We start from the raw sequence: 72,089 nt of genomic DNA, 5'->3' as shown, positions 1-72,089 counted from the left end.
ACTGCTAAATAGATAAGTCACTGATGAAACATATGGTTGTGATTTTAATCTCTCATGTACATGAGCATGTATTTCAAGTAAAGATTGTGCTTTTTATTTTATTTGTTTTACATTTCTAGAGAATACTCCAGAAGCATGTAGTGGATCACTTGGACAAATCTTTGGATTCCTAAGTACTACTTGCGCAAGACTCAGTGCAAGGGCAGATTGGGAAGGAAAACCAGCCCGGGAAATGTATGAAAACATCCCTAATGGGGGTGGGGTCTATTGTGGGGGTGGTGTTTGTTGAGGGGGTGGGATTCATCCTCATAGGGTCTGATTATGAGTTGGGAGGCCTTCCTTGCATCTTTTGCGGCAGTTGCATCTGTGACTTTATGTTAATGACACTCTAATGCAGTGTCCTAGTGTACATCCGTGCATCCAAATGTGCAAGTACTGATATGTCCACCTTCAGTGTCTATAGATTCTGCAATCATGCTTTGTGCATCTTTAATCACCACCACCGGTCACACCATTGTATCTTTCACCAGCCCTATGCTAGAGCAATTCAATATCTCTATATGCAACCACTATCAGCAACAGTCCCTCTGGGGGTAATTCTGGGTTGATCGCAGCAGGAACTTTGTTAGCAGTTGGGCAAAACCATGTGCACTGCAGTGGGGGCAGATATAACATTTGCAGAGAGAGTTAGATTTGGGTGGGTTATTTTGTTTCTGTGCAGGGTAAATACTGGCAGCTTTATTTTTACACTGCAATTTAGATTGCAGATTGAACACACCACACCCAAATCTAACTATCTCTGCACATGTTATATCTGCCCCTCCTGCAGTGCACATGGTTTTGCCCATCTGCTAACACATTTGATGCTGCGATCAACTCAGAAATAGGCCCTATGTTACATCTGTGTCTGATTAGCCAACCTCCTGTAACCACACAGGAATGCCCAACCCATTTCTAATACACTTCTTGGTTCATGTGTCTGACTCTGAACTGCAACTCTGTATGAACACAAATGTGGTGCAAACGCAGATGAAAAACATTGCACAAGAAAAAAAGAAAACACATTGGCCCCCACAGGAAAAAAACACACACATTGGCACCCACAGAAAACAATAAAACAAATTGGCTCCCACAGAGGAAAAATGAATAAATGTATAAGATTCCTTTTGGTATTACAATTTGTTTCAATTTTCTACTGCTGTTTGAAAGGCCCAGTGACACCAAGAAGTTTTGTCATTCTTGTCACACTAATTGTGGCTCCATCTGTGACTGAGTGCTCCTGGCAATGCGGAACCCTGGGCATGAATGGAACGTGCATGCATCATAGATGCACATGTGCCACATTCAAAGTGAATGAGACTGTCTCTTTGTGCTTGGCGGCGTGGCTAGCATCTCTTTGCACTCGGCGGCAACTAGTAGTGAAATCCCACAGCCAGAATTCGGTGCCATAGGCTATTCTCCCTCTGTGGGTGTAGCCCCGCTGCCGGTATACTGGTGGCCGTGATGCCACTGTCGGTATACAGATGGCCGGGATCCCGGCCACTGGTAATTCATACTGAACCCCTTATAATAATCCATGTAATGCATTTCTCTATACCTGTACCATTAGGGTTTTAATTACAGATGAGCATGCATGGTTCTCGGACCGAACCCATCTGAACATTGAGATCCGAGCCGGGATCTTAGTCTGGCTAGGGACTTCCTACCTTACTCAGGTCCCAAAGTGAGGCCGGACATCATCTTCCCGCTGTCGGATTCTCACGGGTTTGGGATTCTATATAAGTCCCGTGCATTGGTGCCATCTTCACTTCGGTTGTGGAAAGTGTACTGGACGGACTGGTGCTCTCTCTGTCTGCTATATCTGAAAGTGCTGCTCTCTCTGTCTGCTGTATCTGAAAGGGGTGCTCTGTCCGCTGTATCTGAAAGGGATGCTTTCTCTGTCAGCTGTATCTGAAAGAGGCACTCTTTCTGTCTGCTGTATCTAAAAAAGGGGTACCCTCTCTGTCTACTGTATTTGAAAGGGGTGCTCTCCCTGTCTGATGTATCTGAAAAAAGGGTGCTGTCTCTGTCTGCTGTATCTGAGAGGGGTGCTCTCTCTGTATGCTGTATCTGAAAAATGGGTGCTCTCTCTGCTGTGTCTGAAAGGGGTGCTCTGTTTGCTGTATCTAAAATAGAGGTGCTCTCTCTGCCTGCTGTGTCTGAAAAAGGGGTGCTCTGCTGTATCTGAAAGGGGTGATCTGTCCATCCATCCAGGGGCTCCACCCCAGTGTAAAATTAAAATAACAAAAGTTATAAACAAAAAGCCTAAAATTATAATTATAAAAATTATATAATTTTTTTGTTTGTGCTGTACCCCAGTGTACTATACATTTTTTTTTCATACGTACTGTGACACTGCCGATCAGACTGCAGTATATTAATGAAGGTCAACTGCAGTGTTCAACTACCATTTCTGACTCATACACGTATTGTGCGATGCTGTTGGTGCAGCTAAACCACAGTGTGTAATAATATATACAGTATATATATTTCTGGCTCATTTGTGCGACACTGTCGGTGAAGCTAAACCGCACTGTGTAAAAACATATATTTCTGACACATTTGTGTGACACTGTAACCGCTGATGTGTAATATAGAAAATACTTCTACGTATTTCTGACTCATTTGTGCAATGCTGTTAGGGAAGTCAACCTCAGTGTGTAATTATTATATATATTTATGACTCCTTTCTGCGACACTAACCACCGGTGTGTGATATAAAAATACTTCTACATATTTCTGACTCATTTGTGAGACACTGTTGCTGTACCCCACTTCGTGTTAATAGAAATAGAGGACAAACAACTGAAATATCAGGAACCACTTCCTACTACTAGTGCTGAAGCTGCTGCCACCAGTCATAACATTGACAATGCAAGTCTGTCAACATCATCAGCTAAGGCCGACGCCCAATGGCGTAGAGGACATGCAAAATAAAAAAAGCAATATTTTACGGTGATAAAAAAGTAAAGTTAGATGATGAGAAACGTAAAATTGGCAATATACCATTAAATACACGAAGTGGCAAGGAAAGGCTAAAGCCTTGGCTTGTGTTTATGATGGGTGGTTCTGCATCTCATAATGATGATTTAAGCCCTCCTCTCTGTAGAAGAGTTAAAAAAATGAAACTTGTTAAGGCACAGGAACCAACTGTGCATTTAGAAATATCACCAACCCCCAACACGAGTCCAACTGTGTCCACGTTTGCGATGTATAGCCTGTCCTTTCCAATACTGTACAGGAAGAGCAGGCTCTTTCCACCATTTACACGCCCTCTGCAAGTGTTGGGAGGAGCAGTGCCAGTCAATGTGCTTACATTGAGATTTAGGATGTCACTGTAGAAGTTCACCAGGATGAAGAGGATATTGGTGTAGCTGGCACCAATGACAATGTTGACGATGAGGATTTTGATGATGGGGATGTGATTTGTTTAAATAAGGCATTAGCTGAGACAGTTGTTGCCCATGGTATGAAAAAGCCCATTGTCGTGATTGGGCAAAAGACAAATAAATACACATTATCTGTGTGGAATTATTTCTTCCCAAACCCGGACAATAACTATCTAGCCAGCTGTAGCCTTTGTAAAGCCGTTGTAAGTAGATGTAGGGACTGTAACCACCTAGAAACTGCCTCCCTGTTATGACACTTGAACAGCATACATCAGAAGCTGTTGACACATTCAGAAACTTTGGCTAAGAATGTAACCAGTCTAATGCCACCTAGCGCCCTTTTCTCTGTTGGATCCAAGCACCTGCAATCCCCACCACCAGCACCCTCATCCTCAGTTTCCTCCTCAATCAGGAACAGAAGTATTCCTGTATCCAATTTCAGAAGCATGACTCCTCTCCTATCCAGGATTCCTCCAGCAGTTCCTTGAGTGCTGCACCTACTACTACTGCTGCTGCTGTTGCTGCTGGGAGCAGATATTCATCCCAGAAGGGGACTAGGAAGACTATTTGTAGTTTAACAAAACAATTGACTGTTCAATAATCCTTTGCAAGGAAGATGAAGTATGACAGCAGTAACCCTGTTGCAAAGTGGATTACTGAGGTCAAAACAGCTATGTTAGTGTTAGACGTGCATCCAGTATCCGCCCTTAGTGCAGTGGGATTTAGACAATTAATTGATGTACTGTGTCTCCGGTACCAAAACCCATCTAGATTCCAATTCACTAGACAAGCAATTCCCAGCCTCTACAAGGACATTCAAAAAAGTATTATTAGTGTCCTCAGAAATGCCAATATACCCACTGCCCACTTAACTACGGATATGTGGACAAGTGGAACAGGGCAAACTAAAGACTACATGACTGTGACAGCCCACTGGGTAGATGTATTGCCTTCTGTAGCACCAACAGCAGAAGCATCAGCAGCATCTCACAAAAGCCAACTCATTCAGATGCAGGCTTCGCTGTGTATCACCGGTTTACATAAGAGTCACACTGCTGAAGGCCTCTTAGAAAAACTCAGGGAAATCATTTCACTATGGCTTACCCCACTAGGACTCTCCTCGGGATTTGTGATATGTGACAATGCCACCAATATTGTGGTGATTTCCAACACGTCCCATGTTTTGCTCATACAATTAATTTGGTGGTGCAGAATTTTTTTTTAAAAATGGGCACGCAGGAGATGCTGTTGGTGGCCCAAAACATTTGTGGACATTCCTGACATTCAGCCACTGCGTGTTGAAGACTGGTGCACTAGCAAACACTCTTGAGTTTGCCTTGCCATCATCTGAAAAAAGAGGTAGTAACGAGGTGAAATTTTACCCTTTTTATGCTTCAATGGATGAACAGCAAATGGCCATTCAAGCCTACACATCCACCTATGACATAGGGAATGGAGAGTGAATGCACCTAAGTCAAGAGCAGTGGAGAATAATTTCCATTTTGTGCAAGGTTCTCAAACCCTTCGAAGTTGCCACATGTGAAGTTAGTTCGGAAACTGCTAAGCTTGAGTCAGGTCATTCCCCTCATCAGGCTTTTGCAAAAGCAGCTGGAGAACGTGAAGGAGGAGCTGAAATGAAGCGATTCTGCTAAGTATGTCGGACTTGTAGATTAAGCTCTTCATTCGCTTTACCAGGATTCAAGGGTCGTCAATCTATTGAAATCAGATCGCTATATTTTGGCAACCATACTTGATCCTAGGTTTAAGTCATACATTGTGTTTTTCTTTCCAACAGACACAAATCTGCAGAGATGCAAATTGTTGTTGGTGAGAAATGTGTCAGCTCAAGCGGAAAGTGACACAGCAACATCTCCTCCTTTATTTTCTCCAGCAACTGCGGCTGCGAGGAAAAATCTACATTTTACAAAGAGACCTGCTGGCGGTGATGCAGATCAGTCAGGAACAAGTGTAGACATCTAGCCCGGGCTGAAGGAGCTGCCTTGTCTACTGTCACTGCATATGATGCTATCTCCATTGAAAGAATGGATGATAATTATTTCAGTGATAGCATCCAAATAGGCATGTCAGACAGTCCGTTTCAATACTGACAGGAAAAAGGCAATTTGGAGGCCCTTGCACAACCTGGCTTTGTTTTACTTAAGTTGCCCAGCCTCCAGTGTGTACTCAGAAAGAATTTTTAGTGCAGCTGGGAACCTTGTCAGCGATCGATGTAGGAGGTTACTTTCCCAAAATATGGAAAAGATGATGTTCAACAAAATGAATTACAAGTTCCACGAGGAAGACTTTTACTAGTGATTACCTCTAAAAAGTACAGAGGGACCTGTGATGGTGGATTTCAGCGGGGACAAATTGATAGTCTGTTAAGAGGATGTACACACTGATGTAGTACTAAAGCCAGTTTGTGCACTGCCCCTTGCCAACTTGTTATGTGGGGATCCAAACAAACCAATCATTTCAAAGTGACAGTCCATGTTGCTGAAATGATTGGTTTGTTAAACTATGCATGTGCTGTTTAATATACAACATTAGCGTCCAAGGACAATTCCATCTTGCACCTCTTTTCTTTGCATTATGTGCTATTTGTAGCATTTTTGGGCATAGTTTATAAAACTGACATCCTGTCTGCCACTGCCACTGTGTCTCAATACCACTCAATAATAAGGATACAGTACAGTCTATATAGGGGAATTAAATTGAGGGCAAACAAGTTTGCTCAAAAGTATTCACTACGACATAGGGTTGCAAGCACTTTTTTAGTGAATCAGGGTGCGAATCAGCCAGGTGAAGGGTGTGAGTTGGCTGCCATTGCTGGCGTTTAAATGCTGCTGCAAAATGACAAGTCACACCTCTTTGCCCTGAAGAGAATTCCCCCATTTGTCTCCAGATAATACCTCCTCCCCACTAACCAGTAGAAAGGGAACAACCAGCAATTTCCAGCAGTTTATTAGTCAAGTTTTTTCACTACGCCATCAGTGATTTAATACTCATTTGGTGATTACTACTCATTCTGACCCACTTTTCTTGCTAGCTCAACATACATCCCTTAATGCAGCTCTGCTTGCTATGTTTACATTTTCTGTTCCCCACCTTATGCAGTTTGCTGTTGACACCATGTATTTGGGATTGTTAATTTCACATACTTTCCTGAGGCATAAAATATTTGTACTATGTTAAGAGTTTACATATGTTATTCTTCCTGTATTTTAACGTTTGGGACTGTTGATTTTCCTAGTACAGTACCTCTTTATTTTCATTTTGCACACATTTTTTCTCATGGTATAGCTAGTTTACACCATGTATAACATTAAGGTTTATTACCCGTATTCACCATGTGGACACTGTATGTATGTATTCATTTATATAATAATAATAATAATAATAATAATAAAAATAATACAATGCAAATGAAATCTTTTTATCACAGTCCAGTAAACATTGATATCCTTAAAACAACTGTCTGGTTCTAGCAAGACATCTATATCTATTGAATCTTTGATTATACAGATAAAAGCTTACACTTATCCATCTGCCAACTGTCCTCTGTTATTTTGTACCAATACTCTCTAAGCCCTAAACAGTATTGAAAAGAAACTAGTTACCAGGAACCATCTACAGTCAATATGACAGAAGTGCTGCAGTAGCTGCGCACAACACCCATAAACAAGCAGCTTGATGGAATCTGGTTGTGTCAGTTAATATACTGCTACAACTAGGGGCACCATCACAGTACAGAGGTGACATTGTCTGTGCCATTACTGCAGGAAAGCATGAGACATAGAGGAATAGTCCCAAATGATGACTGAATGCCCAAATGGAATCAAGCTCCACCCTCATAAGATATGCCACAAGGGACCACATCATGATAGAAGAGAACTGTAAATTAATCATGCTCGGGAATAGTAAACGTTCTTGCCTGGGTTGCAAGTCTTAGCTACCGATGTATGTATTTATTCCAGTGGCCCTATTGGGGTTATAAATATAGCTTTGTCATAGTGTTTTACTTATATTTGTATACCTACAGTAGATCTCTAAATCATGGTAAGTATTCATTTCAAAAAACATTTGTGTTATGCTATAGGGTGTTAATGGGAATATAAAGGTATAAAATAAAAACTGTATACACAGCTAAGTAGATTAAGTTCCATTTTCAGAAAAGTCATGGAAACAGGAGGCATTTAATATGCTGGCTGTTGGGATCCCGGCGCTCAGCATACCGGCGCGGGATCCCGACAGCCTGGAGGATGAAAACATAAACTGTTCTGAACTGTATGTATAATTGAAAGTTAAATAAACAATCATAAGAAAAAAATTGTAAAAAGGTAACACAACATTTGTAAATATACTGTTATTGTAAACATAATAGAAAAACTAACTTATGATTTTTTTGTTTGTGTTGCATAAATATTGAAGATAGTGGTTACTGTCACTTGCAAATGGTGTTTTAATAAATGTGTTACTACTACATTCTGCAAACATTTAATACTTTGTTGGAAACCACATTTATAACACATTTGTACATTTCTGGTGTGAATGTAATACATACTTGCGTGTTGAAGTTAGATGCTGTTTAAAATGCCTCTTTGATACTTTTAAATGTGACCTTTATACTTTTACAAACTAGAGAGGACTTTAGTGCATGTCTCTGCCAATATCAATAGGAGTCACAGACAGAGCTGCGATGAGCCAGGTTTTAAATCTCTGATCTTTAATTTGTTGCTAATATTTAATATGCATATTCTTAGTATTATTATTATTATTATTATTATTATTATTATTAGTAGTAGTAGTAGTAGTAACAATATATTTCATGTATATCCCCAACAGTGTAATAAAACTCCTTCTGGATATCTGACATTTTTTAAAATAGATTGTTTGCATACTCTAAGAAAACAACCCTTTTTCCATGGTATTTTGGGAAAAACATTTTATTTTTTTATTTCAACACATTAAGTTCAACATGAACATGTTACAGGCAATAATTTTTAAACAGGTAGTTGACATATCTAGGCAGGCAAACAGAGAACATTGTGGCTTGTGTTATTGTTAAGAAAAAAGTGCTTGCCTGATGTGAGAGTGTTTTCTTTCCTTGCTGTTATCAAGGGCCCTCATTCCGAGTCGTTCGCTCGGTAATTTTCTTCGCATCGCAGCGTTTTTCTGCTTAGTACGCATGCGCAATGTTCGCACTGCGACTGCGCCAAGTAATTTTGCTATGAAGATAGTTTTTTTACTCACGGCTTTTTCTTCGCTCCGGCGATCGTAATGTGATTGACAGGAAATGGGTGTTACTGGGCGGAAACACGGCGTTTTATGGGCGTGTGGATAAAAACGCTACCGTTTCCGGAAAAAACGCGGGAATGGCTGGAGAAACGGGGGAGTGTCTGGGCGAATGCTGGGTGTGTTTGTGACGTCAAACCAGGAACGACAAGCACTGAACTGATCGCAGATGCCGAGTAAGTCTGAAGCTACTCTGAAACTGCTAAGTAGTTTGTAATCGCAATATTGCGAATACATCGTTCGCAATTTTAAGAAGCTAAGATTCACTCCCAGTAGGCGGCGGCTTAGCGTGTGTAACTCTGCTAAAATCGCCTTGCGAGCGAACAACTCGGAATGAGGGCCAATGAACATATGTGCTAGAAGGAAATGCCTCTCCTCCACATTATTCTAGTGTCACTTTATACACTTGCCCATGCATTTACTGACTTTCTTAGTGAATGGAAGTAGTGTTTGTTCTCACTTTTTAGTACAGTATGTGCAGCTCTATGTATCATATTTAAATATAAAAAAAAAAATGTGTTCTCCTACAGTATTTTTTGTACTTTTGGAATAAAATGTGTTTAAACATGACAAAAAAATTTAGACAATTTCTAACTCTGTTTTTCTTACGCTCCTTTTCTACATAACTGGTAAAAAAAAATTGTGGTTTCAGGTCCACCAATATTTCATTCTGTTCATTCTTGGTATCCATGGATATCAACTACAGTATATTGATGCATTTACTGTGATTTACTACCTAACAAGGTATTATACTCATCCCATCCAACTAGCATTAACTAGTCAGTTTAGATAGAAAAATTATTTAGAGTACATTTGGTGAAATTCTTTCTGAAAATTATAAGGGCATCAGGAGTGAGCATAAAGCCGCATACACATGGTGCAATATAACTAGCAACATGGATCCATATCGGTAGAAAACATAGTACATATTGCACTGTGTTGTTACAGCTTGTGATGCCGACGCGTGGTCCCTCAGGGTTGGCATCACAAGGAAAAATAGACTATGCAGGCAGGTCAATTTTGACTAGAAAGTGTACAATCTAGTTTCTAGTATAGTCAAAATTGTATATAGTTAAAACTGTACATAGCTAAAATTGCACCATCTGTATAGTCAATATCTGTGGTTCTGGGCTCTGGGGGGGGTTCGAGGGAAATCGCAAAGTCAAAATTGGCCTTTAAGCAGAATCGCACCGTTTGTAGGCCATTTAAGGTAAAAGCATAACAAAGAAATACTCATGGTTCGTCTAGATTTGTTTAAGTTGAAATGTGTTATTCAAAACCATAATCATATAAACTAAATAATGAAAGATTTATGTTAAAAATATTCAGGCCTCATTTACTTTAAAGGCTTTAGATATTTGGTAACCAAATAACTTGTGGTTTTCAAGCAATAAATACTTTGCACACTTGTACACAAATATTATAGAGTTCTTGGCAACCATTAGATTACAGCTGTCAGTTTTCTAACGTAGTTAAGAAATTAAAAATTAGCATCTAACTGGTATTTTTGCACATTGCCACATATTACTATATAAGACTTATGATATAAGTTTTATTTTCCAAAATATTGTTAAATACATGTTTCTATGATTTTTTTTATATATAGGGCAATATATATATATTTTTTATGTACCAAAAGAATAAATTAATTAAACACATTACAAAATAATAAACTTTCTACATTCCATTTTTGTAAAAGTTGTTAAAATGTGTTAAACATTTTCTTCTGATGATTATCTAAACTTTCCGCATGAATAATGTAGACTATAATTATATAAAATGCTTTTACATTTTTGCATAAAGAAGTCCTTGAAAATAATAAATAAGTATTGGTAGAAAAAAAGAAAACAAAAGGAAAGAAAGAACAAGTGAAAGCTAATTCAGCAAGTTATTTTTTCTAGAATATTGCATATATAGACAACACAGAAAATGTGTCACATTGCAATTTAAATGAGTGCTAATAATAAAAAGCTTCTCAGCATTTATTTTCAATAGAAAAGAAAATTTCTTACTCATTGCAAATGTTTCTTTAGTACTCAAATGGCAACCCCTGCTGTCTGATTAGGTGAACAGCATTAAGAATGTTTAAACATGTTCTGCTATTATTATTATTATTATTATTATTATTATTATTATTATTACAATTTATGTCATTAACAACATTGTTATTGTGACAAAAATACATGGGTTTAAATATTAAACTCAATGATAAAGCATCAGTTTCATCACAATTTGGTAATATGTATGAATTACATTTTAGTAAGATATGGCAGCATATTTTCTGAATTCTAGAAATATTTCTTAATTTGAAAAGATACATAAAGAGTATCTAGAAATATTTGCATACTGCAAGTTGTGTGAGCACTTGATTAGCACTATTGGGCCCTATTTTGCACTACAACACACAAAGGGGGTGATTCAGACCATCCACGATCAGTTTCTCTGACATGCGTGGGACGGCCAGCACAGGGCTAGTCCGCCCCGAATGTCAGGCCCTGCCCCCCCAACCGCCAAGTAGCTCCCTACCTGAGCAGGCTAGCTACGCTGGTAGGTGGCTACCTGCCACATTCTGGTTCGCAGCGGGTGCGTGTGAAGTCACTTGGCCCGCTCCCGATTTCGCATCTCACTGGGTGCGCACACACAGTGCGGCTGCTGCATGTGCGCACTCCAGAAAGGGCTTCAGGCTGTTCATGCCCTAGTATTGTAGACATGAAAATGACTTTGCACACATGAAACTTTGTTCTTTATAGTCCCATTGCACGTTAGGGCACAGAGGTCAGTTTTCAAATGTCCCCTGAGCTCATTACCACCTGTCGGCAGCTATTCATTTATTTCTGCCGACGGGCGTGATATCATCATTTCAGCTCGCTAACCCCGGGGGTGGTGAGCTGAAATGCACAAAATGCACAAAAAGTGACCTGTTTGGGTGCCAAAGCTAGGAATAATTCTCCACTATATTTCCAATTTGGACTACTCCTTCATTATTAACATAAACTTTTCCACATCTTATAATAAGATATACCTTTGTTCTGACTTACAGACATTTGGGAGAAATATGCTTCTTAGTTATGTGCCTCCAATAACTGCTTACCAGCATGTTCCTATGGGATGAGAAGAAGGATATGGTGACCAAGTGCTTTCCAGTGTGATGTAGCATACTCCCCATCTATTCTGGACAGGGTTGGACTGGCCACAGTGGAATAGGGGAGATCCCCGGCAGGCCCCACTGCCTGTTGACCCACCTCCTCCTCTAGGGATCAGGTTCCAGACTCTATCCTAGTGCACTTTAATTATACATTATACATAGTGTATGTTCCATTATACTGAGCAGGAATATAGACAATTTTCTACAGTTCATTGCCTTTAGTAATGTGGTTCATTTTCATGCATTTACTAGCAGTGTTTGAGAAACACAAACCTCTGTGGTGGCATCCCCCACCAGAGCCTGGCCACACTTTTAAGCATGTGCTCCTGCAGATGTGTCCTCTTTCAACTAGCCTCCTGGCACATTAAACAGCCTGTCTAGTCACACCATGCAGTGTCTTTTTTTTTCGACTTCTTCCCTTTAAATGCGTATTAATCGCAGAACGATGCCAAGAATTATGCTTATTAAAGTGATATGCGGCATGCCTATATTCTGTGTGCATCTGCGCTTTACCTGCATAAAAAATTCTACGTTACAGCGTTTTCCTAGAAAACACTGTAACATACTATTTCATACACAGATACAGACACAGAGGCACACAGAATATGGGTATGCCACATATAATTTTAATAACAGAGTCTGCTTGTACATCTTATTCACATAGTGATGCGAATAAGATGCATTTTTAGCAAAAAAAAAAACGCCCAACACTAACTGAGTTGTACAGGACCTGTCAGCTGACTCACGCCAGGCATCTCCTGCTGCATGGTGTATTGAGGCAAGATGTATGAGGACAAATCTGTACCACTGCATTCCCCCAGGGGGCCCTTCATGCCCCAGCCTGACACTGATTGTGGCCATGCCTTCCTCTTGTGCATGTGTTCTGCATCAAATTTGAATCTGTAATGTTGGGAGGTATACTAAGGGGCATGTTTATCAAGAATCATAAATATACCCCATTAAATATCATCTAATCACCACTATTCATGTGCAGTTTATCATAGTAAAAGATGTAATGCCAGTGAAGACACAGCAGTTCGGACTAGCTGAATCACTGTGAATAGTGAAATTGCTGCAAAGAGGCAAGGGAATACCCCTGCTCATCGGGGAGAGATCAGAAGATCTCTCTGCAGACAGGATTTTCACATAGGGAATGGACTTAACAGAGACAAGCTTTGGAAAAGCTATGATTTCCAGAGCTGGTTAATTTACAATATATCACTGTCCCCCTAGGTGATGTTCTATTTTTTACTGAATGCACAATATATTGGAGATATCTCCTTTGTTAAAGGTTTGATGAATGCCCCCAATCCTAAAACTTTTTAAAAAGTCAGTTTCTGGCAAACTTTCAGAATAAAATAGCTTAATAAATAAGCACCCAAAACCTATTCTTGAATATGTGCATTAAGACTGGCATACAGTCATATTCAGGTCATTATGTGTATGCTATACCGCCACCAGAAATTACTCAGAGCAATACTGTGCAGCACCATACAAGTAGTAATCTTTTTTCCACAACTACACAGAGAGTTATAAATGATAAAGTATTTTTGCTTTATTTACATTATCTCTCACTAATTTGATCTACAAAAGTATCTGGAGATATGTGTATTATAGTCACTGAAAAACGTTCATTGGATAAAAAAATGGAACACTGTTAAATTGTGCTACAGTGGTGTGGTCAATATTTTAAATTTTATTTTAATATTTTAAATGTGTGAAATACTGTTTAGCAAGTTCAAACTTTTTCATTCACGAAAGAAGGAATAATAAATTAAAGGTAAAATACTTCACTTGAGTATACCTTAAAATATGTTCCCTTTTTATTATGATTGCAAGGAGAATATACACCTGAGTGTATCTTGCATGCTTTAGCATGGTGCTATTTGGATGAACTGTAGTGTAGGATCACCAGAGCAGAGATACCTTGCTGTTGCTGGTGGCTTACAATATGTTTTCAAATGTATGTAACTGCGGTACCTGCATTTCTATCATCATGAAGGGTATAAGTCTCTTTTGCTGGTCCATTGCAGTCAGGGCCGGCCCTAGCTTAATTTTTTTGGTATGCGAATATATATTTTGGTGCCCCTTAGTAAAATATATAGGGGTGTGGCTTCATCAAGAAGGGGCATGTCCCCAGAATAGTATCAATTCACATTACACTGCACAGTAGAGCCCAATACACATGCTACACCACAGAAGAGCCCCTTATACATGCTACGCCGCACCACAGTAGAGACGATTATACATGTTACGCCACAGAGGAGCCACTTAAACACGTTACACTATAGCAGTATACACGTTACACCACAGTAGAGCCGCTTATACACGTTACACCACAGTAGTATACATGTTACACCACAGTAGAGCTGCTTTTACATGTTACACCACATTAGTATACACGTTACACCACATTAGTATACACGTTACACCACAGTAGAGCTGATTTTACATGTTACACCACAGTAGTATACACATTGCACCACAGTAGAGCTGCTTATACACGTTACAGCACAGAGGTGCAGCTTATACACAATACACCACAAATTACATAGATTGTATAGGGGGCACACTGACACACACATATGGTGCAGGTCCCAGGGGAACACTGACACCCACACACGGTGTGTGACTGGGTAATTTTGTGATTTATTACAACACACACACTTATGTCACTGCGCTTCTGCGTATATGCCGTGTTGATGCTGCCCCGGTCACCCTGCTCCGGGGTATCACCCAAGCACTCACCAGAAGTAGTTATTCTTGCTGCCTACATCAATGATCTCATCCAGGTCAGAGTCCGAGCTGCTGTCAGGGCACGGACTCTTCATGGTCAGGTAGAGCTGGTGACACTGTGTGATCAGGCGGGGAGAGCCCCAGAGGTGGCGCAGTGTGACGGTGCTTCAGGCACAGGGCCAGAAAAATGTCTGTGGGGTCCCTTATCAATAAAAGTGGCAATTAACAACTCAAGTATTAAATATAGCATAAATTTTCATATATATGGTAAAAAAATCTATACTGTTCATCTTAATAATTGTGGTTAGTGCAAATGCACTGATTAATTCAACAGTAGTTTAAGCTGTAAAATCACAATTATTATTGAATCAGTCATTCTTCCTAAGGGGTTATTAGTATTAGTATTCACCTCTTAGAAAGATTGAATATTATAAGATTCAATAATAAGGCCTAAACTTGCTCTCCTGCTCCAAATCCCTACTACCTACACCCTCCCAATCCCCCTGCTGCTAAACATCAGTGGCCGCGGAATCGGGGAGCGCATTACAAGCTCCCGCGGATTGCGGCCCGCTGCTGAATATCACGCCGGGGCCTCGATTTCACGGGCGACCCGCCGGACTTCCGGAAACGCGGCGGTGACAGCGCCCGGACCCTGCTCACCTCCCCCGGGGCTCTCTAGCCTGTCTGTGACCTCCGGCCGGCACCGCGAGTCCCGCGACTGCCTGTACCCGTAGGTGGCTCCGGTGAAGGGGCCAGCTTCTCACTCCCTGCACCGGGACCCGGCGGCCATCTTCCTCCCTGCTCCTGCTGCAGCACACATGCACACAGACTGCCGTGGACCCGGAAAAGGGATGCCTGCGGCTACCCCGCGCACCCCACACCTCGGCTGGCTCTCCCTGCTGCCGCTTGAGCCATGTCCGGATCTGCTTGTGATCGCTGCCGCGGTCGGGGCCCTCTGAGGGGAGACAATACTAGTTGTTGGTAGGCTCTGCTGGGATTCGGCTGCTCTGCCGACACCGACATAACGGAGCTGTCTGCCACTTATAAGGAGGCACAGCCCACCCACCCTTCTCACAGCTGCTTGGCACTTAAGAGACTGCATCTTTCTCTGCACCTCCCCCTACAGTATACGAAGGTCGGTGGCCATATTGGCACTGCCCCAGCTACCGGGGACGATCGAGACAGAGGGAGATGGGAGCTGCACTGGCCTGACAGCTGCTACACAGTGCGGTGAGGAACTCTCCCCTGCCTTCCGCCACCCGGATCACCACTCCTCCCTCCGTGCAGACCCCTGCAGATATCCGTGACATGGTGGTGGCTGAGGATCCATAAATGTCCCTGACGCCCTGACCCTGACCTCATCGCTGCTGAGCACCTAAAGGTCCACCGACCACTGGACAACAGGTCCTGTGCTGACCTCCACCTCCTTGGTTGCCGCCCTCTCCCTGCTTACCCACGGGGGCCTGGCCCCTCTCATCACTTGCTCTTGCTGGCTCCTGAAAGTCTTCTCAACCACAGACACCGCACGCCCCTCCCTCCCCCCCCATCTTACCTCACCTCTCATACGTCTTGCTCAGGATGAGCTACTACTGAAAGTCACTGTTTAATATGAGAGACCCGTTACACCTTTTCACCTCTGGACTCTCTGTGCCTGGCTACCTCATCTCTGCTTAAACCTCTATGCATGGAAAAGTTCCTGATTCCTCTGCCCGTGATGTCCACAGGCACTACTCAGCATTCCCGAGAGGACACCCCATGTGGTGACTCCTCCGACTCTGACCACTCGACCACACGCTCACTCTCCCAGCGCTCCCGTAAATCACGACCGCTTCTTAAGCAGCTGAAGATGAAACATAAGGACCTGCTGGCGGTTCTAGGGCCACTCCTAGATGAGAAATTGGCGGGCATTAAAGAGGCCATCGAGTCTTCTTCGACCCTACTAAGTCAACACTCTACTCGCCTTGATGAGGCGGAACAAAGGATATTGACCCTACAGGATAATTTGGAGGAAGCCCAACGTTTTCTGCAGGCCAAACAGCTGGAGGTCACTGACCTTTCTAAAAAGCTCGATGACATTGAAAATCGCGGCAGACGTCACAATCTGCGGGTCATAGGCATCCCACAGTCGGTGAGGGGTCGCGAACTCCTGGCCCTTCTCTCGGTGGATATCCCGGAGCAACTTTCCATGGATCTAAAAGGAGTCCCTCTAGTCATTGAGAGAGCCCATCGCGTGGGGCCTGAAAGGAAGAATTCTTTGGGTCGCCCTCGCCCGGTCATCATGCGTATCCTGAATTACGTGGACAAGGCGAGACTCCTTGATCACTACCGCAAAGCTGCCAGCCTCTCCATCAATGGAGACCGCCTCCTCATCTTTCAGGACTTTTCTGCATTGGTAGCCATGAAGTGCAGAGAGTTTGCTCCTATATGCAAACACCTCTTTGAGGCGAAGATCAGGTTCTCCTTGCTTTATCCTGCCCGCCTCAGGGTTTTTGAAGATGGACGACCACGTTTCTTTGAGGATCCTGAGGAGGACAAGTTGCATTTTGTTGTACCTGACACTTGATTACTGCGTATATATATATCTGTCAGCTACCCTACGCTGCCCAAATCTGCATTCGGGTCTCACATAATGTTTCAATGTTACAGTAGAGTGTGATTGGCTCGCTCGCACCTCTGCTCTCGCAACTGATTTATTTGTTGTTTATTGATGTTTTGTTTATTATATGTTTGTTTTGTTAGTCTTACCTGCATGGGCTGGGACCCCTTCCCCCCATTGGGATATTCCCCCCCTGCTCGCTGGGACAGGGTGGGACCCTGTTTTATCTTCCATGCTCTTTACTTTATCTTTTTCCCGGTAGGGGTGGGTTGACATGTCTACTGACACCCACCCACACTCTCATGTAGACGGAGATTCGAAGGCCACGTTACTCCATATTGCTTCATGGAATGTGGAGGGTCTTAACCACCCGGTTAAGAGGAAGAAAGCGATCTCTCATCTAAAATGCATGTGCCCCCCACATTGTACTATTGCAAGAGACCCACTGGCTAGATGATCCTAGAAATACCCTGCGAGCCCCTTGGATAGGAGAATGCATTTCATCTCCGTACCACTCTAAATCTCGGGGGGTAGCGATTTCGTTTCATTCCAATCTCCAATATACAATACTTAGAAAGCTCTGTGACCCTGAGGGTAGATTTTTATTGTTAGACGTACGCATTAATAATACGGTCTATACCCTTCTCAACATCTATGCACCTAACATCTTACCCGACTCCTTTTTTTCAGGACTTTTAACAAACCTCCTTACCTGGGGCAGCCAGAACTTAATTGTTGGCGGGGACTTCAACTTAGTAGTCGACCCATCCATGGACAGATCCAGGGTAAGTACTACCACCACTACGATTCTTGCATAACTCTTATCCTCTTTCTGCTCCCAATTGGATCTCTTGGACCCCTGGCGGATCTTTCACCCCACTCAAAAAGACTATTCTTTTTACTCTCACCCCCACTCTTCTCACTACCGTATTGACTACATCTTTACTGCCGCTCACCTTCTCCCCAGAGTCACTCACACCTCCATCGACAATATTATCATATCCGATCATGCCCCTATCTCCCTCCATATCCAACTAAATGTTCCCTCCAGTAGTCTACCCCGATGGCGTTTTCCAGCCTACCTGCGTCACTCCGCTGATTTCCTTCTCCATATGAAGCAGTCTTGGCACAACTATACTTTGGACAATGATGACCAGAGTCCAGACTCGCTGATTTTCTGGGGTGCAGCTAAAGCCGTTCTCCGAGGTCACATCATGTCATATACTCATTTTAAATGGAAGAAGTTTTCATCTCAACTACAGTCCTTGAGCACAACCCTCACCTCAGCATACAGGAGTTATACTCAACATGATACCCCCGCCCACAAAGAGGCTTATCTTTCGGCCAAACTCGTATACGATACATTTCTCACGGAAAGAGCCCAACTATCTTATGATTATAAACGCAACAAATTCCATAGATGGGGCAATAAATCGGGCAAGTTATTGGCCAACCTAATCAAAGGCTCTAACTACCGCACATGGGTAAACGCAATTAAAAGCTCAGACTCGCTGAGCACAGACCCTGCCCTTATCTGCAATGAATTTAGAGACTTTTATCGGTCTCTGTACTCCAAGGGCCCTGATGACACGGCGGCTAACCTCTCTTTTCTAGAGGAGGCTGCTCTCCCTGTTTTGACTCAGGATGAGGGAGACTCTCTGGAAAGCCCGATTACGGCTGAGGAGGTTGTTGAGGGCATTAAGACCTTACCGAATAAAAAAAGCCCCGGTACTGGTGGCTTTGGTGCAGAGTTCTATAAAATGCTCAGAGATGAACTGGCGCCCACCCTTACGTCTCTCTATAATCACATTCTTACCTCCAAACAAACACCGATTAGATTCAATGAGGCCACTATTATAGTCATTGCGAAGCCTGGAAAGGATCCCTCCCTACCCGGCTCTTACAGGCCGATCTCTCTCCTCAATCAGGATTTTAAAATTCTTACGAAATTAATGGCCAATAGATTGCAGCTTTGTCTCTCTCGCCTTATATCAACTGCGCAGCTGGGATTCATCAAACATAGACAATCTGTGCAGGGTATCAGGACCGCCCTAGTGGATATCACCTACTCGCATACCCATAATCTCACCAATAATATCCTCATTAACCTTGATGCGGAAAAGGCCTTTGATAAGATTGCCTAGCCCCATCTTGCTAGGGTTTTGTCTTATCAACAGTTCGGAGATAAATTTCGTGGCCTGGTTGAATCCATTTATACTGACCCCACTGCGCAGGTGATAGTCAACAACACCTCCTCATCTTCCTTTATCCTTGAAAGAGGGACCAGACAAGGTTGTCCCCTCTCCCCCCTCCTTTTTAACCTGGCCTTAGAACCCTTCATACGTTACATCCTCAACTCTCTGATTTTAGCGGCATTAGGATTGGCAATAGAGAGATTAAATTAATAGCGTTTGCGGATGACATTCTTCTTTTTACCTCCAATCCGAAACAGTCCATTACAGCACTGCAGCACGCTATTTCTCGCTTTTCCTCTTTTGCGGGATTCTCGATCAACTTCGACAAATCGGAGGCTCTGGCCATCTTTCCCCATATTACTACAGGGTGGGATACCCCCTTCCAGTTTCGATGGGCCACTACCCATATCACGTATCTTGGGGTCCTTCTTCCCTCTGACCCCGCTCGTTTATACCCTGATAACGTTCACCCTATTCTAACTAAAATCCAGACAGAATTAGCACTATTGCAGAATCTACCTCTCAATCTTATGGGTCGCTGTAATCTCGTAAAGATGGCTAGCTTCCCCAAATTGCTCTATGTCCTTCAAATGGTGCCTATCATGCTATCTAAATCTGACCTCTCCCTCCTTAACTCATCTATATCTAAGTTTATTTGGTCCAATAATAGACCCAGAATTAGTTTTTTTAAACTGTCTCAGACGGTACAGAATGGAGGGCTGAATCTGCCGGACATAGAGCAATATAATAGGGCCTGCCTCCTGCGCTTTGCCATGGACTGGCTCAATGATACTTCGATTTTCACTGACTCACTGATTGACTCCCAACTCTGTACCCCCCTCTCTCTCAGTTCTGTTCTACACACGTCCAAATCTGATTTGTCATCTCTCTCTCTGGACAATGTACTCCTTACCTCCACTGCGCTGGCATGGAGACTATCTAGGAAATCCCTGAAGCTACAGTACACCCACTTCATATTTCTTCCCCTAGTTGGGAACCCACGTTTTCAGCGGGGTTAGGCCTCCTATCCCTTTGCTGCATGGCACGCTGCAGGAATTACACGAGTCGGTGACCTTCTTAACTCTAGCAAAAAGCCACTCACTTTCGCGGAAGCACTGATTAAATATGACATAGATCCGAGCCATGGATTCTATTTTTTTCAAGCTTCTCATTATATACACTCAGTCCTTTCTCATCTCCATGTATCCCACTTTGTTAGTAGCCTTGATACGCTCCTGCGCTCTGGGATATGCTCCATCTCATCTCTCTATGCCCGCATTCGCACAGAGCACATTCCCGCTACGGACCAAACCCAAGTGCTGACATGGTCCTCTCAAATTCCCTCTATGTCCCCAGACACCGTGATGGACTGCTTTACAACTTCCCTTAAACTCATCCCAGCCAGCCTATATCAAGAAATGTCCTATAAGATTCTACACAGAGCCTATATCTCTCCAAAGAGGAGTCACTTGATGGGTTTATCTGACTCGGCGAAATGCTTAAAATGCTCTGCGCCAGTAGCTGACCTTATGCATTGCTTCTGGCATTGTCCCCTTATCCAAAGGTTTTGGGCAGAGCTACAATCATATAGCACCTCCGAGTTAGGTCTGCCCTTTCAATGTACTGCCTCTTGGGCTCTCTTTGGCCACACTCGAGACCAGCCCGACCTCCCCTCTCAAGATGCAAAATTGATAGCGATTTTTTCAGCGGTAGGCAGGAAGGCCATACTTCAACAGTGGATTTCTGACACCCCTCCTACGCTGTCACTAGCTACCTCTAGATTACTCTTCCTGTTCACAATGGTTTGGCTGGAAATGACCTTAAATAAGGAGAATTTGACCCCCAACCTTATTTCGATGTTGGGGTCGTTTTATCGACCAACTGCCCACTCTGACGAAATTGGCTATTAAGCAGAGCTTTCAACATACCACGTGGTACGGCCGTCAACTCCTGGCCGATGACCCTACCATCTCTCTCCCGTGACTACAGGATCCTCCCCCTTTCTCTCCCTCATCCATTTCCCCTCCCTGACTGATACATCACTGGCTGCAGCTCCCCCTTCTCTCCTTCGCCTCTCCCCTTCCATATTTCCTCTTCACATCACCGCTGTCTACATGCCTCTTCTCGCTCTGATGATGTCTCCATGGATGGGTCGGCGATCCCTATGCCCCAGCAGGTACGATTATTTTTATGTTTTTTCTACGTTTTTTTTTTGTTTAGTCGGTCTTAGTTTTTTCGTTCTCCACTGGGGAGAACGTATTAGTATGTTGTATTGTTTCTACTGTTTATATTTCAGCTTTTGCATGCGATTGACGAACAGTATTTTTGTAGAATGACTTTTTCACAATCCTGGTAACTGTGTCGTCTACAGTTTTATTCTTATATACTAGAAAATGTAAAAAGTAGAGATGAGCGGGTTCGGTTCCTCGAATCCGAACCCGCCCGAACTTCATGTTTTTTTACACGGGTCCGAGCGACTCGGATCTTCCCGCCTTGCTCGGTTAACCCGAGCACGCCCGAACGTCATCATCCCGCTGTCGGATACTCGCGAGGCTCGGATTCTATCGTGAGACTCGGATTCTATATAAGGAGCCGCGCGTCGCCGCCATTTTCACACGTGCATTGAGATTGATAGGGAGAGTACGTGGCTGGCGTCCTCTCCGTTTATAGAGAAGAGAGTGAGACTAGAGTAGAGAGAGACACAGTATTTACTTTAGTAATTTTGGGGAGCATTAGGAGGAGTACTACTACTTGCTGAAGTGATAGTGTGACTGTATATCTGACTTGTGGGGGAGACAGTGGGGAGCAGTTAGAGTCTGAGAGCAGGAGTACATATTTTAACGTACAGTGCACACTTTTGCTGCCAGAGTGCCACACTGCCATTGTGACCACACTGACCACCAGTATATATATTGTGATTGTCTGCTTAGGAGTACTACTTGCAAGTTGCTGATAGTGTGACCAGTGACCTGACCACCAGTTTAATTAATCACCACCAGTTATAATATATATATATATATATATATAATTGTATATAATATATATATATAATTGTATACCACCTACCCGTGTTTTTTTTTTCTTTCTTCTTGATACATACTACTATAGTAGCTTACTGTAGCAGTCTGCGGTGCTGCTGAGCTGACAGTGTCCAGCAGGTCCGTCATCAGTCATTACATAATAAATATATATACCTGTCCGGCTGCAGTACTAGTGATATTATATATATATATATATTAATTTCATCTCATTATCATCCAGTCTATATTAGCAGCAGACACAGTACGGTAGTCCACGGCTGTAGCTACCTCTGTGTCGGCAGTCGCTGGTCCATCCATAATTGTATACCACCTACCCGTGTTTTTTTTCTTTTTCTTTCTTCTTGATACATACTACTATAGTAGCTTACTGTAGCAGTCTGCGGTGCTGCTGAGCTGACAGTGTCCAGCAGGTCCGTCATCAGTCATTACATAATAAATATATATACCTGTCCGGCTGCAGTACTAGTGATATTATATATATATATATATATATTAATTTCATCTCATTATCATCCAGTCTATATTAGCAGCAGACACAGTACGGTAGTCCACGGCTGTAGCTACCTCTGTGTCGGCAGTCGCTGGTCCATCCATAAGTATACTAGTATCCATCCATCTCCATTGTTTACCTGAGGTGCTTTTTAGTTGTGCCTATTAAAATATGGAGGACAAAAATGTTGAGGTTCCAAATTTAGGGAAAGATCAAGATCCACTTCCACCTCGTGCTGAAGCTGCTGCCACTAGTCATGGCCGAGACGATGAAATGCCAGCAACGTCGTCTGCCAAGGCCGATGCCCAATGTCATAGTACAGAGCATGTAAAATTCAAAACACCAAATATCAGTAAAAAAAGGACTCCAAAATCTAAAATAAAATTGTCGGAGGAGAAGCGTAAACTTGCCAATATGCCATTTACCACACGGAGTGGCAAGGAACGGCTGAGGCCCTGGCCTATGTTCATGGCTAGTGGTTCAGCTTCACATGAGGATGGAAGCACTCAGCCTCTCGCTAGAAAAATGAAAAGACTCAAGCTGGCAAAAGCACCGCAAAGAACTGTGCGTTCTTCGAAATCCCAAATCCACAAGGAGAGTCCAATTGTGTCGGTTGCGATGCCTGACCTTCCCAACACTGGACGTGAAGAGCATGCGCCTTCCACCATTTGCACGCCCCCTGCAAGTGCTGGAAGGAGCACCCGCAGTCCAGTTCCTGATAGTCAGATTGAAGATGTCAGTGTTGAAGTACACCAGGATGAGGAGGATATGGGTGTTGCTGGCGCTGGGGAGGAAATTGACAAGGAGGATTCTGATGGTGAGGTGGTTTGTTTAAGTCAGGCACCCGGGGAGACACCTGTTGTCCGTGGGAGGAATAGGGCCGTTGACATGCCTGGTGAAAATACCAAAAAAATCAGCTCTTCGGTGTGGAAGTATTTCACCAGAAATGCGGACAACATTTGTCAAGCCGTGTGTTGCCTTTGTCAAGCTGTAATAAGTAGGGGTAAGGACGTTAACCACCTCGGAACATCCTCCCTTATACGTCACCTGCAGCGCATTCATAATAAGTCAGTGACAAGTTCAAAAACTTTGGGCGACAGCGGAAGCAGTCCACTGACCAGTAAATCCCTTCCTCTTGTAACCAAGCTCACGCAAACCACCCCACCAACTCCCTCAGTGTCAATTTCCTCCTTCCCCAGGAATGCCAATAGTCCTGCAGGCCATGTCACTGGCAATTCTGACGAGTCCTCTCCTGCCTGGGATTCCTCCGATGCATCCTTGCGTGTAACGCCTACTGCTGCTGGCGCTGCTGTTGTTGCTGCTGGGAGTCGATGGTCATCCCAGAGGGGAAGTCGTAAGCCCACTTTTACTACTTCCACCAAGCAATTGACTGTCCAACAGTCCTTTGCGAGGAAGATGAAATATCACAGCAGTCATCCTGTTGCAAAGCGGATAACTGAGGCCTTGACAACTATGTTGGTGTTAGACGTGCGTCTGGTATCCGCCGTTAGTTCACAGGGAACTAGACAATTTCTTGAGGTAGTGTGCCCCCGTTACCAAATACCATCTAGGTTCCACTTCTCTAGGCAGGCGATACCGAGAATGTACACGGACGACAGAAAAAGACTCACCAGTGTCCTAAAAAATGCAGTTGTACCCAATGTCCACTTAACCACGGACATGTGGACAAGTGGAGCAGGGCAGGGTCAGGACTATATGACTGTGACAGCCCACTGGGTAGATGTATGGACTCCCGCCGCAAGAACAGCAGCGGCGGCACCAGTAGCAGCATCTCGCAAATGCCAACTCTTTCCTAGGCAGGCTACGCTTTGTATCACCGGTTTCCAGAATACGCACACAGCTGAAAACCTCTTACGGCAACTGAGGAAGATCATCGCGGAATGGCTTACCCCAATTGGACTCTCCTGTGGATTTGTGGCATCGGACAACGCCAGCAATATTGTGTGTGCATTAAATATGGGCAAATTCCAGCACGTCCCATGTTTTGCACATACCTTGAATTTGGTGGTGCAGAATTTTTTAAAAAACGTCAGGGGCGTGCAAGAGATGCTGTTGGTGGCCAGAAGAATTGCGGGACACTTTCGGCGTACAGGCACCACGTACAGAAGACTGGAGCACCACCAAAAACGCCTGAACCTGCCCTGCCATCATCTGAAGCAAGAAGTGGTAACGAGGTGGAATTCAACCCTATATATGCTTCAGAGGTTGGAGGAGCAGCAAAAGGCCATTCAAGCCTATACAATTGAGCACGATATAGGAGGTGGAATGTACCTGTCTCAAGCGCAGTGGAGAATGATTTCAACGTTGTGCAAGGTTCTGCAACCTTTTGAACTTGCCACACGTGAAGTCAGTTCAGACACTGCCAGCCTGAGTCAGGTCATTCCCCTCATCAGGCTTTTGCAGAAGAAGCTGGAGGCATTGAAGGAGGAGCTAAAAGGGAGCGATTCCGCTAGGCATGTGGGACTTGTGGATGGAGCCCTTAATTCGCTTAACAAGGATTCACGGGTGGTCAATCTGTTGAAATCAGAGCACTACATTTTGGCCACCGTGCTCGATCCTAGATTTAAAACCTACCTTGGATCTCTCTTTCCGGAAGACACAAGTCTGCTGGGGTTCAAAGACCTGCTGGTGACAAAATTGTCAAGTCAAGCGGAACGCGACCTGTCAACATCTCCTCCTTCACATTCTCCCGCAACTGGGGGTGCGAGGAAAAGGCTCAGAATTCCGAGCCCACCCGCTGGCGGTGATGCAGGGCAGTCTGGAGCGACTGCTGATGCTGACATCTGGTCCGGACTGAAGGACCTGACAACGATTACGGACATGTCGTCTACTGTCACTGCATATGATTCTCTCCCCATTGAAAGAATGGTGGAGGATTATATGAGTGACCGCATCCAAGTAGGCACGTCAGACAGTCCGTACTTATACTGGCAGGAAAAAGAAGCAATTTGGAGGCCCTTGCACAAACTGGCTTTATTCTACCTAAGTTGCCCTCCCACAAGTGTGTACTCCGAAAGAGTGTTTAGTGCCGCCGCTCACCTTGTCAGCAATTGGCGTACGAGGTTACTTCCAGAAAATGTGGAGAAGATGATGTTCATTAAAATGAATTATAATCAATTCCTAAGTGGAGACATTGACCAGCAGCAATTGCCTCCACAAAGTACACAGGGAGCTGAGATGGTGGATTCCAGTGGGGACGAATTGATAATCTGTGAGGAGCGGGATGTACACGGTGATATATCGGAGGATGATGATGAGGTGGACATCTTGCCTCTGTAGAGCCAGTTTGTGCAAGGAGAGATTAATTGCTTCTTTTTCGGTGGGGGTCCAAACCAACCCGTCATTTCAGTCACAGTCGTGTGGCAGACCCTGTCACTGAAATGATGGGTTGGTTAAAGTGTGCATGTCCTGTTTATACAACATAAGGGTGGGTGGGAGGGCCCAAGGACAATTCCATCTTGCACCTCTTTTTTCTTTCATTTTTATTTGCGTCATGTGCTGTTTGGGGAGTGTTTTTTGGAAGGGCCATCCTGCGTGACACTGCAGTGCCACTCCTAGATGGGCCAGGTGTTTGTGTCGGCCACTAGGGTCGCTTATCTTACTCACACAGCTACCTCATTGCGCCTCTTTTTTTCTTTGCGTCATGTGCTGTTTGGGGAGTGTTTTTTGGAAGGGCCATCCTGCGTGACACTGCAGTGCCACTCCTAGATGGGCCAGGTGTTTGTGTCGGCCACTAGGGTCGCTTAGCTTACTCACACAGCTACCTCATTGCGCCTCTTTTTTTCTTCTTTGCATCATGTGCTGTTTGGGGAGTGTTTTTTGGAAGGGCCATCCTGCGTGACACTGCAGTGCCACTCCTAGATGGGCCAGGTGTTTGTGTCGGCCACTAGGGTCGCTTATCTTACTCACACAGCTACCTCATTGCGCCTCTTTTTTTCTTTGCGTCATGTGCTGTTTGGGGAGTGTTTTTTGGAAGGGCCATCCTGCGTGACACTGCAGTGCCACTCCTAGATGGGCCAGGTGTTTGTGTAGGCCACTAGGGTCGCTTATCTTACTCACACAGCTACCTGATTGCGCCTCTTTTTTTCTTTGCGTCATGTGCTGTTTGGGGAGTGTTTTTTGGAAGGGCCATCCTGCGTGACACTGCAGTGCCACTCCTAGATGGGCCAGGTGTTTGTGTCAGCCACTAGGGTCGCTTATCTTACTCACACAGCTACCTCATTGCGCCTCTTTTTTTCTTTGCGTCATGTGCTGTTTGGGGAGTGTTTTTTGGAAGGGCCATCCTGCGTGACACTGCAGTGCCACTCCTAGATGGGCCAGGTGTTTGTGTCGGCCACTAGGGTCGCTTAGCTTACTCACACAGCTATCTCATTGCGCCTCTTTTTTTCTTCTTTGCGTCATGTGCTGTTTGGGGAGTGTTTTTTGGAAGGGCCATCCTGCGTGACACTGCAGTGCCACTCCTAGATGGGCCAGGTGTTTGTGTCGGCCACTAGGGTCGCTTAGCTTACTCACACAGCTACCTCATTGCGCCTCTTTTTTTCTTTGCGTCATGTGCTGTTTGGGGAGTGTTTTTTGGAAGGGCCATCCTGCGTGACACTGCAGTGCCACTCCTAGATGGGCCAGGTGTTTGTGTCGGCCACTAGGGTCGCTTAGCTTACTCACACAGCTACCTCATTGCGCCTCTTTTTTTCTTTGCATCATGTGCTGTTTGGGGAGTGTTTTTTGGAAGGACCATCCTGCGTGACACTGCAGTGCCACTCCTAGATGGGCCAGGTGTTTGTGTCGGCCACTAGGGTCGCTTATATTGCTTACACAGCTACCTCATTGCGCCTCTTTTTTTCTTTGCGTCATGTGCTGTTTGGGGAGTGTTTTTTGGAAGGGCCATCCTGCGTGACACTGCAGTGCCACTCCTAGATGGGCCAGGTGTTTGTGTCGGCCACTAGGGTCGCTTATCTTACTCACACAGCTACCTCATTGCGCCTCTTTTTTTCTTTGCGTCATGTGCTGTTTGAGGAGTGTTTTTTGGAAGGGCCATCCTGCGTGACACTGCAGTGCCACTCCTAGATGGGCCAGGTGTTTGTGTCGGCCACTAGGGTTGCTTATCTTACTCACACAGCTACCTCATTGCGCCTCTTTTTTTCTTTGCGTCATGTGCTGTTTGGGGAGTGTTTTTTGGAAGGGCCATCCTGCGTGACACTGCAGTGCTACTCCTAGATGGGCCAGGTGTTTGTGTCGGCCACTAGGGTTGCTTAGCTTACTCACACAGCTACCTCATTGCGCCTCTTTTTTTCTTTTTTGCGTCATGTGCTGTTTGGGGAGTGTTTTTTGGAAGGGCCATCCTGCGTGACACTGCAGTGCCACTCCTAGATGGGCCAGGTGTTTGTGTCGGCCCCTAGGGTCGCTTATCTTACTCACACAGCTACCTCATTGCGCCTCTTTTTTTCTTTGCGTCATGTGCTGTTTGGGGAGTGTTTTTTGGAAGGGCCATCCTGCGTGACACTGCAGTGCCACTCCTAGATGGGCCAGGTGTTTGTGTCGGCCACTAGGGTCGCTTATCTTACTCACACAGCTACCTCATTGCGCCTCTTTTTTTCTTTGCGTCATGTACTGTTTGGGGAGTGTTTTTTGGAAGGGCCATCCTGCGTGACACTGCAGTGCCACTCCTAGATGGGCCAGGTGTTTGTGTCGGCCACTAGGGTCGCTTAGCTTACTCACACAGCTACCTCATTGCGCCTCTTTTTTTCTTTGCGTCATGTGCTGTTTGGGGAGTGTTTTTTGGAAGGGCCATCCTGCGTGACACTGCAGTGCCACTCCTAGATGGGCCAGGTGTTTGTGTCGGCCACTAGGGTCGCTTATATTACTTACACAGCTACCTCATTGCGCCTCTTTTTTTCTTTGCGTCATGTGCTGTTTGGGGAGTGTTTTTTGGAAGGGCCATCCTGCGTGACACTGCAGTGCCACTCCTAGATGAGCCAGGTGTTTGTGTCGGCCACTAGGGTCGCTTATCTTACTCACACAGCTACCTCATTGCGCCTCTTTTTTTCTTTGCGTCATGTGCTGTTTGGGGAGTGTTTTTTGGAAGGGCCATCCTGCGTGACACTGCAGTGCCACTCCTAGATGGGCCAGGTGTTTGTGTCGGCCACTAGGGTCGCTTATCTTACTCACACAGCTACCTCATTGCGCCTCTTTTTTTCTTTGCGTCATGTGCTGTTTGGGGAGTGTTTTTTGGAAGGGCCATCCTGCGTGACACTGCAGTGCCACTCCTAGATGGGCCAGGTGTTTGTGTCGGCCACTAGGGTCGCTTATCTTACTCACACAGCTACCTCATTGCGCCTCTTTTTTTCTTTGCGTCATGTGCTGTTTGGGGAGTGTTTTTTGGAAGGGCCATCCTGCGTGACACTGCAGTGCCACTCCTAGATGGGCCAGGTGTTTGTGTCGGCCACTAGGGTCGCTTATCTTACTCACACAGCTACCTCATTGCGCCTCTTTTTTTCTTCTTTGCGTCATGTGCTGTTTGGGGAGTGTTTTTTGGAAGGGCCATCCTGCGTGACACTGCAGTGCCACTCCTAGATGGGCCAGGTGTTTGTGTCGGCCACTAGGGTCGCTTATCTTACTCACACAGCTACCTCATTGCGCCTCTTTTTTTCTTTGCGTCATGTGCTGTTTGGGGAGTGTTTTTTGGAAGGGCCATCCTGCGTGACACTGCAGTGCCACTCCTAGATGGGCCAGGTGTTTGTGTCGGCCACTAGGGTCGCTTATCTTACTCACACAGCTACCTCATTGCGCCTCTTTTTTTCTTTGCGTCATGTACTGTTTGGGGAGTGTTTTTTGGAAGGGCCATCCTGCGTGACACTGCAGTGCCACTCCTAGATGGGCCAGGTGTTTGTGTCGGCCACTAGGGTCGCTTAGCTTACTCACACAGCTACCTCATTGCGCCTCTTTTTTTCTTCTTTGCGTCATGTGCTGTTTGGGGAGTGTTTTTTGGAAGGGCCATCCTGCGTGACACTGCAGTGCCACTCCTAGATAGGCCAGGTGTTTGTGTCGGCCACTAGGGTCGCTTATCTTACTCACACAGCTACCTCATTGCGCCTCTTTTTTTCTTTGCGTCATGTGCTGTTTGGGGAGTGTTTTTTGGAAGGGCCATCCTGCGTGACACTGCAGTGCCACTCCTAGATGGGCCAGGTGTTTGTGTCGGCCACTAGGGTCGCTTATCTTACTCACACAGCTACCTGATTGCACCTCTTTTTTTCTTTGCGTCATGTGCTGTTTGGGGAGTGTTTTTTGGAAGGGCCATCCTGCGTGACACTGCAGTGCCACTCCTAGATGGGCCAGGTGTTTGTGTCGGCCACTAGGGTCGCTTATCTTACTCACACAGCTACCTCATTGCGCCTCTTTTTTTCTTTGCGTCATGTGCTGTTTGGGGAGTGTTTTTTGGAAGGGCCATCCTGCGTGACACTGCAGTGCCACTCCTAGATGGGCCAGGTGTTTGTGTCGGCCACTAGGGTCGCTTAGCTTACTCACACAGCTACCTCATTGCGCCTCTTTTTTTCTTCTTTGCGTCATGTGCTGTTTGGGGAGTGTTTTTTGGAAGGGCCATCCTGCGTGACACTACAGTGCCACTCCTAGATGGGCCAGGTGTTTGTGTCGGCCACTAGGGTCGCTTATCTTACTCACACAGCTACCTCATTGCGCCTCTTTTTTTCTTTGCGTCATGTGCTGTTTGGGGAGTGTTTTTTGGAAGGGCCATCCTGCGTGACACTGCAGTGCCACTCCTAGATGGGCCAGGTGTTTGTGTCGGCCACTAGGGTCGCTTATCTTACTCACACAGCTACCTCATTGCGCCTCTTTTTTTCTTTGCGTCATGTGCTGTTTGGGGAGTGTTTTTTGGAAGGGCCATCCTGCGTGACACTGCAGTGACACTCCTAGATGGGCCAGGTGTTTGTGTCGGCCACTAGGGTCGCTTAGCTTACTCACACAGCTACCTCATTGCGCCTCTTTTTTTCTTCTTTGCGTCATGTGCTGTTTGGGGAGTGTTTTTTGGAAGGGCCATCCTGCGTGACACTGCAGTGCCACTCCTAGATGGGCCAGGTGTTTGTGTCGGCCACTAGGGTCGCTTATCTTACTCACACAGCTACCTCATTGCGCCTCTTTTTTTCTTTGCGTCATGTGCTGTTTGGGGAGTGTTTTTTGGAAGGGCCATCCTGCGTGACACTGCAGTGCCACTCCTAGATGGGCCAGGTGTTTGTGTCGGCCACTAGGGTCGCTTATCTTACTCACACAGCTACCTCATTGCGCCTCTTTTTTTCTTCTTTGCGTCATGTGCTGTTTGGGGAGTGTTTTTTGGAAGGGCCATCCTGCGTGACACTGCAGTGCCACTCCTAGATGGGCCAGGTGTTTGTGTCGGCCACTAGGGTCGCTTATCTTACTCACACAGCTACCTCATTGCGCCTCTTTTTTTCTTTGCGTCATGTGCTGTTTGGGGAGTGTTTTTTGGAAGGGCCATCCTGCGTGACACTGCAGTGCCACTCCTAGATGGGCCAGGTGTTTGTGTCGGCCACTAGGGTCGCTTATCTTACTCACACAGCTACCTCATTGCGCCTCTTTTTTTCTTTGCGTCATGTACTGTTTGGGGAGTGTTTTTTGGAAGGGCCATCCTGCGTGACACTGCAGTGCCACTCCTAGATGGGCCAGGTGTTTGTGTCGGCCACTAGGGTCGCTTAGCTTACTCACACAGCTACCTCATTGCGCCTCTTTTTTTCTTCTTTGCGTCATGTGCTGTTTGGGGAGTGTTTTTTGGAAGGGCCATCCTGCGTGACACTGCAGTGCCACTCCTAGATAGGCCAGGTGTTTGTGTCGGCCACTAGGGTCGCTTATCTTACTCACACAGCTACCTCATTGCGCCTCTTTTTTTCTTTGCGTCATGTGCTGTTTGGGGAGTGTTTTTTGGAAGGGCCATCCTGCGTGACACTGCAGTGCCACTCCTAGATGGGCCAGGTGTTTGTGTCGGCCACTAGGGTCGCTTATCTTACTCACACAGCTACCTGATTGCACCTCTTTTTTTCTTTGCGTCATGTGCTGTTTGGGGAGTGTTTTTTGGAAGGGCCATCCTGCGTGACACTGCAGTGCCACTCCTAGATGGGCCAGGTGTTTGTGTCGGCCACTAGGGTCGCTTATCTTACTCACACAGCTACCTCATTGCGCCTCTTTTTTTCTTTGCGTCATGTGCTGTTTGGGGAGTGTTTTTTGGAAGGGCCATCCTGCGTGACACTGCAGTGCCACTCCTAGATGGGCCAGGTGTTTGTGTCGGCCACTAGGGTCGCTTAGCTTACTCACACAGCTACCTCATTGCGCCTCTTTTTTTCTTCTTTGCGTCATGTGCTGTTTGGGGAGTGTTTTTTGGAAGGGCCATCCTGCGTGACACTACAGTGCCACTCCTAGATGGGCCAGGTGTTTGTGTCGGCCACTAGGGTCGCTTATCTTACTCACACAGCTACCTCATTGCGCCTCTTTTTTTCTTTGCGTCATGTGCTGTTTGGGGAGTGTTTTTTGGAAGGGCCATCCTGCGTGACACTGCAGTGCCACTCCTAGATGGGCCAGGTGTTTGTGTCGGCCACTAGGGTCGCTTATCTTACTCACACAGCTACCTCATTGCGCCTCTTTTTTTCTTTGCGTCATGTGCTGTTTGGGGAGTGTTTTTTGGAAGGGCCATCCTGCGTGACACTGCAGTGACACTCCTAGATGGGCCAGGTGTTTGTGTCGGCCACTAGGGTCGCTTAGCTTACTCACACAGCTACCTCATTGCGCCTCTTTTTTTCTTCTTTGCGTCATGTGCTGTTTGGGGAGTGTTTTTTGGAAGGGCCATCCTGCGTGACACTGCAGTGCCACTCCTAGATGGGCCAGGTGTTTGTGTCGGCCACTAGGGTCGCTTATCTTACTCACACAGCTACCTCATTGCGCCTCTTTTTTTCTTTGCGTCATGTGCTGTTTGGGGAGTGTTTTTTGGAAGGGCCATCCTGCGTGACACTGCAGTGCCACTCCTAGATGGGCCAGGTGTTTGTGTAGGCCACTAGGGTCGCTTATCTTACTCACACAGCTACCTGATTGCGCCTCTTTTTTTCTTTGCGTCATGTGCTGTTTGGGGAGTGTTTTTTGGAAGGGCCATCCTACGTGACACTGCAGTGCCACTCCTAGATGGGCCAGGTGTTTGTGTCGGCCACTAGGGTCGCTTATCTTACTCACACAGCTACCTCATTGCGCCTCTTTTTTTCTTTGCGTCATGTGCTGTTTGGGGAGTGTTTTTTGGAAGGGCCATCCTGCGTGACACTGCAGTGCCACTCCTAGATGGGCCAGGTGTTTGTGTCGGCCACTAGGGTCGCTTAGCTTACTCACACAGCTATCTCATTGCGCCTCTTTTTTTCTTCTTTGCGTCATGTGCTGTTTGGGGAGTGTTTTTTGGAAGGGCCATCCTGCGTGACATTGCAGTGCCACTCCTAGATGGGCCAGGTGTTTGTGTCGGCCACTAGGGTCGCTTAGCTTACTCACACAGCTACCTCATTGCGCCTCTTTTTTCTTTGCGTCATGTGCTGTTTGGGGAGTGTTTTTTGGAAGGGCCATCCTGCGTGACACTGCAGTGCCACTCCTAGATGGGCCAGGTGTTTGTGTCGGCCACTAGGGTCGCTTAGCTTACTCACACAGCTACCTCATTGCGCCTCTTTTTTTCTTTGCATCATGTGCTGTTTGGGGAGTGTTTTTTGGAAGGGCCATCCTGCGTGACACTGCAGTGCCACTCCTAGATGGGCCAGGTGTTTGTGTCGGCCACTAGGGTCGCTTATATTACTTACACAGCTACCTCATTGCGCCTCTTTTTTTCTTTGCGTCATGTGCTGTTTGGGGAGTGTTTTTTGGAAGGGCCATCCTGCGTGACACTGCAGTGCCACTCCTAGATGGGCCAGGTGTTTGTGTCGGCCACTAGGGTCGCTTATCTTACTCACACAGCTACCTCATTGCGCCTCTTTTTTTCTTTGCATCATGTGCTGTTTGAGGAGTGTTTTTTGGAAGGGCCATCCTGCGTGACACTGCAGTGCCACTCCTAGATGGGCCAGGTGTTTGTGTCGGCCACTAGGGTCGCTTATCTTACTCACACAGCTTCCTCATTGCGCCTCTTTTTTTCTTTGCGTCATGTGCTGTTTGGGGAGTGTTTTTTGGAAGGGCCATCCTGCGTGACACTGCAGTGCCACTCCTAGATGGGCCAGGTGTTTGTGTCGGCCACTAGGGTTGCTTAGCTTACTCACACAGCTACTTCATTGCGCCTCTTTTTTTCTTTATTGCGTCATGTGCTGTTTGGGGAGTGTTTTTTGGAAGGGCCATCCTGCGTGACACTGCAGTGCCACTCCTAGATGGGCCAGGTGTTTGTGTCGGCCACTAGGGTCGCTTATCTTACTCACACAGCTACCTCATTGCGCCTCTTTTTTTCTTTGCGTCATGTGCTGTTTGGGGAGTGTTTTTTGGAAGGGCCATCCTGCGTGACACTGCAGTGCCACTCCTAGATGGGCCAGGTGTTTGTGTCGGCCACTAGGGTCGCTTATCTTACTCACACAGCTACCTCATGGCGCCTCTTTTTTTCTTTGCGTCATGTACTGTTTGGGGAGTGTTTTTTGGAAGGGCCATCCTGCGTGACACTGCAGTGCCACTCCTAGATGGGCCAGGTGTTTGTGTCGGCCACTAGGGTCGCTTAGCTTACTCACACAGCTTCCTCATTGCGCCTCTTTTTTTCTTTGCGTCATGTGCTGTTTGGGGAGTGTTTTTTGGAAGGGCCATCCTGCGTGACACTGCAGTGCCACTCCTAGATGGGCCAGGTGTTTGTGTCGGCCACTAGGATCGCTTATATTACTTACACAGCTACCTCATTGCGCCTCTTTTTTTCTTTGCGTCATGTGCTGTTTGGGGAGTGTTTTTTGGAAGGGCCATCCTGCGTGACACTGCAGTGCCACTCCTAGATGGGCCAGGTGTTTGTGTCGGCCACTAGGGTCGCTTATCTTACTCACACAGCTACCTCATTGCGCCTCTTTTTTTCTTTGCGTCATGTGCTGTTTGAGGAGTGTTTTTTGGAAGGGCCATCCTGCGTGACACTGCAGTGCCACTCCTAGATGGGCCAGGTGTTTGTGTCGGCCACTAGGGTCGCTTATCTTACTCACACAGCTACCTCATTGCGCCTCTTTTTTTCTTTGCGTCATGTGCTGTTTGGGGAGTGTTTTTTGGAAGGGCCATCCTGCGTGACACTGCAGTGCCACTCCTAGATGGGCCAGGTGTTTGTGTCGGCCACTAGGGTTGCTTAGCTTACTCACACAGCTACCTCATTGCGCCTCTTTTTTTCTTCTTTGCGTCATGTGCTGTTTGGGGAGTGTTTTTCGGAAGGGCCATCCTGCGTGACACTGCAGTGCCACTCCTAGATGGGCCAGGTGTTTGTGTCGGCCACTAGGGTCGCTTATCTTACTCACACAGCTACCTCATTGCGCCTCTTTTTTTCTTTGCGTCATGTGCTGTTTGGGGAGTGTTTTTTGGAAGGGCCATCCTGCGTGACACTGCAGTGCCACTCCTAGATGGGCCAGGTGTTTGTGTCGGCCACTAGGGTCGCTTATCTTACTCACACAGCTACCTGATTGCGCCTCTTTTTTTCTTTGCGTCATGTGCTGTTTGGGGAGTGTTTTTTGGAAGGGCCATCCTGCGTGACACTGCAGTGCCACTCCTAGATGGGCCAGGTGTTTGTGTCGGCCACTAGGGTCGCTTATCTTACTCACACAGCTACCTCATTGCGCCTCTTTTTTTCTTTGCGTCATGTGCTGTTTGGGGAGTGTTTTTTGGAAGGGCCATCCTGCGTGACACTGCAGTGCCACTCCTAGATGGGCCAGGTGTTTGTGTCGGCCACTAGGGTCGCTTAGCTTACTCACACAGCTACCTCATTGCGCCTCTTTTTTTCTTCTTTGCGTCATGTGCTGTTTGGGGAGTGTTTTTTGGAAGGGCCATCCTGCGTGACACTACAGTGCCACTCCTAGATGGGCCAGGTGTTTGTGTCGGCCACTAGGGTCGCTTATCTTACTCACACAGCTACCTCATTGCGCCTCTTTTTTTCTTTGCGTCATGTGCTGTTTGGGGAGTGTTTTTTGGAAGGGCCATCCTGCGTGACACTGCAGTGCCACTCCTAGATGGGCCAGGTGTTTGTGTCGGCCACTAGGGTCGCTTATCTTACTCACACAGCTACCTCATTGCGCCTCTTTTTTTCTTTGCGTCATGTGCTGTTTGGGGAGTGTTTTTTGGAAGGGCCATCCTGCGTGACACTGCAGTGCCACTCCTAGATGGGCCAGGTGTTTGTGTCGGCCACTAGGGTCGCTTAGCTTACTCACACAGCTACCTCATTGCGCCTCTTTTTTTCTTCTTTGCGTCATGTGCTGTTTGGGGAGTGTTTTTTGGAAGGGCCATCCTGCGTGACACTGCAGTGCCACTCCTAGATGGGCCAGGTGTTTGTGTCGGCCACTAGGGTCGCTTAGCTTACTCACACAGCTACCTCATTGCGCCTCTTTTTTTCTTTGCGTCATGTGCTGTTTGGGGGGTGTTTTTTGGAAGGGCCATCCTGCGTGACACTGCAGTGCCACTCCTAGATAGGCCAGGTGTTTGTGTCGGCCACTAGGGTCGCTTAGCTTAGTCATCCAGCGACCTCGGTGCAAATTTTAGGACTAAAAATAATATTGTGAGGTGTGAAGTATTCAGAATAGACTGAAAATGAGTGGAAATTATGGTTTTTGAGGTTAATAATACTTTGGGATCAAAATGACCCCCAAATTCTATGATTTAAGCTGTTTTTTAGTGTTTTTTGAAAAAAACACCCGAATCCAAAACACACCTGAATCCGACAAAAAAAATTCGGTGAGGTTTTGCCAAAACGCGGTCGAACCCAAAACACGGCCGCGGAACCGAACCCAAAACCAAAACACAAAACCCGAAAAATTTCAAGTGCACATCTCTAGTAAAAAGTGAGGTTTAACCCTAGTCCCCGATGCCGTACACCTAGAAGATGCTTGTTGTTTTGTTTATTTTTGTATTAGGCTGGATGACATGTTTACTTCTGACATTCAATGTTGTATTTTCAGAACCTCAATAAAATATATATTGCAAAAAAAAAGATTCAATAATAATTCAGCTTATACTACTGTAGGATTAATTAGTGCACTAATCACTATTAATAATATATTATATTTTACACATATAGTAAAATTATTGCTTTATTAGAAGCTAATAACTTAAAAAACTTAAATTTCTGTATACTACTAATCCAGACAGCACTGCACCACGGGGGGTGGAGTAAACAGAGTATTTGTCGCACCTTAGCTATAGCTCAGGTTGTTGAAGTGTTTTGCGGAAAGGCGCATTAAGGTGCAACAACATACACAGAGTGCAATACACATCTTCACCACTGGGTGGCTAATTCTCCACTAATATCCCTTTTACACCGCAAACTCGGGTCCGACCCGATATTTTGAATCCTGGTCCGACCTGGGTCGGACAAGGGTCAGACCCTTTCACACTCCACTTTCAACCCGGGTTATTGCAGGGTTAGCTACTTTTAACTCAACCTGGGTCAGCAATTAAAACGCCATGGATTTAATTTTAAATGGACTTTTTTTGGCTTGGAAAGATGAGGTGTCAAAAGGAGAGGGTGGGGACAGCTCACAGCATTGCAGGAATTGTGTCTGACAGAACTATGTTTTTATACACAATTGCATCTTTAACTGTTCCAATAACATCCCTCCCAACTGTTCCGATTTACGTGGGGCAGTCCCATTTTTTTGGGACTGTACCGCTGTCCCACCTGCGGGCCGCAATGTCCCGCAAGGAGTGTGGGGGGGGCAGTTGGGAGGCTCCTCTCACTACTGCTCTGCTTAGCAGAGCAGCGGTGAATAGATGCTGTGCACATGTGCACAGCATCTATTCACAGGTGAAAGGGAGAGGGGGGCATGCCAGCAACTCAGATGACGGTACAAGGGGGCGTGACTTGCGATCACGGCTCTGCCACAAGACCATGCCCCTTTCATATAGGCCATGCCCCCTTTTCATACACGCGCACAAAGGTCACTCTTTGTACTTTTAATAAGTTAGGAGGTATGCAGTAAGATGCCTAGCAATCTCTGCCTCACTCCTAATTCTTAATAGCTCTAATTCTTAGTGCTCTCTGTTCTCTTCTGTGTAGCAGGGCTCAGGCTGCTGACATCATCAAGGCACACAAAGAACAGCCAATCAGCACTTATACATGAATGCAGGGTTGAATAACCCGGGTTGGACACTTTAGAGTGCACATTGACCCAGATCCAACCTGTGTTTAACACTGCTTTTATACCGGGTTGAAATGCAGGGTTACTTGACCCGGGATATTCAAAAGTGGTGATTTTAGACTGCACCTCGTCCCGGGTCGAGCCAGCAATATCCCGGGATATATTTGTGGTGTTTAAGGGGTATAATCATATATTATAGAGCGAATAGCGGCAGATGGATATACAGTACAGTACAGTAATCATACTGTAATAGTGTACTCTTAGCAAGCCCTGGCAAATGGCCATTGACAATTGTAATGTTATACACACAGACCAACGGTCAGACGGAGAGAGTCAATCAGGAGCTTGAAGTGTACAGCATACTGTAAATCACAGGTTCTCAAACTCGGTCCTCAGGACCCCACACAGTGCATGTTTTGCAGGTCTCCTCACAGAATCGCAAGTGACATAATTAGCTCCACCTGCGGACATTTTAAAATGTGTCAGTGAGTAATTAATACACCTGTGCACCTGCTGGGTTAATACACCTGTGCACCTGCTGGGTTACCTGCAAAACATGCACTGTGTGGGGTCCTGAGGACCGAGTTTGAGAACCACTGCTGTAAATAAAGGAGCTCACAATGCCTGGATTGTCATTTCGGCAGAGATGTGCGGGCGTCACACACTCATTGATACCATGATAAACTAATGAACGTTGGGCTTCAGGGCGGGACCAAAAAATAAAGAAATCAATCAATCAATCAATCAATCAATCAATAAAAATAGTGTATACAGATGTAAACTTATGTGTTAAAACAATAGTCCATTGGCATTAGGGTTATGTGAGCGTCCATGTCCTGTTGACAAAACAGCATAAGCAAAACCAATTGAAAGGGATCACTGCTTATATTACACATGAGTTTGTGTCTGCATCACCAGGTGTCATGGCCTAGCAGTGAGGTGTACTGGGCCCAGGGCAGTAGAGAGCCTGACTGGGCCCAGGTACTTTTCAGGGGACATGGCCTAATCACAGGAGGCGTAGCCATGCACCCTTAAAAAAAATACAGAAGAAATTGTATTTTAAGCCCTTCGCTGGCCACACTGCAGCCCAGCACATAGCAGTGTGTGCTGGGCTGAGAAGAAAAGCTGCAGCTGCTGCTTCCAGGTAAGTGGGGTAGAGACCTGGGCCCTCACTGGGCCCCTCCACCAGACCTGGGCTCAGGTAATTTGTACCCTCTCCCCCCTTTCTCTGTACCACTGACAGGGCCCCATGCTTTAAAAGGACCAGTGCATGGTCCTTTTAAAGTTTATGAACAAAAAAAGGGAATGATTTTTTGTCACCTACTGTTCTGTACCTACAGTATAACTAATGGCACCTGAATAATCAAAATAGTTTTGAGTGATGGGGTTTCTAAAAAAGGGGCATAGGTTTTGCATGTAGAGGATAAGGGCACTGCTGTTCGTGCATCCAATTAAGCACTTTAAAACACACAGGGGCTATAGGATTAATCGAGCTCTGGGAAACATAGCAGGCCAGACTCGAGCACTGAGCGGGATAACAAAATTGCCAGCTACCGCAAACCAGGGCCTCGTGGAAGCCCACATCTATGGAGCGAGCGATAGCATAGGTTTTGTATGTATAAGGGCAATGCTGCACATGCCTCCAATTACGCACGGCTCTGGCCACTCTAGCATGCCAAACTTGAGCACCGAGCGGGTTAACAAAATGGCCACCGACCACGAACTAGGGCCTCGTGAAAGCCCACATCTATGAAGCGAGCAACGGCATATGATTTGCATGTTTAGGGGCAATACTGCTTGTGCGTAAGTAAATATAAAAAAAAAATTAAAAAGTGTACACACATCGCGTCCTTGGTGGGAACCAAACCCAGGGTGAAGTGCATGGTAACCATCAGCGATACCACTAGGCCAACATAGCCACAAATGAATCTGTAATGTGTGCTGACCAAATGATGTCAGTGTATGTACTGTAGAACAGTATGTAGTACAGTATATGAATGAATAAATATATATATTTCTCAAGGCAGAACTGCTGCAGTTTTCACCAATGGTTATGCTCCGTGCTTTCCAGAGTCAATTCTTGCATGTGTCTCTGACGCAGAGATCAGTTCTCTGTTTGGGTTGGTATTCTTAGTTGGGGTGCTGATGACTTTATAAAATGACCGTGTGTCCCGGCATTCATTTTTAAGGCATGTTAAGCATTGTGTGAGATCACTGCGTATTATGATGCACAAGTCACAGTGTGACATGACATTGTGACATGAGACTGGCAACTGACAGCATAATATACTGTAAGAGCTTTATATCCAGCATAAAATTGATAACAAAACTGCAGAGTATCACTACGTATTATGACGCACATATTGTAGTGCACATATCGTAGAGAGTAATACATTATCATGACTTTACATCACTTCTTACATTCTGAGAAACATATCTATTTAACATACAGTACTGTACTGTACTGTAAAGTAAAGTAGTTATTGCGTTATAGTATATTTCAATGGAGACCTCACGCATGCGCAATGGTGATTCTTACAATATAGTATTTTATTGGACACCATGGTAACTTTCAAAAGCGACATCTGGTGGATGATCACTGGTATTATACTCACCGGTAACGCCATACGCCACACCATACACCACGCTAAACTCTATGCGCCACCCTGTGACAAAACGCACCGCCTTCCTGAAAGGCACACTGCAACTCCATGATCGGGACAAACGCCATAGATGGCATAGATAAGCGAGGATCCATCTGTATTAACCACATCAAGCAAGTAACAAAATCTGTTACTTTATAAAATAACACAGAATGCATTTTCTTCATGAGGATGAATATATGGAATGTATGAAACAGTAGTTGTGGGTTTTTTTTTTTAACAATAGGAATAGATAAATTAAATCATAGCAAAAATATACATTTTAAATAATATTACAACAATGGCCAATTAATGAATAGCATACTACTCACAAAAACACAAAGTGTATTTATGTCACTGCAACATAGGACCAGTCCCTCTTTATTCATTAAAACTAGAGATGTGCGGCTGGCACTTTTCATGTTTTGGTTCTAATCCCACTTTCGTGTTTTGGTTTTGGCTTGGTTTTGCCAAAACCACGCTTTCATGTTTTGGTTTTGGATCTGGATGATTTTTAAAAAAAAAAACATAAAAACAGAATTTGGGGGTAATTTTGCTCCTACGGTATTATTAACTTCAATAACATTCATTTCCACTCATTTCCAGTCTATTCTGAACACCTCATGCCTCACAATATTGTTTTTAAGTCTAAAAGATGCACCGTGGTGGCTGTATGACCAAGCTAAGCGACACAAGTGTGCGGCACAAACACCTGGCCCATCTAGGAGTGGCACTGCAGTGTCAGACAGGATGGCACTTTTCAAAAACTAGTCCCCAAACAGCACCTCATGCAAAGATGTAGAAGAGGTGCAATGAGGTAGCTGTATGATTAAGCCAAGCAACACAAACAATTGGCCCATCTAAGAGTGGCACTGCAGTGGCAGACAGGAGGGAAGATATAAAAAAAAAAGCCCCAAACAGCACATGATGCAAAGAAGAAAAAAAGGTGCACCGAGGTTGCTGCATGACTAAGCTAAGAGACACAACCACCTGGCCCATCTAGTAGTGTCACGCAGTGGCTGAATGTCGAGAGTGGGCCGCAATTGTTCGTTCCACTGACAGCATCTCCAGCACGCCCCTGTCATTTTTTTAAAATTCTGCAATTGGTGGACTTATACGGCAGTACCCCAGGACTAATACAGCAGTACCCCTGGCTCATACAGCAGTGTCAGAAAGGATGGCACTTTTCAAAAACTAGTCCCCAAACAGCACCTCATGCAAAGATGTAGAAGTGGTGCAATGAGGTAGCTGTATGACTAAGCCAAGCGACACAAACAATTGGCCCATCTAGGAGTGGCACTGCAGTGGCAGACAGGAGGGCAGATATCAAAAAAAGGCCCCAAACAGCACATGATGCAAAGAAGAAGAAAAGGTGCAACGAGGTTGCTGCATGACTAAGCTAAGAGACAAAACCACCTGGCCCATCTAGTAGTGTCAAGCAGTGGCTGAATGTCGAGAGTGGGCTGCAATTGTTCGGTCCACTGACAGCATCTCCAGCATGCCCCTGTAATTTTTTAAAAATTCTGCAATTGGTGGACTTATACGGCTGTACCCCAGGACTAATACAGCAGTACCCCTGGCTCATACGGCAGTGTCAGAAAGGATGGCACATTTCAAAAACTAGTCCCCAAACAGCACCTCATGCAAAGATGTAGAAGTGGTGCAATGAGGTAGATGTATGACTAAGCCAAGCGACACAAACAATTGGCCCATCTAGGAGTGGCACTGCAGTGGCAGACAGGAGGGCAGATATCAAAAAAAGGCCCCAAACAGCAGATGATGCAAAGAAGAAAAAAAGGTGCACCAAGTTTGCTGCATGACTAAGCTAAGAGACACAACCACCTGGCCCATCTAGTAGTGTCACGCAGTGGCTGAATGTTGAGAGGGGGCGCAATTGTTCGGTCCACTGACAGCATCTCCAGCACGCCCCTGTCATTTTTTAAAAATTCTGCAATTGGTGGACTTATACGGCAGTACACCAGAACTAATACAGCAGTACCCCTGGCTCATACGGCAGTGTCAGACAGGATGGCACTTTTCAAAAACTAGGCCCCAAACAGCACCTCATGCAAAGATGTCAAAGAGGTGCAATGAGGTAGCTGTATGACTAAGCCAAGCGACACAAACAATTCCAACTGGAATTATATGTCCAAATCACTGGAATTATACGTCCAAATCACTGGAATTAATTGGCAAAATCACTGTAATTAATAACTATACGTCCAAATCACTGGAATTAATTGGCAAAATCACTGTAATTATACATCCAAATCACTGGAATTAATGGGCAAAATCACTGTAATTAATAATTATACGTCCAAATCACTGGAATTAATTGGCAAAATCACTGTAATTATACGTCCAAATCACTGGAATTAATTGGAAAATCACTAATTACACGTCCAAATCACTGTAATAAATTGGCAAAATCACTGTAATTAATAATCATACATCCAAATCACTGGAATTAATTGGCAAAATCACTGTAATTAATAATTATACGTCCAAACCACTGTAATTATACTGCAAAATCACTGTAATTATATGTCCAAATCACTGGAATTTATTGGCAAAATCACTGGAATAAATAATTATACGTCCAAATCACTGGAATTAATTGGCAAAATCATTGTAATTAATAATTACACGTCCAAATAACTGGAATTATACTGCAAAATCACTGTAATTATACGTCCAAATCACTGGAATTAATTGGCAAAATCACTGTAATTAATAATTATACGTCCAAATCACTGGAATTAATTGGCAAAATCATTGTAATTAATAATTACACGTCCAAATAACTGGAATTATACTGCAAAATCACTGTAATTATACGTCCAAATCACTGGAATTTATTGGCAAAATCACTGTAATTAATAATTATTAGTGATGAGCGGGTTCGGATCCTCGGGATCCGAACCCGCCCGAACTTCACCTTTTTTCGCACGGGTCCGAGCAACTCGGATCCTCCCGCCTTGCTCGGTTAACCCGAGCGCGCCCGAACGTCATCATCCCGCGGTTGGATTCTCGCGAGATTCGTATTCTATATAAGGAGCCGCGCGTCGCCGCCATTTTTCACTCGTGCATTGGAGATGATCGTGAGAGGACGTGGCTGGCGTCCTCAAAGTTTCTATGTTTCAGTGGGCTGCAAATATCTGTGCTCAGTGTGCTGCAAATATCTGTGCTCAGTGTGCTGCAAATATCTGTGCTCAGTGTGCTGCAAGTGCAAATATCTACGTTCTCTGCCTGAAAAACGCTCCATATCTGTGCTTAGTATGCTGCAAATATCTGTGCTCAGTGTGCTAATTGCTTTATTGTGGGGACTGGGGACCAGCAGTATTATTTAGTAGGAGGACAGTGCAGAGTTTTGCTGACCAGTGACCACCAGTATTATACGTTCTCTGCCTGAAAAATGCTCCATATCTGTGCTGCATTGTAGTATATAGTAGGAGGACAGTGCAGAATTTTGCTGACCACCAGTATAACTATATATATAGCAGTACAGTACAGTAGTCCACTGCTCTACCCCTGTGTCGTCAAGTATACTATCCATCCATACCTGTAGTGCATTTCAGTTTTGCACAGTTTGCTGACCACCAGTATATAATATATAGCAGTACGGTACAGAAGGCCACTTAGCTTAGTCACACAGCTACCTCATTGCGCCTCTTTTTTTCTTTGCATCATGTGCTGTTTGGGGACTATTTTTTTAATCTGCCATCCTGTCTGACACTGCAGTGCCACTCCTAGATGGGCCAGGTGTTTGTGTCGGCCACTTGGGTCGCTAAGCTTAGTCACACAGCTACCTCATTGTACCTCTTTTTTTCTTTGCATCATGTGCTGATGGGGACTATTTTTTTGAAGTGCCATCCTGTCTGACACTGCAGTGCCACTCCTAGATGGGCCAGGTGTTTGTGTCGGCCACTTGGGTCGCTTAGCTTAGTCACACAGCTACCTCATTGCGCCTCTTTTTTTCTTTGCATCATGTGCTGTTTGGGGACAATTTTTTTAATCTGCCATCCTGTCCGACACTGCAGTGCCACTCCTAGATGGGCCAGGTGTTTGTTTGTCGGCCACTTGGGTCGCTAAGCTTAGTCATCCAGCGACCTCGGTGGAAATTTTAGGACTAAAAATAATATTGTGAGGTGTGAGGTGTTCAGAATAGACTGTAAATGAGTGTAAATTATGGTTATTGAGGTTAATAATACTATGGGATCAAAATGACCCCCAAATTCTATGATTTAAGCTGTTTTTGAGGGTTTTTTGTAAAAAAAACACCCGAATCCAAAACACACTCGAATCCGACAAAAAATTTTCAGGGAGGTTTTGCCAAAACGCATCCGAATCCAAAACACGGCAGCGGAACCGAATCCAAAACCAAAACACAAAACCCAAAAAATTTCCGGTGCACATCACTAATAATTATACGTCCAAATCACTGGAATTAATTGGCAAAATCATTGAAATTAATAATTATATGTACAAATCACTGTAATTATACTACAAAATCACTGTAATAAATAATTATACATCCAAATTACTGGAATTAAATGGCAAAATCTCAGTATTGCCTGCCTAGTGAAGTGGAATCTAGATGGGATTTGGTACTGGGGACACAATACCTCCATCAATTGTTTAAATCCCACTGCACTAATGGCGGATACCGGACGCATGTCTAACACCAACATAAGTGTCAAGGCCTCAGTTATGAGGGCTTCCATCATCATGTGAAGCTGAACCACTAGTCATGAACATAGGCCAGGGCCTCGCCCTCAGCCATTCCTTGCCACTCCATGTCGTAAATTTCATATTGGCAAGTTTACGTTTCTCCTCAGATGATTTAAATTTCTTTTTTTGGGTCTTTTTGCTGAACTTTGGCTTTTTGGATTTCACATGCCCTCTACTATCACATTGGGCATCGGCCTTGGCAGACAATGTTGATGGCATTTCATCGTCTATGTAATGGCTAGTGGCAACAGCTTCAGCACTAGGAGGAAGTGGTTCTTTATCTATCCCTATTTTATCCTCCAAATGTTTGTTCTCCATTACTTTTCTGGAGTTATATAACACAATATGCGGTACAAGAGTGCGTGCCCCTACACCTCACAGGGAAAACCCTGTAAAAATTATTTGGATTAAATATTAATAACCCATTTATTTGTAGTAAATAATATACAGCACTGGACAGTACCACTGAACTTATATGGCAGCACCACTGGACTGGATTTATACGGAATAATATAGATTTATATGGAATTATACGGCAGGATAACTGGAATTATATGGAGGTATCACGGGAATTATATGGCAATATCACAGGAATTATACGCCAGTATCACGGGAATTATACGCAAGTATTCAGAGAATTATATGGCAATATCACAGGAATTATACGTTATATGGTAGTATCAAAGGAATTATACGCCAGTATTCCGAGAATTATATGGCAATATCACAGGAATTATGCACCAGTATCATGGGAAATATACGCCAGTATTCCGAGAATTATATGCCAATATCACAGGAATTATACGGCAATGTCACAGGAATTATACGACAGTATCACAGAAATTATATGCCAGTATTCCGAGAATTATACGGCAATATCACAGGAATTATACGCCAGTATTCCGAGAATTATACGGCAACATCACAGGAATTATACGCCAGTATTCGGAGATTTATACGGCAATGTCACAGGAATTATACGCAAGTATTTAGAGAATTATACGGCAATATCAAAGGAATTATACAGCAATATCATAGCAATTATACGCCAGTATTCCGAGAATTATATGGCAATATCACAGGAATTATACGCCAGTATCACGGGAATTATATGGCAATATCACTGGAATTATATGGCAATATCACAGGAATTATACACCAGTATCACGGGAATTATACGGCAGTAACACTGGATATATGGCAGCAGAGGACACCACCACTGTGACTGGTCACTGGACTGATGCTGCACAAGACACTTCCCCTGGTCTAATGCAGGACAACATAGCACCACTGAAAGGGACTTATACAGCTACTCTGGATATATGGCAGCAGAGGACACCACCACTGTGACTGGTCACTGGACTGATGCTGCACAAGACACTACTCCTGGTCTGATGCAAGACAACACAGCAAAAATGCAAGGGACTTATACAGCAGCCAGCAGCACTGGGGACATATAGCAGCAGAGGACACCAACACTGTGACTGGCTGGACTGATGCAGCATAAGACACTGACTACACTGGACTGGACTGAGCAGCACAAGACAGCACTAGACTCGCCACCCCACTTTCCCGCCCCCACACAGACACTGAGGACAGAGACACGTCCTCTCACTGCACCATCCGAGACTGGAGTGAAAATGGGCGCGACGCGCGGCTCCTTATATGGAATCCAAATCCCGTGAGAATCTGACAGCGGGATGAAGACGTATTGCCTCATTCGGGTTTCCGAGTCAGGTGGGAAAACCCAAGCCTGACTCGGAACCGGGCTCAGAGCATGAAGTCCGGTAGGGTTCGGTTCTCAGAGAACCGAACCCGCTTATCCCTAATTAAAACATGTTAAAACAGAAAATGAAAAGTGTACCCAAAAAGTTTACTGCCAGGATTTAAAAACTTGGCAATACATTCTACACATGTACTTTATATCCCCTGGCGTATCTATGATTGGTGTAGGGAGTCCACAACGCTGTATCAGAATGCTAGATAGACACGGATATTATCAACAGTCAATAAGTCAATGGTCAACAGGCATTAGGTCAACATTGCTAAATGATCAACACGTGCCAAAGGTCGACATGTCAATGGTTGACAATGGAAAAAGGTCGAAGTGACACTTTTAAAAAAAAATCCCTATTTTTTACTTTTTTCATACTACGATTGGGATCTGTGCTGAGTGTAATGGTAGTGGAGCAAGGCACCTTGCTCGCAGCATGGTGAGTGAAGCGAGCCATGCGAGGGGACATGATGCATTAATTTGTGTTCCCAGTCACTTTACAGAGTAAATAACACATTTTCTTTAAAAATCCCATGTTGACCTTTTCTTGTGTCGACCGTTTCCGTGTCGACTTTTTGGCATGTCAACCTTTTTTGGGTGCTGACCTTATGTCTGTTGACCTAGACACTGTCAACCCTTTTAAGGTAGACTTAGACAACCATACCCCCACGCACACCCTGCACCCATTTTTTCAATACTTACCCTCCGGAGTCCCACATCAGCTGCAGCATTGCAGAAACCCCTGGGAAAAATAGCACAGTGGCCCTTTTCCTGGCATTTCACACATACACAATAGGAAATTCACTGGAAAAATGGCTGCTGCACCAGTTTCCAGGAGACCAAGCACATACGCACTAGACTCTGGGACAGCGATAGAATCTCCTAGTCAGGGCCATCTTAACAGCATTGCAGGCTCCTGGGCAAAGCAATGCACTGGGGCCCCTACCCAGCCTCCAGCAATAGTGGTGGGGGGGTGCTGTCATCGGCAGCTTTGATGTCCTGCAGGCGGTAGGGGTGTTTTGTCTTCCGCTCAGCATGTAGGACCTGGAGCAGTCGTTTCTGCTAGTTCCTCCTTTACTGCATAGATGGTGGGAGATGGGGCAAGAGGGTGGACACTAAACTGTAGAAGAGGGCATCAGACTGAATGAAGGGGGCCTGGTACATGACTTACAGGGTGTTAGGCGGTGTTTAATACGTAGGGGAGGCGTGAATAGCAGAGTGGGCTTAATATTCATCATTTTCCGGTGGGAGGGCAGTTTGCTTAACTGCAGATACAATATCTCCAGTTCCTGGAAATAGATTTATTAGCTTTCAATGGGGTAAAACACTAGAGAGTCCCACCTTTGAGGAGGTACTGGGGACTTGGAGATCAGAGTTCAGGATTCAGAGCAGTCCACAATGAATATATAAACCTGCAACCAGGCATGTGAAGCTGGAGCAGGGCCCAGCTGCTGGAAGGCTGACACAGTATCTCTGGTTCTGGGCATAGTAGAGACAAGCTGCCAGTATCCAGTGAAAGGGGAGAGTCCCAGCTTTTGGAGTATACCCTCAGAAAACTCTAAGTCAGACAGAACCCGAGATATCTGGCTGGGAAGAGCAATTAACAGGCTCAAATGAGGACCACTGCTTTGAAGTCGGATATCTCAGGTTCCCCAGGGCCGATTATCAAATATCTAGTACTCCTGGAAAGAGGGGACCCTCAGCTATCAGCCTGGGGCCCTTAGAATTCTTGGGCCCTTGGGAAAGTGCCCATTGAGCCCATATGGAAAGATGGCCCTGCTCATAGTGATCCTAGTGCCCTGCTCTGGCACGGACAGAGACTGCACCAAAAACTTCTCCTCTTTTGATGCACCCTTAGTATATCTTTAGTAACAAAAGGGTACATTTACTAAGCAGTGGATAAGAGCAGAGAAGTGAGCCAGTGGAGAAGTTTCCCCATCAACCAATCAGCAGCTCTGTATAATTTTATAGTATGCAAATTAGAGATGTTACTTCAGTGCTGATTGGTTGCCATGGGCAACTTCTCCACTGGCTCACTTATCCGCTCTTATCACTGCTTAGTAAATGTACCCCAAAGTCCCAGGTGGGCAGTAACTATTGGGAAAAAAAGACAAGTTTCACCTAGTCATGTAACCTCTGACATCATATACTCAGGCTGCCTGCATTGTAATAAAGCATAAGTTCAGAGATTCCATAGCAATAGTAGTGATGTGCACCGGACATTTCTCGGGTTTTGTGTTTTGGTTTTGGATTCGGTTCCGCGGCCGTGTTTTGAATTCGGACGCGTTTTGGCAAAACCTCCCTGAAAATTTTTTGTCGGATTCGGGTCTGTTTTGGTTTGGATTCGGGTGTTTTTTAACAAAAAAACCTCAAAAACAGCTTAAATCATAGAATTTGGGGGTCATTTTGATCCCATAGTATTATTAACCTCAATAAACATAATTTCCACTTATTTTCAGTCTATTCTGAACACCTCACACTTCACAATATTATTTTTAGTCCTAAAATTTGCACCGAGGTCGCTGGATGACTAAGCTAAGCGACCCAAGTGGCCGACACAAACACCTGGCCCATCTAGGAGTGGCACTGCAGTGTCAGACAGGATGGCACTTCAAAAAATAGTCCCCAAACAACACATGATGCAAAGAAAAAAAGAGGTGCACCAAGGTCGCTGGATGGCTAAGCTAAGCGACAAAAGTGGCCGACACAAACACCTGGCCCATCTAGGAGTGGCACTGCAGTGTCAGACAGGATGGCACTTCAAAAAAATAGTCCCCAAACAGCACATGATGTAAAGGCGCAATGAGTAAGCTGTGTGACTAAGCTAAGCGACCCAAGTGGCCGTCACAAACACCTGGCCCATCTAGGAGTGGCACTGCAGTGTCAGACAGGATGGCACTTCAAAAAAATAGTCCCCAAACAGCACATGATGCAAAGAAAAAAAGAGGTGCACCAAGGTCGCTGGATGGCTAAGCTAAGGGACCCAAGTGGCCGACACAAACACCTGGCCCATCTAGGAGTGGCAATGCACTGTCGTCCTACTATATAAACTGCGCACAACAACTAAAATGCACCACAGGTATGGATGGATAGTATACTTGACGACACAGAGGTAAGTAGAGCAGTGGACTACTGTACCGTACTGCTATATATTATATACTGGTGGTCAGCAAAATTATGCACTGTCCTCCTACTATATAAATACTGTGCAAAACTTAAATGCACCACAGGTATGGGTGGATAGTATACTTGACGACACAGAGGTAGGTAGAGCTATGGCCTTCCGTACCATACTGCATTATATACTGGTGGTCACTGTCAGCAAACTGCAAAACTAAAATGCACCACAGGTATAGAATCTAGATGGATAGTATACTTGACGACACAGAGGTAGGTAGAGCAGTGGCCTTCCGTACCGTACTGCTATATATACTGGTGGTCACTGTCAGCAAACTGCAAAACTAAAATGCACCACAGGTATAGAATCTAGATGGATAGTATACTTGATGACACGAGGTAGGTAGAGCAGTGGCCTTCCGTACCGTACTGCTATATATACTGGTGGTCACTGTCAGCAAAACTCTGCACTGTACTCCTCCTATATAATACTGCTGGTCCCCAATCCCCACAATAAAGCAGTGTGAGCACAGATATATGCAGCACACTGAGCACAGATATGGAGCATTTTTCAGGCAGACAACGTATAATACTGGTGTTCACTGGTCAGCAAAACTCTGCACTGTACTCCTCCTATATAATACTGCTGGTCCCCAGTCCCCACAATAAAGCAGTGTGAGCACAGATATTTGCAGCACACTGAGCACAGATATGGAGTGTTTTTCAGGCAGACAACGTATAATACAGTTGGTAACTGTCAGCAAACTGCAAAACTAAAATGCACCACAGGCATAGAATCTAGATGGATAGTATACTAGACGACACAGAGGTAGGTAGAGCAGTGGCCTTCCGTACCGTACTGCTATATATACTGGTGGTCACTGTCAGCAAACTGCAAAACTAAAATGCACCACAGGTATAGAATCTAGATGGATAGTATACTTGATGACACAGAGGTAGGTAGAGCAGTGGCCTTCCGTACCGTACTGAAATATATATACTGGTGGTCACTGTCATCAAAACTCTGCACTGTACTCCTCCTATATAATACAGCTGGTCCCCAGTCCCCACAATAAAGCAGTGTGAGCACAGATATATGCAGCACACTGAGTACAGATATGGAGCGTTTTTCAAGCAGAAAACGTATAATACTGGTGGTCACTGGTCAGCAAAACTCTGCACTCTACTCCTCCTATATAATACTGCTGGTCCCCAGTCCCCACAATAAAGCAGTGTGAGCACAGATATATGCAGCACACTGAGCACAGATATGGAGTGTTTTTCAGGCAGACAACGTATAGTACTGGTGGTCACTGTCAGCAAACTGCAAAACTAAAATGCACCACAGGTATAGAATCTAGATGGATAGTATACTTGACGACACAGAGGTAGGTAGAGCAGTGGCCTTCCGTACCGTACTGCTATATATACTGGTGGTCACTGTCAGCAAACTGCAAAACTAAAATGCACCACAGGTATAGAATCTAGGTGGATAGTATACTTGACGACACAGAGGTAGGTAGAGCAGTGGCCTTCCGTACCGTACTGCTATATATACTGGTGGTCACTGTCAGCAAACTGCAAAACTAAAATGCACCACAGGTATAGAATCTAGATGGATAGTATACTTGACGACACAGAGGTAGGTAGAGCAGTGGCCTTCCGTACCGTACAGCTATATATACTGGTGGTCACTGTCAGCAAACTGCAAAACTAAAATGCACCACAGGTATAGAATCTAGATGGATAGTATACTTGACGACACAGAAGTAGGTAGAGCAGTGGCCTTCCGTACCGTACTGCTATATATATACTGGTGGTCACTGTCATCAAAACTCTGCACTGTACTCCTCCTATATAATACTGCTGGTCCCCAATCCCCACAATAAAGCAGTGTGAGCACAGATATATGCAGCACACTGAGCACAGATATGGAGCGTTTTTCAGGCAGACAACGTATAATACTGGTGGTCACTGGTCAGCAAAACTCTGCACTGTACTCCTCCTATATAATACTGCTGGTCCCCAGTCCCCACAATAAAGCAGTGTGAGCACAGATATATGCAGCACACTGAGCACAGATATGGAGTGTTTTTCAGGCAGACAACGTATAATACTGGTGGTCACTGTCAGCAAACTGCAAAACTAAAATGCCCCACAGGTATAGAATCTAGATGGATAGTATACTTGACGACACAGAGGTAGGTAGAGCAGTGGCCTTCCGTACCGTACTGCTATATATATACTGGTGGTCACTGTCATCAAAACTCTGCACTGTACTCCTCCTATATAATACTGCTGGTCCCCAGTCCCCACAATAAAGCAGTGTGAGCACAGATATATGCAGCACACTGAGCACAGATATGGAGCGTTTTTCAGGCAGACAAAGTATAATACTGGTGGTCACTGTCAACTTACTGCAAAACTAAAATGCACCACAGGTACAGAATCTAGATGGATAGTATACTTGACGACACAGAGGTAGGTAGAGCAGTGGCCTTCCGTACCGTACTGCTATATATACTGGTAGTCACTGTCAGCAAACTGCAAAACTAAAATGCACCACAGGTATAGAATCTAGATGGATAGTATACTTGACGACACAGAGGTAGGTAGAGCAGTGGCCTTCCGTACTGTACTGCTATATATACTGGTGGTCACTGTCAGCAAACTGCAAAACTAAAATGCACCACAGGTATAGAATCTAGATGGATAGTATACTTGACGACACAGAGGTAGGTAGAGCAGTGGCCTTCCGTACCGTACTGCTATATATACTGGTGGTCACTGTCAGCAAACTGCAAAACTAAAATGCACCACAGGTATAGAATCTAGATGGATAGTATACTTGACGACACAGAGGTAGGTAGAGCAGTGGCCTTCCGTACCGTACTGCTATATATATACTGGTGGTCACTGTCATCAAAACTCTGCACTGTACTCCTCCTATATAATACTGCTGGTCCCCAGTCCCCACAATATAGCAGTGTGAGCACAGATATATGAAGCACACTGAGCACAGATATGGAGTGTTTTTCAGGCAGACAACGTATAATACTGGTGGTCACTGTCAGCAAACTGCAAAACTAAAATGCACCACAGGTGTAGAATCTAGATGGATAGTATACTTGACGACACAGAGGTAGGTAGAGCAGTGGCCTTCCGTACCGTACTGCTATATATACTGGTGGTCACTGTCAGCAAACTGCAAAACTAAAATGCCCCACAGGTATAGAATCTAGATGGATAGTATACTTGACGACACAGAGGTAGGTAGAGCAGTGGCCTTCCGTACCGTACTGCTATATATATACTGGTGGTCACTGTCATCAAAACTCTGCACTGTACTCCTCCTATATAATACTGCTGGTCCCCAGTACCCACAATAAAGCAGTGTGAGCACAGATATATGCAGCACACTGAGCACAGATATGGAGTGTTTTTCAGGCAGACAACGTATAGTACTGGTGGTCACTGGTCAGCAAAACTCTGCACTCTACTCCTCCTATATAATACTGCTGGTCCCCAGTCCCCACAATAAAGCAGTGTGAGCACAGATATATGCAGCACACTGAGCACAGATATGGAGTGTTTTTCAGGCAGACAACGTATAATACAGTTGGTCACTGTCAGCAAACTGCAAAACTAAAATGCACCACAGGCATAGAATCTAGATGGATAGTATACTTGACGACACAGAGGTAGGTAGAGCAGTGGCCTTCCGTACCGTACTGCTATATATACTGGTGGTCACTGTCAGCAAACTGCAAAACTAAAATGCACCACAGGTGTAGAATCTAGATGGATAGTATACTTGACGACACAGAGGTAGGTAGAGCAGTGGCCTTCCGTACCGTACTGCTATATATACTGGTGGTCACTGTCAGTAAACTGCAAAACTAAAATGCACCACAGGTATAGAATTTAGATGGATAGTATACTTGACGACACAGAGGTAGGTAGAGCAGTGGCCTTCCGTACGGTACTGCTATATATATACTGGTGGTCACTGTCATCAAAACTCTGCACTGTACTCCTCCTATATAATACTGCTGGTCCCCAGTCCCCACAATAAAGCAGTGTGAGCACAGATATATGCAGCACACTGAGCACAGATATGGAGCATTTTTCAGGCAGACAACGTATAATACTGGTGTTCACTGGTCAGCAAAACTCTGCACTGTACTCCTCCTATATAATACTGCTGGTCCCCAGTCCCCACAATAAAGCAGTGTGAGCACAGATATTTGCAGCACACTGAGCACAGATATGGAGTGTTTTTCAGGCAGACAACGTATAATACAGTTGGTCACTGTCAGCAAACTGCAAAACTAAAATGCACCACAGGCATAGAATCTAGATGGATAGTATACTTGACGACACAGAGGTAGGTAGAGCAGTGGCCTTCCGTACCGTACTGCTATATATACTGGTGGTCACTGTCAGCAAACTGCAAAACTAAAATGCACCACAGGTATAGAATCTAGGTGGATAGTATACTTGATGACACAGAGGTAGGTAGAGCAGTGGCCTTCCGTACCGTACTGCTATATATATACTGGTGGTCACTGTCATCAAAACTCTGCACTGTACTCCTCCTATATAATACAGCTGGTCCCCAGTCCCCACAATAAAGCAGTGTGAGCACAGATATATGCAGCACACTGAGTACAGATATGGAGCGTTTTTCAAGCAGAAAACGTATAATACTGGTGGTCACTGGTCAGCAAAACTCTGCACTCTACTCCTCCTATATAATACTGCTGGTCCCCAGTCCCCACAATAAAGCAGTGTGAGCACAGATATATGCAGCACACTGAGCACAGATATGGAGTGTTTTTCAGGCAGACAACGTATAGTACTGGTGGTCACTGTCAGCAAACTGCAAAACTAAAATGCACCACAGGTATAGAATCTAGATGGATAGTATACTTGACGACACAGAGGTAGGTAGAGCAGTGGCCTTCCGTACCGTACTGCTATATATACTGGTGGTCACTGTCAGCAAACTGCAAAACTAAAATGCACCACAGGTATAGAATCTAGGTGGATAGTATACTTGACGACACAGAGGTAGGTAGAGCAGTGGCCTTCCGTACCGTACTGCTATATATACTGGTGGTCACTGTCAGCAAACTGCAAAACTAAAATGCACCACAGGTATAGAATCTAGATGGATAGTATACTTGACGACACAGAGGTAGGTAGAGCAGTGGCCTTCCGTACCGTACAGCTATATATACTGGTGGTCACTGTCAGCAAACTGCAAAACTAAAATGCACCACAGGTATAGAATCTAGATGGATAGTATACTTGACGACACAGAAGTAGGTAGAGCAGTGGCCTTCCGTACCGTACTGCTATATATATACTGGTGGTCACTGTCATCAAAACTCTGCACTGTACTCCTCCTATATAATACTGCTGGTCCCCAATCCCCACAATAAAGCAGTGTGAGCACAGATATATGCAGCACACTGAGCACAGATATGGAGCGTTTTTCAGGCAGACAACGTATAATACTGGTGGTCACTGGTCAGCAAAACTCTGCACTGTACTCCTCCTATATAATACTGCTGGTCCCCAGTCCCCACAATAAAGCAGTGTGAGCACAGATATATGCAGCACACTGAGCACAGATATGGAGTGTTTTTCAGGCAGACAACGTATAATACTGGTGGTCACTGTCAGCAAACTGCAAAACTAAAATGCCCCACAGGTATAGAATCTAGATGGATAGTATACTTGACGACACAGAGGTAGGTAGAGCAGTGGCCTTCCGTACCGTACTGCTATATATATACTGGTGGTCACTGTCATCAAAACTCTGCACTGTACTCCTCCTATATAATACTGCTGGTCCCCAGTCCCCACAATAAAGCAGTGTGAGCACAGATATATGCAGCACACTGAGCACAGATATGGAGCGTTTTTCAGGCAGACAAAGTATAATACTGGTGGTCACTGTCAACTTACTGCAAAACTAAAATGCACCACAGGTACAGAATCTAGATGGATAGTATACTTGACGACACAGAGGTAGGTAGAGCAGTGGCCTTCCGTACCGTACTGCTATATATACTGGTAGTCACTGTCAGCAAACTGCAAAACTAAAATGCACCACAGGTATAGAATCTAGATGGATAGTATACTTGACGACACAGAGGTAGGTAGAGCAGTGGCCTTCCGTACTGTACTGCTATATATACTGGTGGTCACTGTCAGCAAACTGCAAAACTAAAATGCACCACAGGTATAGAATCTAGATGGATAGTATACTTGACGACACAGAGGTAGGTAGAGCAGTGGCCTTCCGTACCGTACTGCTATATATACTGGTGGTCACTGTCAGCAAACTGCAAAACTAAAATGCACCACAGGTATAGAATCTAGCTGGATAGTATACTTGACGACACAGAGGTAGGTAGAGCAGTGGCCTTCCGTACCGTACTGCTATATATATACTGGTGGTCACTGTCATCAAAACTCTGCACTGTACTCCTCCTATATAATACTGCTGGTCCCCAGTCCCCACAATATAGCAGTGTGAGCACAGATATATGAAGCACACTGAGCACAGATATGGAGTGTTTTTCAGGCAGACAACGTATAATACTGGTGGTCACTGTCAGCAAACTGCAAAACTAAAATGCACCACAGGTGTAGAATCTAGATGGATAGTATACTTGACGACACAGAGGTAGGTAGAGCAGTGGCCTTCCGTACCGTACTGCTATATATACTGGTGGTCACTGTCAGCAAACTGCAAAACTAAAATGCCCCACAGGTATAGAATCTAGATGGATAGTATACTTGACGACACAGAGGTAGGTAGAGCAGTGGCCTTCCGTACCGTACTGCTATATATATACTGGTGGTCACTGTCATCAAAACTCTGCACTGTACTCCTCCTATATAATACTGCTGGTCCCCAGTACCCACAATAAAGCAGTGTGAGCACAGATATATGCAGCACACTGAGCACAGATATGGAGTGTTTTTCAGGCAGACAACGTATAGTACTGGTGGTCACTGGTCAGCAAAACTCTGCACTGTACTCCTCCTATATAATACTGCTGGTCCCCAGTCCCCACAATAAAGCAGTGTGAGCACAGATATATGCAGCACACTGAGCACAGATATGGAGTGTTTTTCAGGCAGACAACGTATAATACAGTTGGTCACTGTCAGCAAACTGCAAAACTAAAATGCACCACAGGCATAGAATCTAGATGGATAGTATACTTGACGACACAGAGGTAGGTAGAGCAGTGGCCTTCCGTACCGTACTGCTATATATACTGGTGGTCACTGTCAGCAAACTGCAAAACTAAAATGCACCACAGGTGTAGAATCTAGATGGATAGTATACTTGACGACACAGAGGTAGGTAGAGCAGTGGCCTTCCGTACCGTACTGCTATATATACTGGTGGTCACTGTCAGTAAACTGCAAAACTAAAATGCACCACAGGTATAGAATTTAGATGGATAGTATACTTGACGACACAGAGGTAGGTAGAGCAGTGGCCTTCCGTACGGTACTGCTATATATATACTGGTGGTCACTGTCATCAAAACTCTGCACTGTACTCCTCCTATATAATACTGCTGGTCCCCAGTCCCCACAATAAAGCAGTGTGAGCACAGATATATGCAGCACACTGAGCACAGATATGGAGCATTTTTCAGGCAGACAACGTATAATACTGGTGTTCACTGGTCAGCAAAACTCTGCACTGTACTCCTCCTATATAATACTGCTGGTCCCCAGTCCCCACAATAAAGCAGTGTGAGCACAGATATTTGCAGCACACTGAGCACAGATATGGAGTGTTTTTCAGGCAGACAACGTATAATACAGTTGGTCACTGTCAGCAAACTGCAAAACTAAAATGCACCACAGGCATAGAATCTAGATGGATAGTATACTTGACGACACAGAGGTAGGTAGAGCAGTGGCCTTCCGTACCGTACTGCTATATATACTGGTGGTCACTGTCAGCAAACTGCAAAACTAAAATGCACCACAGGTATAGAATCTAGGTGGATAGTATACTTGATGACACAGAGGTAGGTAGAGCAGTGGCCTTCCGTACCGTACTGCTATATATATACTGGTGGTCACTGTCATCAAAACTCTGCACTGTACTCCTCCTATATAATACTGCTGGTCCACAGTCCCCACAATAAAGCAGTGTGAGCACAGATATATGCAGCACACTGAGTACAGATATGGAGCATTTTTCAAGCAGACAACGTATAATACTGGTGGTCACTGGTCAGCAAAACTCTGCACTCTACTCCTCCTATATAATACTGCTGGTCCCCAGTCCCCACAATAAAGCAGTGTGAGCACAGATATATGCAGCACACTGAGCACAGATATGGAGTGTTTTTCAGGCAGACAACGTATAGTACTGGTGGTCACTGTCAGCAAACTGCAAAACTAAAATGCACCACAGGTATAGAATCTAGATGGATAGTATACTTGACGACACAGAGGTAGGTAGAGCAGTGGCCTTCCGTACCGTACTGCTATATATACTGGTGGTCACTGTCAGCAAACTGCAAAACTAAAATGCACCACAGGTATAGAATCTAGATGGATAGTATACTTGACGACACAGAGGTAGGTAGAGCAGTGGCCTTCCGTACCGTACAGCTATATATACTGGTGGTCACTGTCAGCAAACTGCAAAACTAAAATGCACCACAGGTATAGAATCTAGATGGATAGTATACTTGACGACACAGAAGTAGGTAGAGCAGTGGCCTTCCGTACCGTACTGCTATATATATACTGGTGGTCACTGTCATCAAAACTCTGCACTGTACTCCTCCTATATAATACTGCTGGTCCCCAATCCCCACAATAAAGCAGTGTGAGCACAGATATATGCAGCACACTGAGCACAGATATGGAGCGTTTTTCAGGCAGACAACGTATAATACTGGTGGTCACTGGTCAGCAAAACTCTGCACTGTACTCCTCCTATATAATACTGCTGGTCCCCAGTCCCCACAATAAAGCAGTGTGAGCACAGATATATGCAGCACACTGAGCACAGATATGGAGTGTTTTTCAGGCAGACAACGTATAATACTGGTGGTCACTGTCAGCAAACTGCAAAACTAAAATGCCCCACAGGTATAGAATCTAGATGGATAGTATACTTGACGACACAGAGGTAGGTAGAGCAGTGGCCTTCCGTACCGTACTGCTATATATATACTGGTGGTCACTGTCATCAAAACTCTGCACTGTACTCCTCCTATATAATACTGCTGGTCCCCAGTCCCCACAATAAAGCAGTGTGAGCACAGATATATGCAGCACACTGAGCACAGATATGGAGCGTTTTTCAGGCAGACAAAGTATAATACTGATGGTCACTGTCAACTTACTGCAAAACTAAAATGCACCACAGGTACAGAATCTAGATGGATAGTATTCTTGACGACACAGAGGTAGGTAGAGCAGTGGCCTTCCGTACCGTACTGCTATATATACTGGTAGTCACTGTCAGCAAACTGCAAAACTAAAATGCACCACAGGTATAGAATCTAGATGGATAGTATACTTGACGACACAGAGGTAGGTAGAGCAGTGGCCTTCCGTACTGTACTGCTATATATACTGGTGGTCACTGTCAGCAAACTGCAAAACTAAAATGCACCACAGGTATAGAATCTAGATGGATAGTATACTTGACGACACAGAGGTAGGTAGAGCAGTGGCCTTCCGTACCGTACTGCTATATATACTGGTGGTCACTGTCAGCAAACTGCAAAACTAAAATGCACCACAGGTATAGAATCTAGATGGATAGTATACTTGACGACACAGAGGTAGGTAGAGCAGTGGCCTTCCGTACCGTACTGCTATATATATACTGGTGGTCACTGTCATCAAAACTCTGCACTGTACTCCTCCTATATAATACTGCTGGTCCCCAGTCCCCACAATATAGCAGTGTGAGCACAGATATATGAAGCACACTGAGCACATATATGGAGTGTTTTTCAGGCAGACAACGTATAATACTGGTGGTCACTGTCAGCAAACTGCAAAACTAAAATGCACCACAGGTATAGAATCTAGATGGATAGTATACTTGACGACACAGAGGTAGGTAGAGCAGTGGCCTTCCGTACCGTACTGCTATATATACTGGTGGTCACTGTCAGCAAACTGCAAAACTAAAATGCCCCACAGGTATAGAATCTAGATGGATAGTATACTTGACGACACAGAGGTAGGTAGAGCAGTGGCCTTCCATACCGTACTGCTATATATATACTGGTGGTCACTGTCATCAAAACTCTGCACTGTACTCCTCCTATATAATACTGCTGGTCCCCATTCCCCACAATAAAGCAGTGTGAGCACAGATATATGCAGCACACTGAGCACAGATATGGAGCGTTTTTCAGGAAGACAAAGTATAATACTGGTGGTCACTGTCAACTTACTGCAAAACTAAAATGCACCACAGGTACAGAATCTAGATGGATAGTATACTTGACGACACAGAGGTAGGTAGAGCAGTGGCCTTCCGTACCGTACTGCTATATATACTGGTAGTCACTGTCAGCAAACTGCAAAACTAAAATGCACCACAGGTATAGAATCTAGATGGATAGTATGCTTGACGACACAGAGGTAGGTAGAGCAGTGGCCTTCCGTACTGTACTGCTATATATACTGGTGGTCACTGTCAGCAAACTGCAAAACTAAAATGCACCACAGGTATAGAATCTAGATGGATAGTATACTTGACGACACAGAGGTAGGTAGAGCAGTGGCCTTCCGTACCGTACTGCTATATATACTGGTGGTCACTGTCAGCAAACTGCAAAACTAAAATGCAAAACAGGTATAGAATCTAGATGGATAGTATACTTGACGACACAGAGGTAGGTAGAGCAGTGGCCTTCCGTACCGTACTGCTATATATATACTGGTGGTCACTGTCATCAAAACTCTGCACTGTACTCCTCCTGTATAATACTGCTGGTCCCCAGTCCCCACAATATAGCAGTGTGAGCACAGATATATGCAGCACACTGAGCACAGATATGGAGTGTTTTTCAGGCAGACAACGTATAATACTGGTGGTCACTGTCAGCAAACTGCAAAACTAAAATGCACCACAGGTATAGAATCTAGATGGATAGTATACTTGACGACACAGAGGTAGGTAGAGCAGTGGCCTTCCGTACCGTTCTGCTATATATATATACTGGTGGTCACTGTCATCAAAACTCTGCACTGTACTCCTCCTATATAATACTGCTGGTCCCCAATCCCCACAATACAGCAGTGTGAGCACAGATATATGCAGCACACTGAGCACAGATATGGAGCGTTTTTCAGGCAGACAACGTATAATACTGGTGGTCACTGGTCAGCAAAACTCTGCACTGTACTCCTCCTATATAATACTGCTGTCCCCAGTCCCCACAGTAAAGCAGTGTGAGCACAGATATATGCAGCACACTGAGCACAGATATGGAGTGTTTTTCAGGCAGACAACGTATAATACTGGTGGTCACTGGTCAGCAAAACTCTTCACTGTACACCTCCTACATAATACTGCTGGTCCCCAGTCCCCACAATAAAGCAGTGTGAGCACAGATATATGCAGCACACTGAGCACAGATATGGAGCGTTTTTCAGGCAGACAACGTATAATACTGGTGATTACTGGTCAGCAAAACTCTGCACTGTACTCCTCCTATATAATACTGCTGGTCCCCAGTCCCCACAATAAAGCAGTGTGAGCACAGATATATGCAGCACACTGAGCACAGATATGGAGCGTTTTTTAGGCAGACAACGTATAATACTGGTGATTACTGGTCAGCAAAACTCTGCACTGTACTCCTCCTATATAATACTGCTGGTCCCCAGTCCCCACAATAAAGCAGTGTGAGCACAGATATATGCAGCACACTGAGCACATATATGGAGTGTTTTTCAGGCAGACAACGTATAATACTGGTGGTCACTGGTCAGCAAACTGCAAAACTAAAATGCACCACAGGTATAGAATCTAGATGGATAGTATACTTGACGACACAGAGGTAGGTAGAGCAGTGGCCTTCCGTACCGTACTGCTTAATATATAATGGTGGTCACTGTCATCAAAACTCTGCACTGTACTCCTCCTATATAATACTGCTGGTCCCCAATCCCCACAATAAAGCAGTGTGAGCACAGATATATGCAGCACACTGAGCACAGATATGGAGCGTTTTTCAGGCAGACAACGTATAATACTGGTGGTCACTGGTCAGCAAAACTCTGCACTTTACTCCTCCTATATAATACTGCTGGTCCCCAGTCCCCACAGTAAAGCAGTGTGAGCACAGATATATGCAGCACACTGAGCACAGATATGGAGTGTTTTTCAGGCAGACAACGTATAATACTGGTGGTCACTGTCAGCAAACTGCAAAACTAAAATGCACCACAGGTATAGAATCTAGATGGATAGTATACTTGACGACACAGAGGTAGGTAGAGCAGTGGCCTTCCGTACCGTACTGCTATATATATACTGGTGGTCACTGTCATCAAAACTCTGCACTGTACTCCTCCTATATAATACTGCTGGTCCCCAGTGCCCACAATAAAGCAGTGTGAGCACAGATATATGCAGCACACTGAGCACAGATATGGAGTGTTTTTCAGGCAGACAACGTATAATACTTGTGGTCACTGGTCAGCAAACTGCAAAACTAAAATGCACCACAGGTATAGAATCTAGATGGATAGTATACTTGACGACACAGAGGTAGGTAGAGCAGTGGCCTTCCGTACTGTACTGCTATATATACTGGTGGTCACTGTCAGCAAACTGCAAAACTAAAATGCACCACAGGTATAGAATCTAGATGGATAGTATACTTGACGACACAGAAGTAGGTAGAGCAGTGGCCTTCCGTACCGTACTGCTATATATACTGGTGGTCACTGTCAGCAAACTGCAAAACTATAATGCACCACAGTTATAGAATCTAGATGGAGAGTATACTTGACGACACCGAGGTAGGTAGAGCAGTGGCCTTCCGTACCATACTGCTATATATATACTGGTGGTCATTGTCATCAAAACTCTGCACTGTACTCCTCCTATATAATACTGCTGGTCCCCAGTCCCCACAATAAAGCAGTGTGAGCACAGATATATGCAGCACACTGAGCACAGATATGGAGCGTTTTTCAGGCAGACAACGTATAATACTGGTTGTCACTGGTCAGCAAAACCCTGCACTGTACTCCTCCTATATAATACTGCTGGTCCCAAGTCCCCACAATAAAGCAGTGTGAGCACAGATATATGCAGCACACTGAGCACAGATATGGAGTGTTTTTCAGGCAGACAACGTATAATACTGGTGGTCACTGTCAGCAAACTGCAAAACTAAAATGCACCACAGGTATAGAATCTAGATGGATAGTATACTTGACTACACAGAGGTAGGTAGAGCAGTGGCCTTCCGTACCGTACTGCTAAATATACTGGTGGTCACTGTCAGCAAACTGCAAAACTAAAATGCACCACAGGTATAGAATCTAGATGGATAGTATACTTGACGACACAGATGTAGGTAGAGCAGTGGCCTTCCGTACCGTACTGCTATATATATACTGGTGGTCACTGTCATCAAAACTCTGCACTGTACTCCTCCTATATAATACTGCTGGTCCCCAGTCCCCACAATAAAGCAGTGTGAGCACAGATATATGCAGCACACTGAGCACAGATATGGAGCGTTTTTCAGGCAGACAACGTATAATACTGGTGGTCACTCGTCAGCAAAACTCTGCACTGTACTCCTCCTATATAATACTGCTGGTCCCCAGTCCCCACAATAAACCAGTGTGAGCACAGATATATGCAGCACACTGAGCACAGATATGGAGTGTTTTTCAGGCAGACAACGTATAATACTGGTGGTCACTGTCAGCAAACTGCAAAACTAAAATGCACCACAGGTATAGAATCTAGATGGATAGTATACTTGACGACACAGAGGTAGGTAGAGCAGTGGCCTTCCGTACCGTACTGCTATATATACTGGTGGTCACTGTCAGCAAAACTCTGCACTGTACTCCTCCTATATAATACTGCTGGTCCCCAGTCCCCACAATAAAGCAGTGTGAGCACAGTTATGTGCAGCACACTGAGCACAGATATGGAGCGTTTTTCAGGCAGACAACGTATAATACTGGTGGTCACTGGTCAGCAAAACTCTGCACTGTACTCCTCCTATATAATACAGCTGCTCCCCAGTCCCCGCAATTAAACAATAAGCACAAATATTTGCAGCAACATTAATAAATGGAGAGGACGCCAGCCACGTCCTCTCCCTAACATTTCCAATGCACGAGTGAAAATGGCGGCGACAAATCCGAATCTCATGAGAATCCGACAGCGGGATGATGACGTTCGGGCGCGCTCGGGTTAACCGAGCCATACGGGAGAATCCAAGTATGCCTCGGACCCGTGTAAAATGGATGAAGTTCGGGGGGGTTCGGTTTCCGAGGAACCGAACCCGCTCATCACTAAGCAATAGTATAGGCTATAAAGGCACTCTTACTAGAAATTTTAGGAGGACAGGTGATTCTTAAAGATACAATAAACAAGAAAAAACTGTGATGCCATGTCCTATTCTTTTTAGTTTTTTCTTGTTTGTTGTATGTATTGTTGGACAGGCAATTGCCCCTTTACTACTGCTTCAGCTTTGCCATTAACCCTCTACTAAATCAGGTACTGGGTATAACCTGTTATGGACTCCTAAAAGATGTCTTGTTTAAAGAGGGGACCGACTGTGGTGCTCAGAACAGATTGTGCTTTTTCTCTTGAATGTTACGAACACTGTACAAGGGCAGACACATATACAGGCACTGTAAAGGCATACTAATATTAGAGCGAATGATACCAAGAGTTACCTTTACCTGACTAGCTACTTGCTTAAATGTATAATGCAATGTATTCTTTACATTTCTTAACACACCAGTAGTAAAGGCTTGCATTATTTATATATCTTACTAGAGTATTTCTACTGCGTGTCTCTGCATTATTCCTGTAACAACAAACACAAAGCTTCAGCTATATCCTAAGTGTGTTGGCTTAACACTTAATACATGCTAAATATCATAAATAAAAAATAACACTTCTAGATCTCAATGTGTTATATACTGTATGCCTTGCCAATGGACATACACTCTCGGGTATGCATACTTTCAGAAACAGCTTCCAATAAAAACTGTTGCTTCACAAATACATTATTATTGAGGCAATTGCTTAATGAAATTCGCATATAACCATTGATGCTAAGCAATTCCTAAAACTTCACTGGGGATACATCTGTCATTGTTTTTTGTTTAGTATGATTTGATTTTGGTAACAAGTTTGCCATTATCTAAATCATCAGAGGTACACTAACAAACACCTTTTGTGTATAAACCAGTTCCTGTGGCTTAGCAAACATGAAGACCTTTGTTCTTATTTTCACCACTAGACACTCTTTCATCAGCTGTCAAAAACTTAACAAAGCGTACCTTACTAAAGTCATCTTTTAAATATTCTTTTAATAACTTAACTAATACCCTTTTCACTCCCAGAATCCTCTCCTGTGTGCCATTGACAGTGTGACCTTACTTCATACTGGCTCATCCATCATATATTGAACTTTTCACTCTTCTCCATACTTGTCTCATCCTGGCAGGGAAACCTTTGTCTAGATCCCTGTTTACCACTCACAGGGGATTCTGTATTTCTATAACTATGTATCACAAGGCAAAGAAGGATATGGGAGGGAAGATTACCACTTCAACTCCCTTTGAAACTTGGTATGGATGGTCACCTTTAGAGACCATCTATCATTTTTGTTTTCAGCATGTTAGCTAATAAGCGTGGTAGAACATCTGATCAATAGAACATGTCTAGCACATCAGCAACATAGAATAACTAATCATTCTTTTTTCAGTCTTTCCCAATGGGTAATGGTGGGAAAGGCAATATATGTAATTGTTGAAAAGACAAACCTGTGAAAATGCAATTTCAGGCTTGCTATCAATATTGTTATGTTAAGAAATGCAATACACAGTAGAAAGTCTTAGGCACAATTACATCTTAACAGAAAGTACTGAGTGTGATGGTAGAATAATTTGACATTTTCACATACATACAATGTGCCATTTGTAATGAGATATGGAGTATTTCGAGGATGATAGATAATCTAGAAGCTGTTTGAGAAACAGTAAAATATAAAGATTACCTAAACCTATATATATATATATATATATATATATATATATATATATATACATATATATATATATATATATATATATATATATATATATATATAAAATGTTGTTTTATGCTGATTTAATTCTCATGACCTAAATTTATTTGACATTTTTTTTGGAAATTCACACCACAGAGCTATCTGTTGTAACTATTTCATCAAACAGATTAGGGGGTTTATGTAACAGCTTACACTTTCACTGAAGCTGACGGAATTTGGCAAGTACTGTATGCAGCAAAATTTTAAAGCAGTAACCAGTTCTAAAGGTACATACACACGGTGAGATATTGACTATCTCTGAGTTTGGTTCTGCGATTTCCCCTGAACCACTGATATTGACTTGAGATTACTTGAGATTTTGACTATGTGAAATTTTGACTAAGTCCCTATTTTGACTATACCATGTACTAGAATAGATTGTACACTATATAGTCAAGATTGACTTACCTGCACAGTCTATCTTTTCTTGCGATACCGACCCCACAGGAGCACGCATCGGTATTGCAACCTGTGTACACAAGGTGCAATTTGCACTAACTTTCCTTACGATTTTGACTATGCAGTCAAAATCTTAAAGTTACATTGCACTGTGTGTATGCACGTTAAGGCTGATTCAGCTATTACATAAACCCCTTTGAGTCTGATAACGAGTCATTTACAACATTTGAACATCATATGCACATAGTTTGCACCAGGTATATGTCACATACACTTCTGCTTGTGTTTTAAAAAATTGTTTAGCTAGAGAAATTAATTATTTGCCATTATGCATAAAAAATATATTTAATACAGCAGCAGCAGCAGGGGCTGTCTGGCATATTTTAACCCGGGGGAGGCAAACAGCCATTACTTGCCTATGAGCAGTGAACTATGCATGATCCAACTAGTTGCCACATGCCTGCTCAGTGGTAAGAAAATCCAAGATGTGGCTTTCATAGGCAAACGCAGGGGGGTTGCTAGTTGCCTGGAAACCCCCCTCCTCTTGGCAAGTCGCTCAAATTAGCAATGGCATATAATACGACTACTGTCACCACAACATGCAGTTTATGGGAAAGAGCAGAAATACTGCTCATGCCCAGTGGTAGCAGCTTCTTCTACCAAGTTTGCTGTGTGTGTGGCTCTGAGTCCTCAATCAATGCACTGGACCAGAGAGTAGCTACCAGAAAGAAGAGACAGGAGCTGTACCATGAGGTGGGATAATGTGTGTTTAGAAAGTGCAGTACTCACTCTATTACTGTATGTTTGTGTTTTTATTTATTATTTGACTATGCTTGATACAGCATATACTATAGAACATTTATATTGTGTTAAATAGTAATAATGTATTCCATACAGTATCCAGTGTATAAAAAGACCAATGGTTACATTAATATCCAGGATCGTTACAAGGCTCCCAGACTCCTGCACTTGCGCCAATGATCCGCGGAGTGGGCAATTGTGGAATGCATTTGGAAACCCCCTTCTAGAAATCTTCGGCTACAAGGGGAGAGGGTGGCCAATAAGGGTCTCACCTAAACTCCACCAAAACGTGAGCACACACAAAAAAAACATAAAAAGGTGCAATAAAAATTCAAAGATACACATGAATGAATGAATGAATGAATGAATGAATGAATAAATAAATAAATACTTAAATAAGCTTCAGCCAATAGGCTGGGGGAAAAGTAAAAATTATCCTTGCCCTAGCCAAAAGGCCAGGGCAAAGGAAAGTGGGTGCAGATGGAAGAATGAAGTGCTCAATGCTAAAGTGCCATATAGTACATGGTGGAAGGAATCCCCAGTGCATTTTCACACACCCCTGGCTCTTCCAGTACCAGGGGCACATAACACCTCAGGCTTCAGGCTGCTCCCGACCTCCAATCAATGCTAGGGTACAGAACCAACCCTCAGTACTAGAGTAGATACTAAACCAGGCCATTCTCCGCTCCACGCAAGGGGCAAAATGCCCTCAGAAGGACAGCGGATACTAAGCTAGAGATGTGCACTTGAAATTTTTCGGGTTTTGTGTTTTGGTTTTGGGTTCGGTTCCGCGGCCGTGTTTTGGGTTCGACCGCGTTTTGGCAAAACCTCACCGAATTTTTTTTGTCGGATTCGGGTGTGTTTTGGATTCGGGTGTTTTTTTCAAAAAACACTAAAAAACAGCTTAAATCATAGAATTTGGGGGTCATTTTGATCCCAAAGTATTATTAACCTCAAAAACCATAATTTCCACTCATTTTCAGTCTATTCTGAATACCTCACACCTCACAATATTATTTTTAGTCCTAAAATTTGCACCGAGGTCGCTGGATGACTAAGCTAAGCAACCCTAGTGGCCGACACAAACACCTGGCCCATCTGGGAGTGGCACTGTAGTGTCACGCAGGATGGCCCTTCCAAAAAACACTCCCCAGACAGCACATGACGCAAAGAAAAAAAGAGGCGCAATGAGGTAGCTGTGTGAGTAAGATAAGCGACCCTAGTGGCCGACACAAACACCTGGCCCATCTAGAAGTGGCACTGCAGTGTCACGCAGGATGGCCCTTCCAAAAAACACTCCCCAAACAGCACATGACGCAAAGAAGAAAAAAAGAGGCGCAATGAGGTAGCTGTGTGAGTAAGCTAAGCGACCCTAGTGGCCGACACAAACACCTGGCCCATCTAGGAGTGGCACTGCAGTGTCACGCAGGATAGCCCTTCCAAAAAACACTCCCCAAACAGCACATGACGCAAAGAAAAAAAGAGGCGCAATGAGGTAGCTGTGTGAGTAAGATAAGCGACCCTAGTGGCCGACACAAACACCTGGCCCATCTAGGAGTGGCACTGCAGTGTCACGCAGGATGGCCCTTCCAAAAAACACTCCCCAAACAGCACATGACGCAAAGAAAAAAAGAGGCGCAATGAGGTAGCTGTGTGAGTAAGATAAGCGACCCTAGTGGCCGACACAAACACCTGGCCCATCTAGGAGTGGCACTGCAGTGTCACGCAGGATGGCCCTTCCAAAAAACACTCCCCAAACAGCACATGACGCAAAGAAGAAAAAAAGAGGCGCAATTAGGTAGCTGTGTGAGTAAGCTAAGCGACCCTAGTGGCCGACACAAACACCTGGCCCATCTAGGAGTGGCACTGCAGTGTCACGCAGGATGGCCCTTCCAAAAAACACTCCCCAAACAGCACATGACGCAAAGAAAAAAAGAGGCGCAATGAGGTAGCTGTGTGAGTAAGATAAGCGACCCTAGTGGCCGACACAAACACCTGGCCCATCTAGGAGTGGCACTGCAGTGTCACGCAGGATGGCCCTTCCAAAAAACACTCCCCAAACAGCACATGACGCAAAGAAAAAAAGAGGCGCAATGAGGTAGCTGTGTGAGTAAGATAAGCGACCCTAGTGGCCGACACAAACACCTGGCCCATCTAGGAGTGGCACTGCAGTGTCACGCAGGATGGCCCTTCCAAAAAACACTCCCCAAACAGCACATGACGCAAAGAAAAAAAGAGGCGCAATGAGGTAGCTGTGTGAGTAAGCTAAGCGACCCTAGTGGCCGACACAAACACCTGGCCCATCTAGGAGTGGCACTGCAGTGTCACGCAGGATGGCCCTTCCAAAAAACACTCCCCAAACAGCACATGACGCAAAGAAAAAAAGAGGCGCAATGAGGTAGCTGTGTGAGTAAGCTAAGCGACCCTAGTGGCCGACACAAACACCTGGCCCATCTAGGAGTGGCACTGCAGTGTCACGCAGGATGGCCCTTCCAAAAAACACTCCCCAAACAGCACATGACGCAAAGAAAAAAAAAAGAGGCGCAATCAGGTAGCTGTGTGAGTAAGCTAAGCGACCCTAGTGGCCGACACAAACACCTGGCCCATCTAGGAGTGGCACTGCAGTGTCACGCAGGATGGCCCTTCCAAAAAACACTCCCCAAACAGCACATGACGCAAAGAAAAAAAGAGGCGCAATGAGGTAGCTGTGTGAGTAAGATAAGCGACCCTAGTGGCCGACACAAACACCTGGCCCATCTAGGAGTGGCACTGCAGTGTCACGCAGGATGGCCCTTCCAAAAAACACTCCCCAAACAGCACATGACGCAAAGAAAAAAAGAGGCGCAATCAGGTAGCTGTGTGAGTAAGATAAGCGACCCTAGTGGCCGACACAAAACACCTGGCCCATCTAGGAGTGGCACTGCAGTGTCACGCAGGATGGCCCTTCCAAAAAACACTCCCCAAACAGCACATGACGCAAAGAAAAAAAGAGGCGCAATGAGGTAGCTGTGTGAGTAAGATAAGCGACCCTAGTGGCCGACACAAACAGCTGGCCCATCTAGGAGTGGCACTGCAGTGTCACGCAGGATGGCCCTTCCAAAAAACACTCCCCAAACAGCACATGACGCAAAGAAGAAAAAAGAGGCGCAATGAGGTAGCTGTGTGAGTAAGCTAAGCGACCCTAGTGGCCGACACAAACACCTGGCCCATCTAGGAGTGGCACTGCAGTGTCACGCAGGATGGCCCTTCCAAAAAACACTCCCCAAACAGCACATGACGCAAAGAAAAAAAGAGGCGCAATGAGGTAGCTGTGTGAGTAAGATAAGCGACCCTAGTGGCCGACACAAACACCTGGCCCATCTAGGAGTGGCACTGCAGTGTCACGCAGGATGGCCCTTCCAAAAAACACTCCCCAAACAGCACATGACGCAAATAAAAATGAAAGAAAAAAAGAGGTGCAAGATGGAATTGTCCTTGGGCCCTCCCACCCACCCTTATGTTGTATAAACAGGACATGCACACTTTAACCAACCCATCATTTCAGTGACAGGGTCTGCCACACGACTGTGACTGAAATGACGGGTTGGTTTGGACCCCCACCGAAAAAGAAGCAATTAATCTCTCCTTGCACAAACTGGCTCTACAGAGGCAAGATGTCCACCTCATCATCATCCTCCGATATATCACCGTGTACATCCCGCTCCTCACAGATTATCAATTCGTCCCCACTGGAATCCACCATCTCAGCTCCCTGTGTACTTTGTGGAGGCAATTGCTGCTGGTCAATGTCTCCACGGAGGAATTGATTATAATTCATTTTAATGAACATCATCTTCTCCACATTTTCTGGAAGTAACCTCATACGCCGATTGCTGACAAGGTGAGCGGCGGCACTAAACAATCTTTCGGAGTACACACTTGTGGGAGGGCAACTTAGGTAGAATAAAGCCAGTTTGTGCAAGGGCCTCCAAATTGCCTCTTTTTCCTG

This window comes from Pseudophryne corroboree, chromosome 5 (assembly GCF_028390025.1).
Source record: "Pseudophryne corroboree isolate aPseCor3 chromosome 5, aPseCor3.hap2, whole genome shotgun sequence".
Lineage (NCBI taxonomy): Eukaryota > Metazoa > Chordata > Amphibia > Anura > Myobatrachidae > Pseudophryne > Pseudophryne corroboree.
This window is presented reverse-complemented; position numbering follows the sequence as displayed.